The sequence below is a fragment of the Etheostoma spectabile genome, unplaced genomic scaffold (assembly GCF_008692095.1).
Source record: "Etheostoma spectabile isolate EspeVRDwgs_2016 unplaced genomic scaffold, UIUC_Espe_1.0 scaffold00018676, whole genome shotgun sequence".
Lineage (NCBI taxonomy): Eukaryota > Metazoa > Chordata > Actinopteri > Perciformes > Percidae > Etheostoma > Etheostoma spectabile.
The window spans coordinates 1-71273 of NW_022604396.1; the positions used below are offsets into that span (position 1 = coordinate 1).

The 71273-nt window shown below is 42.4% G+C and overlaps 2 protein-coding genes, 1 long non-coding RNA gene and 11 other non-coding genes across 14 annotated transcripts; 10 read left to right on the plus strand and 4 right to left on the minus strand.

Moving 5' to 3' along the window:
• The first annotated feature begins 632 nt into the window (after nucleotides 1-632).
• Nucleotides 633-745, plus strand: LOC116681702 (U5 spliceosomal RNA). The gene has a single exon (XR_004330077.1). It is a non-coding gene; the product is annotated as a U5 spliceosomal RNA (small nuclear RNA).
• A 12056-nt stretch (nucleotides 746-12801) lies between these two features.
• Nucleotides 12802-12883, minus strand: trnas-aga (transfer RNA serine (anticodon AGA)). Its single transcript has one exon. It is a non-coding gene; the product is annotated as a tRNA-Ser (tRNA).
• Nucleotides 12884-14471: 1588 nt separating this feature from the next.
• On the plus strand, nucleotides 14472-22656 carry LOC116681696 (uncharacterized). The gene is made up of 3 exons (XR_004330075.1): nucleotides 14472-14483; nucleotides 21671-21674; nucleotides 22531-22656. It is a non-coding gene; the product is annotated as an uncharacterized LOC116681696 (long non-coding RNA).
• On the plus strand, nucleotides 15400-15478 carry trnas-uga (transfer RNA serine (anticodon UGA)). Its single transcript has one exon. It is a non-coding gene; the product is annotated as a tRNA-Ser (tRNA).
• trnag-ucc (transfer RNA glycine (anticodon UCC)) lies at nucleotides 18211-18282 on the plus strand. Its single transcript has one exon. It is a non-coding gene; the product is annotated as a tRNA-Gly (tRNA).
• On the plus strand, nucleotides 18516-18597 carry trnas-aga (transfer RNA serine (anticodon AGA)). Its single transcript has one exon. It is a non-coding gene; the product is annotated as a tRNA-Ser (tRNA).
• Nucleotides 19379-19450, minus strand: trnag-ucc (transfer RNA glycine (anticodon UCC)). The gene has a single exon. It is a non-coding gene; the product is annotated as a tRNA-Gly (tRNA).
• A 3822-nt stretch (nucleotides 22657-26478) lies between the features above and the next one.
• On the plus strand, nucleotides 26479-26560 carry trnas-uga (transfer RNA serine (anticodon UGA)). The gene has a single exon. It is a non-coding gene; the product is annotated as a tRNA-Ser (tRNA).
• A 6020-nt stretch (nucleotides 26561-32580) lies between these two features.
• On the plus strand, nucleotides 32581-32652 carry trnac-gca (transfer RNA cysteine (anticodon GCA)). Its single transcript has one exon. It is a non-coding gene; the product is annotated as a tRNA-Cys (tRNA).
• Nucleotides 32653-35291: 2639 nt separating this feature from the next.
• On the plus strand, nucleotides 35292-35363 carry trnac-gca (transfer RNA cysteine (anticodon GCA)). The gene has a single exon. It is a non-coding gene; the product is annotated as a tRNA-Cys (tRNA).
• Nucleotides 35364-37181: 1818 nt separating this feature from the next.
• trnac-gca (transfer RNA cysteine (anticodon GCA)) lies at nucleotides 37182-37253 on the minus strand. Its single transcript has one exon. It is a non-coding gene; the product is annotated as a tRNA-Cys (tRNA).
• Nucleotides 37254-38983: 1730 nt separating this feature from the next.
• trnam-cau (transfer RNA methionine (anticodon CAU)) lies at nucleotides 38984-39056 on the plus strand. The gene has a single exon. It is a non-coding gene; the product is annotated as a tRNA-Met (tRNA).
• An 8416-nt stretch (nucleotides 39057-47472) lies between these two features.
• On the plus strand, nucleotides 47473-52672 carry LOC116681693 (zinc finger protein 34-like). The gene is made up of 4 exons (XM_032509659.1): nucleotides 47473-47504; nucleotides 48971-49345; nucleotides 49541-49694; nucleotides 51711-52672. Exons 1-4 carry the CDS (start codon nucleotides 47473-47475, stop codon nucleotides 52368-52370), a joined length of 1221 nt encoding a protein of 406 aa, XP_032365550.1. The 3' UTR covers nucleotides 52371-52672.
• Nucleotides 52673-63484: 10812 nt separating this feature from the next.
• On the minus strand, nucleotides 63485-67817 carry LOC116681695 (zinc finger protein 260). Its single transcript, XM_032509661.1, has 3 exons — nucleotides 67473-67817; nucleotides 66677-66946; nucleotides 63485-65109 (listed from the first exon to the last, which is right to left on the minus strand). The coding sequence occupies exons 1-3, from the start codon at nucleotides 67699-67701 to the stop codon at nucleotides 63749-63751; spliced, it is 1860 nt and encodes a 619-aa protein (XP_032365552.1). The 5' UTR covers nucleotides 67702-67817; the 3' UTR covers nucleotides 63485-63748.
• Nucleotides 67818-71273: the final 3456 nt, after the last annotated feature.

Sequence of the window (71273 nt, forward strand, 5' to 3'; positions counted from 1 at the left end):
CAACAAGCACTTTAACAGTACATGTTTTACAGTTTCTATTTTACTGTATTATGTGCTTGTACTGTTATGTTTTTTGTTTCTTGTATTATGCTCCAGTTTTATGAGTGTTGCGGCAGGTATGAGCATTGTAGAGACTTCACTTCAGACACTAGCAGCAACAGAGCTTTGTTAAACATCAACAGACGGAAATAGCCTTGATGATGATACAAAGTATATGAATTAGCAGAGAGGATGGTTCCGATCCATCGACTCGGGTTATGGGCCCAGCACGCTTCCGCTGCGCCACTCTGCTCTGCAGCATCTACCAGGCCTTGGAAAATCTGTCATTCACATTTGATGGAAGGTGGCAACCAAGGTTCCAACAGCTTACAGGTTGTAAAGTTAAACATTTTGTATACCGTGCCACTATCTTTTATGTGAGCTTCCTGATTATCAACATTGATTATTCACATGTAACACTTGTGATTGGCTGGCGTTTTAAAAAGGGCATGTGAGTACAGATATAAACATCAGTAAGGAGTCTACCAAGTGGCCTCTTATCATTTTAGTTTGGACACCCAGTGAGGCTTACCGCGATGGTTTGGACTGGGTCGACTAGGGGTTTTCTGCTGCTCTCGAGCAGACGGCTGTACTCACTCTGGTTTCTCTTTCATAACACACAAGTCTTTCACCTTTACTAAAGACTTCCTTGGAGGGGAACAACGATGCGTTGAAACTGTTGGGGAAATCCTTCTATAAAATGGACAACTGACTCCATGATGAATTAACACAGCGTTATTCTTGTGGTCAACAGATGAAATGCGTTTCCGAGCAATTCTACATGCACGGACCTGATGGAAACTTGTCTAGTACAGAGGTCCCAAAAAGGCACTTAAACAATAGCGTGCTCCAGGGTTATATTGGTTCCCCTTGTGGGGCTGATGGTCAGCTATACTGTTGCTGGGGTACAATCCCTGCTCTGCCTATTCCTTCTTGCCTGTCTATTATTTTCAGTTATCATTTACTCACAAGACAGCTATGTGCACTCCCTTCTAAGTTGGTACGTCCTGTTCTCTGAGTTATCAGACCTCCTCGTTTTGAACTTCAGTGTCTTGGCCTCACCATCTCCTCTTCTCGTGCTCACTGTAGCTTATCTGACTAAGATAGCCTCCTTCTCTCCCTCCTAGCTGTACCCCAGCTGCAAAGCATAATGTATAACATGTCACACATACACACACTCTTATTTAGTCTTTGGTTAATCAGCATATACTTAAGCCAGCTTTTACGTGGCCGTTCCTGAGTGCCCTGTTCATCACCACCTCAGTCATTGTATTATTTTCCCACAAATTCCCCTTTTCGCACCTACTAGGTGCGAACACTTTTTACACTAACTGCAGTGCCTCAACGTCCTCCCCGTCCTCAGGCATGGGAGTAATGGCAGCATCCCAGCGGAAAGGGAGGCGGCGCTTTTTCTTTGGACAAGGCAGTGGTGATGAGCCGGGATATCATGGTCCGCAGGCAGGGCACACAGCAACACCCACAGGTAACTAGAATAGCGAGAAAAACAGCAATAGATGTCAAACAAGCAGTGATAAGATTCTTCCATTTGCCAAAAAAGGTGTCATCCACCCCTCCAATGGATGTGATACACCCTGAGGCGTCATGCATCTCCTGGGAAAGGGCTCGAAGTTGGTTCAAAGCCCTGGTGACCTTCCCATCCGGGGCAGTGTTTGTTAGGGATGACGTACAGCACATCTCTCCGAACATGGAACAGACTCCTCCTTTTTCAGCCAACGCATGTCCAGCGCCATCCTATTCTGGAGCGCCATGAGGGAGTTGGGGCCATCGCTCGGCAAGGCCTTCGATGGCATCCCTAGTTGCATTGCTCAAGCGTAAAACATTATAAGCACAAAATTTATCCTATTCATTTTTGCTGGGAGTGACGGGGAAGATGGCTGAAAGCAGTAGTATATTCTCAAATCCTGCGGCTATTTGATCTGCCAATTTGTATTCATTCGGGACACCCTAGGAACTCCTATGCTGTCTATATAGGTTGGGGTTCCCGCCATGGATCAAAAGCCGGCTTGCATACTACGGGCCCTGCGCCTTCTCTTTACGGTCAGTTGCACAGCCTTATGGTGGTATAGTGGACTCTACTCCCCACCAAAGATATGGCATAGCTAATCAACCATAGCACAAAACTCCTGACGTTTATTTGGGAACTTTATCTGGGAGTACAACCTAGACCACCACAATAGTAGAATAGTCCTATTCTAGCCACTGGGCCTAGGGCTGTTTTGTTTTGTACAGTTGTATTACACCAGTCTGGGGGTATATCACCTAGTTGATTGTGGGCTTGCTTGATCCGGTGAGATTGAAACAGTGATATCTTGCACCCTCCCCCTTTATGGCGGGTAAAATACCCTGGTTTTCAAAGCCTGGGGAAAGAGGGATGCTAGGGTAGTACAATTGCGGGAAGCTGTCTAGAGTGTGTGAAGTTCACATGCATGCATATCTGCTGGGTCCTCATTAGGAAACAACGGGGCCGGGTTAGTGAACATGACTGGTCTAGCTGTGGCACAGGCCACGCACCCTTCCATGTGTTGTTCTTGGCATTCTGTATTAGCCACCTGATCCATAAATTGTCCTGGCCTGCACCTGCTGATAACTCTAACACATCTTCCACCCCATTTTAGAGAAGTCCTGCACTATTACGTCTTCCTCCTTCAGAGGGGGTTTCACTGTAGTCTCTGCATGTCAGTGTCATTCTGTGTGTGCGTTAGGGGATCCCAAATATTTATCTGCAGGGGGGTTATCTGGTCACTCCTGCTATCCATACACCTATGGTAACATCCACACATCCTGCCGTTCCTGCTCCCAATTGCTCTATTTACTGACAGGGTTATGGGATTTTTCGTGGGGTCTGAATATAGTCCCGCTGTATAGATAATATCTCCCATTCATCTTGTTGTACCCACCAATCTCTTTTGTCTGTCAACCTCGCCCATGGTTTCCACCTCCTGTTGTCCAACCCGCTCATACCAGCTGCTACAAAGGACTACCTTTACCTGTCCGGAAGCGCTCCTTTCACAGTCCTCTACCTTTTGATAGTCGTCACAGATGTACACATCTGTGTTTTTTGTAGAAACTATTATACCCCCGCAGTCTATAGCCTGACACAAATCAAAGGTAAATGACGTGGTTGAGTCTCTCACATAGGGGAGAGTCAATCTGGCACCGCACCTTGGGGATGGGCCCTTAGTGTGTTGCTTCACTACTGCCCAAATTGCTCTTCTTTTCTCCGTCTAGTTTCATTTCCTTTGTTACTGAGAGGTGGTTGGGACACTACAGGGTGATTGTTCTTTGTGGTCTCGGTCCCATACGCATGTCCAACCCCAGAATTATGCTGCAACTCCCACTAATACTATACTGCTAGGACAACTGTTGTCTTTTTCCCAAACCCCATTGCCTTCCAAGTTATGGATGTACTATGCGGGGGCTGTTCCCCGCCCAAAAACATCTCTTCCTTATACATTTTGGATGCTTTTCTAATTTCTGCCAATGGGCGGCTAGGAGGTGCGGCTGGGGCACAATGTGTCAGGTGGTGCCAAGGTGCTCCTTTTTTACCTTTAACCTGGACCGAGTGTGAAGTAACCTCCCTCACTTCGTAAGGCCCGGACCACCTGGGTCAGTCCACTTTCTTGTGAACTTGACCCTGACCCAGTCGCCTACCTTGACAGTAGTGTGCTTATCTGCGGTTTCCTGTTCGCCAACTGGCCTGCGTAGAAAGGGCTGAAACCAGATGTTAGCTTTTTCATATAGTCTGTCATTTCTATTTGCTGAAAATCTAACATTGGCATGTGGCCTCCATCTAGTGGAGGTCCTGGCATTTTTCTCCCTGTCATTATTTCGTGTGGGGTCAGATTGTTTCTCGTCCTTCTGAGGACCTCATAGCCATGAGGCCAATGGGAGCGCTTCTACCCATGTTAACTTGCTTCCTGCACATGCCTTGGCTATCTTAGCCTTCAATGTCTGGTTTGCTCTTTCCACCATTCCCTGTGACTGTGGATGATAAACTGATCCGAAGGCATGAGTGATTCCCAGGGCCTGTTCTACTTCTCTTAGTAGTTTGTTGTTAAAATGTGTGCCATTATCTGACCTTATTGCCTGGGGACCCCATACCTCGGGATGAGTTCAGTTTTGAGCCATTTCACCACTGTTTTTGCGTCCTCTTCTGGTGGGAATGGATTCTACCCACTAGAGAACTGTCTACCATCACAGAAGATACCTTTTTCCCCCTACCACATTTTCTGCGCCCATATCAGTATAATCTATACTGATATCTTGAAAACAAGCTGTGGGGACTGGGTACGCTCATTTTAGTGTGGTGTATGGTTTCTGAACATTATGCTCTCCACACACCCTGCATTCCTGACAAAAATGTGTCACCATGTCCCTCAAATTGGGGTGCCACCACAGCTCAGACAGATTCAGGAGAGTCTGTTTTCTTCCTTCATGTGTTGGTCTGTGTGCCTCAGGTAGCAACATTCTGCACATCTCGGCTGATGTCTCTATCTGTCCTTGATGAGACCTCCATATCCCATCTTTGTCTTTTGTGGCGCCGCTCCGCTGCCACTGACATGTCTGTCTCCCCTTTTTTCTGAAATAAAATGGCATTGAGAAAGCATTGTTTTCAGAAACATCCATATGAAATGGGAGTGAGTAGTCTGGGGAGGTGAGTGTCTCTGCCTTGCTAGGGCACTTTTGAGGTCAGAGAAGGCGGCCTCGGCCTCTGTTGTCCATAGGAGGGGGGCGGTGATGAGACAGCGATGACCAGCAGCAGCCACCAGTTCCCTGAGCGATGTAGTTCTGTTGGTATAGTCAGGGATATGTGAGCGGCTGTATCCTGTGAGGCCCAGAAAAGACAGCATGTCTGCAACTGTGAGGGAAGCGGGTGATGCAGAATAGCCTGTCTATGGCTGGGAGACACCCCAAGGCCTGCTGATGAAATTTGTCTGCCAGAAAGAGGACTGTCTCCTAGCAACTTGTACTTTGTCCCTTTTGACCTTGTAGCCTTTTGAGGCTAGGAATGTCAGCAGTGCTATTGTCTGTTCCACACAGGTGAGGGGATCTGTAGCAGCCAGCAGAAGGTCGTCCACATACTGTATGAGGACCACAGTTGTGGGGAGTTGCAGCTGCAGAAGATGAGATTTGAGGATCCTGTTGAACAGTCCAGGTGAGTCTCTGTACCCTGTGGCAACCTGGAATACGGTATTGTTGACCATTGAAAGTGAATGCAAATACTCCTGTGAGTCTGGTGTAGGGGCACAGAGAAGAAAGCATTGGCCAGGTCAACCACTGTGAAGTGGGTGAAGGAGGGGTTAAGTGATGTCAAAGAGACATGTGGGTCTGGGACAGGATGCACAGCTGGGACAGTAATGTCATTAATGGGTCTGAAGTCCTGCACCATGCGCCATCCTTTTCCTCAGCTTTGGGGACAGGTAAAATGGGAGTGTTCAGGGAGAACGAGTGGGATATATGACACCAGCTTCTAAGAGTCCTGAATGGTTGGAGCTATGCCTTGGACCTGGTCAGGGGTGAGTCTATACTGTGGTCGTGAATGACTGTGTGGTGCTGCGGTCTGATTGTAACAGTCACAGGATGTGTTTCTAAGAGTCCAGTGTCATATGGGCCGGTGTGAACAGATGCTGGGGAAGAGTTAGTAGGGCGGTAGCTGCGCTGGGATGGTCAGTGCAGGGGAGTCCATGTTCTCTGGGGAGTGGGAGAACTTCAGGCAATGTTTTCTCTGTTGTGTGAGGCCCTTAAAGCACCACTGTCTTCAGACGTCAGTGTCAGTTTAGAAGGCCAGGTGTGGAGGTGGGGAGCCATTTAAATGTTAGTGCACGTTTATCATAGGGCCCAGGGATCTGGCCTGCTGGCCAAATCTACTGCGAGTGTGACATGCGGGGAAGAAGAGTCCCAGAGTGTGTACCAGTCTTCAGAGGAGTGCGTTAAGACCACAGAAGCAGCCACCCTTCTTTACCACAATATATGCCTCTGCATAAGAGAAGTGGGGGCTGTCCTTGCATGTTGTCTCCCAGTCATCTTGATATGGGGGTCCAGGTCGTAGCTACATGTAGAGTACAGTGTACTTGTGGGAGTGGGGACATGTAGGGGTGCAGTCTGTATATGGCTGGTTTCAGGATGTTGAATGCATGTGAATGGAGGGTGTGTCAGGGCCTGTGGGAAGCAGGCGTAACCAATATACATATTGGTGTAGTTCTGACACTGGGGTTGGTGTGAGGGAGAGAATGGTGACTGGGGAATCAGGAGTGGATACTGGAGGAACAGGAGTGACATGAATGCCATCCACATTCATCCATATGGCACAGATTCAATTACACATAAGATCTCTCCTAATAAATTTACTGGCATGCAGGGGAAAGCAAAAAAAGAATGGTGTGTGTGTTTGTGAGTTAAATTCGGTTAACAATGGCTGTGTGAAGTGCTGTAAGATAGGGGTCCCACTGACTCCCATAACTGACTGAGTTTGAGCTGAAGGAGGGAAGTAGGTGGAATTTAGACAGGAGAACGTTGCTCCTGTGTCTGCCAGCATTACATGTGGTTTACCTTGAATAGTGAGGGTAATGAGGGGTTCTGTGGTCAGACCAAAATGAAAAATCAGTGGGAGGACACCTTCATTGTGGACCCTGTTGGTCATACATTGCTGTTGTAGGGCCTGATTAGCGGGGGACAGTGGCCATGGCTCACGGGGTGTGATTGGGGTGAGGGATTTCTCCCTGGCCCTCTAGGGGGCTGTGCTGGGGGCTCTTGGCATTCTCTTGCATTGTGGCCTTGCTGACCACAGTTGTAGCAAAGGAAGTAGGGCTGAGAGGTCCTTCCTCCAGGCCTGGACCTAGTCATTCTCCTCCTCTCTGAAAACCTCGCCCTCTTCCTCTTGTGGGCCAATTTTGCTGGCTCGTGTTCGCTGGCATGGTGGTTGTGGGGGTGGTGGCCAGGAAGCTTGTGCTCTCTGTAAGAGTTGAGTGACTGCTTCCAACACTGGGGCTTCTGACTGTTGGGGGTTCTGTGAGACTGTCATTTGTTTAGCTTTGCTGGGCTTGGGCTTGTTTAATTCTTCCAGTTGTTCTTTAACAATTGAGTTTGTAGTCTTTTTAATTCATCTTCTTGTTGCTCTGCTCTTTTTGGTGTTTTGACAGGAAATGACGCACATTCTCGCCCCATGTTGCATCGGTCATTGTTTGCAGGCCTACTACTCCTCCTAACTGTGTCTGAACTGCTGTGGGTAATCCCCCTAGTACCCCATGGCGGAACAGCGCCACTGTGGCGGCGGACTGGTCCCACGGTTCCCTCATAGCACGCTGCCAAATCTTTTTTGCTCTATCTGCATAGGCATCAAAATTTCATCACTAGTCTTTTTAAATCATGCCATGCTGCATGATCCCCAACTGTGGGATACATGCGGTGCAGCTCAGCCCAAATGCCAGGGGTTACTGCTGATGCAGGCACTGATGCGGGAACAGTGGGTCCAGCTCCCCCTCTGGTGAGGGCAGCACTAGCTTCATCTGCTCCCATTACTCTACCCAATACTGCTCTGAGATCTCCCAAACACAGCTGCACTCTGCTGTAAGACTATTGAAAGCTGTGAGGAAATGCTCAGCCCCTCCTGTCAGGGAGGGGAGTTTTGCACACAGAGAATCTAAGTCACCAAAACTGTAAGGGGTGTACATCAACAGTCCTCCTCCTCCTCTACTGGGCGGAGTGGGCATTGTAGCCCGCCTCTGGTGTGTGGCGCGTCTGCTCTTCCTCACTGAGCTCATTCACTGTTCGACGCAGCTGCTCTGCTGCTCTTTTATCTCTCTGAACTCTTGTTAAGTCTTTCCTTATTCTAGTTGATCTTCGCAGCATAACTTCGTCAGGGTCCTCGTTGGTAAATTTACCTTTAAATGTGCCTGCTACAAAAACGTCTTGAGGACTTTGTGATCTAGATCTGGGCCTGCGTTTATGTCGTTTTTTAGTCCTTTCCCTAGAGCTAGAGCTTCTGTCTGTTTGCTCACTTTCCCTGCTGCTGTCTGACTGTTCGCTATCTTCCTTACTTCCTGAGTCTTGTGGGGTACTATGGTGAGGTGGACTGGGTCCTTTACTGACATGTGAAAATGCTCTGGATTTTGTTGGCAAAAAGACGCTGAATATGGGGTACTAGCTTTGCTTGGGCCGGCTGGGACTGTGGCCGCTGGTTGTGGTGGAGCCGCTGCTGCTCCCCCTGACGCTGACTGTACCATTAAATTTAGATAACATTCTAAATCCTGTACGCGGCCCTCTAATGCCGGTATCAATGGGTCCTGTGGTACGTCTATTTGTAATGCATTTGGCTGTAAATGGGCAGTTACCACTGGGGCTTGGACTGTGGGTTTTGATGCCGTTGGACCTGTATACGGCGGCGGTGGAGCGGAAATTCTTAGGTTCTTATATCTGGATAAAAAGGGTTTGTTGGCGGGGGCGCCTCAGCGGGCAGCGGGGTTTTCTCTGCGCTAGCGGTTTTATTCTGTTCAGCTTCTGTCTCAGTTTTTGGTGAACTTTGTCATCTTGTTTTGTCAATCCCAATTGTTTCTGTATTGCATTTGTCATTTTCAACCCACCCCATATTCTCTTTCTGCGCTTCATACTCCTTCTGCTTTGGTTTAGTCAATTTAAACCATTTTCTTTCTTTTCCTCCTCTGCCTGCCTTTCCGCATACTCCAACTTACTTTTTCATACTTCACTATTTCATTCACTTTCTCCGGGGACGGCGCCCCTTCTCCCTCAATCCATCCTCCTCTCTCCCATTCTTTCACAATCTCTTTTGCTACTTTCTCCTCTCCTTTATTGCCATACTTTTCACTGCCCCTACTAACACTTTACCATAAGGGGTCGTCATTTTACAACAAATAAGCAGTGAGAAAAAATCCAACAAGCCAAACCACAACAAAAATCACACATGCAACAACAAACAACTTTTTCATTAAGACTCCATCTAGAGCCTTTTATGTACATCTCATAATCTTTACAACTTAAAAAGTGACCTCTCACTCCTTCGCACAAATACACTCGCGGTGGACTCGTAATATTACAATGACAATCTGTTAACTGCAATTCTTTTTCAGGTTGTTCACACAGAACCAAGGGTGGCAATTCACAATCACTCATCTGAACTATCTGTCCTTAGCAGTCTCCTACCTCGTCAACCATCTGGACGTATTTTCCTCTGACTATTTGTCCCTTTTCCTCTCCTACCGCCACCCGTATTATTCAACAATTCTCTCACAACTCTCTAGTTGTTTTCTCTGTTTAATCACATCACATGCCCCAACATTTCATCTGTTTATATCCCTTTAATTACAGCACATTCAATCAATACTTTTCGCTTAAAAAAACACTTACGACAGTTGAAATGTGATCACATCAATTTAGTTTTCAGCCAATAACAGAATTTTGATTTTAAACAGGCTTCTGCTTACCTTTTTTTGTTGAGAGCTCTCAGTGATCACACCAACGAATCGCAGTATCGCCGCTCAGTCCCCTTCACGGGCTGCGGGATGTCAGTCCGGTGGCTGAGCTGAACCGGACCGTGGACACAATGCCAAGGTCCAGTTGGATTCCCCTGTCCAATTACGTTATCACGTCCGGGGTCACCAAATTTGTTGGAGAAATCCTTCTATAAACTGACAACTGACTCCATGATGAATTAACACAGCGTTTATTCTTGTGGTCAACAGATGAAATGCGTTTCCGGGCAATTTTACATGCACGGACCTGATGGAAACTTGTCTAGTACAGAGGTTCCCAAAAAGGCACTTAAACAATAGCGTGCTCAGGGTTATATTGGTTCCCCTTGTGGGGCCTGATTGGTCAGCTATACTGTTGCTGGGGTACAATCCCTGCTCTGCCTCTCCCCTCTTCCTTCTTGCCTGTCTATTATTTTCAGTTATCATTTACTTCACAAGACAGCTATGTTCACTCCCTTCTTAGTTTGTACGTCCTGTTCTCTGAGTTATCAGACCGTCCTCGAACTTCAGTGTCCTTGGCCTCACCATCTCCTCTTCTCGTGCTCACTGTAGCTTATCTGACTAAGATAGCCCTTCCTGTTCTCTCCCACCTAGCCGTACCCCAGCTGCAAAGCATAATGTATAATATGTCACACATACACACACTCTTATTTAGTCTTTGGTTAATTCAGCATATACTTTAAGCCAGCTTTTACGTGGCCGTTCCTGAGTGCCCTGTTCATCACCACCTCAGTCATTGTATTATTTTCCCACAATATACCGCCCTGTATCACACAAGAGGACACAGCAGCTGGTCCACTTTGGGGCTGAAAACGAGCAGACGTTGCCTAAATCCTGTGTTCATGTTGTACCCATTCATTATTTCATTGGTAGCCTACTGTATTATTGTAATCATTTGTAATTAATTCCTGTTCATTGTTCATGCACTTGTATATTGTTGTTGGTTTTGATATGGGACTCTGATGAAATGTTAGGGGGGGGTTACTGGCCAAAAGGCTCCAGACTGGTCTGGAATATCAGAGCAGCTGTAGTTAATTTGTTTGTTTGTGGTCTTGTGTGTATTTTTTTTTTCACATATGAGTGCCTTTTATTGTGTGCGACATGTTAGTTATGGTTCTAATAGTTGACAATGGTTCTGTAACATTATTTTATGTAACGTTTTTGCCTGTTATGTTCAATTTATCACCAATGAAGACAGATTTTTGTCAACAAAATGTTTTTGTGAACATCAATGACATTCAAAACGGTGATAACTGAAACAGATATACACCCCACCATGTATACAGGGTGTATATGTATGTATATGTACACATGATGCATGTGTATAAACATGTGTATTGCAAACAGACCTAAGTACTACACAGATAAGTACTCTGGACTACCAAAGTGATCCTAAAATAACTATAAAATATATAACACACACTGTTGTCCAAACCCACACAATCAACAGACCTAGACGGCATCTTGGAAGTTTGTGATCAATACTGTATGGTGATGTAACCAAGTGGTGTCCCAATTCATAGGGGTATGTTTTCACCCCTTACCCCTACCCCTTGGTTTCAAGGGCCAAGGGGTAGGGGTAAGACGGAGAAATGGGATTCAGCCTTAGTCCTCTAAGTTTGAGATCATATCGTCACTGAAAACATATCTTTGATAGCAGCATCATTCTGAATCCTGTTGTAAAACCTTTGTCTTTCTTGGAGTATAACCACTCTAATACTTTGTAAAAAAACGCATATCTTTTGCTATGGTTAGGCTGGCAGACGTAGTAGTGTCGATGTAGCCTTTGTAAATAATTAGCAGCTGGTAGATAAATCTCCCCATCAGGGAATCAGACCCCAGTCTTCCGTGGGACAGGCAGAGGCGGTCATCCAAAGTTTACGTAGTATAGTGGTTTTTGGGTTGGAACAAAGTGCGCTTTTGAAATATGCCTTTGAGATAAAAGAACTTCTTCACTTGGGACAGCCACTGACTCCCAACCAGATGGGAGCAATCCTGCGCTTTTCAGTGATGATATGATCACCTACCTCAAGATCCTGGAGCGTTGGAAGACAGCAGGAACGTAAAACAACAACTATGAGGCTAGGAAGTTGAGGTCCAGGTAATTCAATTCAATTTTATTCATTTAGTAATCAGGAAGCTCACACAAAAGATAGTTGCAAGGTCTACCAAATGTTTAACTTTGCAACCCGTAAGCTGTTGGAACCTTGGTTGCCACCTTCCACCAAAATGTGAATCACAGACTTTCCAGCCCCTGGTTAGAAATTCCAGAGCAGAGTGGCGCAGCGGAAGCGAGCTGGGCCCATAACCCAGGGGTCGATGGATTGAAACCATCCTCTGCTAATTCATATGCTTTGTATCAGCAGGAAGTATATTTCCAGTCTGCTGATGTTTAACGAAGCATCCGTTTCTGAAATGAAATGTCTCCACCTGCTGAAGAGGGAACTTCATGGCATGTGAAGTTTAGTAGTTTCATCCATAAAAATGGAAACTACACTCATACTTGCTGTAACACCCATAAAAACTGGAGCATAATATATACATATATATATATATATATATAAATATACTACACTACAGTACATAAATACAAATGGGAAAACATGTACATTTAAAGTGCTTGTTGTGCTGTCTGATAGTCTGAGGCATAAAAGAGCAAGCATACTGCTTAGTTTGTGTGACAGCAGGTATAACCCTACCAGTCAGATTACCACAGGAGGTAATATCTTCTGCAGCTCTTTTAAAGACTCTACCATAATACCTGCTGGAGATGCCAGGTCCTCATACATGTAAAGCATGAGCTCTACCACTGAGCTACATCCCCTGAAGATTTTCAGATTCTTTGACTGTTTTCTGAGATCGACTTACACTTATTAATCCTTTTGGGATGACTGGGGGGATATTGAAATATCACTGAATAAAGGAAGAAACCTGGGTAAAACATGTAATGTTAATGTTGTATATGGCTTCATAACCTGTAAATGTAACTGCATTGGCTGGAAATCAAACCTGGGCAAAATGCTTGCAGTGCTATGGTATAAATCATGGTTGAAAAGTAACACACCTGTTGCCTCTCTGCTGGATAACAAAAAGTTCACTGCAAATCTTGTAACACAGACTGAAAAGAAATACATTGGTGGAGACTGGTGGCTTCCAGTACCTATGAGGTAACACAATATTGTTCATAAAGGCGCATCTGCAATTTGGTAAACTGTGATGTGTCATTGGTTTGCTACCACTCTTAAAGAATGCCTCTCGTTGTCGGCAGGACTCGAACCTGCGCGGGGAGACCCCAATGGATTTCTAGTCCATCGCCTTAACCACTCGGCCACAACAACCTGAAAAGCAGAGGTATACCTGTTTGTTACTCCTTTATCTATCAAGTCACACAGACTTTCTTCCACCTCCTGCTGCGCCTTGAGACGTGTGGTTCATGTCCAGGAGTTGTGCTCTTTCATTGCTTGACAATATTCCCATTTAGGGACAGGAGTTCTCCTCCCATGCTGAACACAGCCTGAGCCAAGGCCCGCTTTCCCCTCATGAGTAGTCCAACACGTTTGCTGGGACTTCCTCGAGGCCTAAGCTGGTAGAAAAATCTCCCCCTCGGGGAATTGAATCCCGATCTTCCACGTGACAGGCAGAGATACTGTCCATTATTCTGACGAGGAATGCCTAAGCTCTGTTTTTGGCAAAATCAATAGGTGGCGCTATTCCAGCCTTCATGCCACAGTAAATACACATATATATATTTAGGTTTACTACATAGTTGCTGTCACTCAAATACATGACAAAGCATCTGTGACTGAATCCAGTTTAAAATCTCTATGTGTCAAGAATTAACATGTCTAACAGCATTTAAACATTTACAGTAAAATATGAATGGTACATTCCCCCACGAAACATTCAAAAAAACATTTTTCATCAGTTTCTGTAGTATAGTGGTTGCCTCACACGCAAAAGAAAAAAACTGTTTGAAACAGGGCAGAAACACATTTCTTTGTTCATGTTGACTTTGCACAATTAAACTCTGCTGAGTTGAACTCTAAATAATCTACACGGAAAATATTCCTGATGTGAAATCGTGGCCAGGCCTACCGCAGTTTCCGTAGTGCAGTTTCCATCACATTCAGGAATTCAGGAATATCCTGTCTAAAATTGATGCAGAAAAGCTAGTCCATGTATTTGTTACTTTAAAGTGGATACTTTATTGTCAAGCTGCTCAAAAAAGTCCATAAAGACTCTTCAGCTGATCCAGAATGCTGCAGCACGTGTTCTGACAAGAACCAGGAAAAGAGATCACATCTCTCCTGTTTTAGCTTCTTGCATTGGCTTACTGTAAAATCCAGAATAGAATTTAACACTAGAACTGCCGTGAGCACCGCCAGATTCTAAACTCTATTATCTGTCATGATAAACACCTAATTGCAATTGTAATGCGGTATTGTGTTAGGATATCTTTAGAAAAACGAAATAACACCAAAATGTACAAGTTAATGTGTTTAATTATACACTTGAGTTGCCCAGGTGTTTCAATAACTCATATCATGGCATAGTAAAACATAATTATTCCATTCACATCTGAAAAATATGGTATGTAAATTCGTTCAACATAACTTATAACATTTATAACCTAACCTAACTTGTCACTGCCTCCTGTGCGCAGCGTTGCTCGGACCGTGCCCCGCTCCCTTTTCTCCTCTAAACCTGGTCTCAGCTCCTCTGCCAGTTCTGCCTGAACTTCCTCCGGACAATGTCACTGCTGGTGCACTCCTTGGAGAAGACGTGAGCAATTCCAGCCAGTTTGAGGATGTATAAAGTTGTATACACAAGTAGGCTGCCACAGGCTATCTAGCTCCGTGAACCGCTCCTTCCACAGAGCGAGCGCCCGACGCTGCCTTCTGATTCAGGACGGAGTCCATCCACGCCGTATTCACGGTGGTAACTAGCGTTACCAACTCTGGCTTTGCCTTCGGCCCATCGCTGATGCCCACAGTTGTTACTCAAGACCACTTATGACGTTTCTTTGGCAGAGACGCTGATAGTAACTAAGCAACCAATATGCATCTTCAACCGCGCGAAAGATTAAAAACAATACCGCAAAAATCCAAGCGGTCAAAATGACCGTGTATGGCCGAAATAGGTAAAAGTGATTTTTTTTCTTTGCCTAGTGTGTAATGTATATAAAAACTATTTTAAATTAAAATATAGAGCCTTTTAGGAAAAGTCAGGAACCATCAGGATTGTATTATTTTATCCAGAAAATTTCAAAACGGTCAAAATGACCGTCATGGCAGTTCTAGTGTTAAAGGCACACAACAATCACAACAATTACAATATCACGCCCCAATATATTCTCGGTTTTGAGTCCTCGCCCCTACTATTTACGACATGGCCAGACGTAATCCGGCTAAGAAGCAGCACTTTTTAGAGGTGGAGATTGAAACCCTGACATCTCAGTTTAATTTGCAGTAAAGTATACACCTACATGTGAAGTGTACCCATATTTAAATAAACACGGAAGCAAAGTTTATGCAGTGTTTTTTAATTTTACTCATGTTTTTTTTGTGAGTCAGAGTCAGGCAACAGCTGTGAGGGAATCACACAAATGGAAAGATAAAGGAGAGAGGAGCTCAGTGTGTCAAAGGAAGTTAGTTGTTCATTTCTTTAATGTTTAATTTCATACACTGCACTGTAACTTTTATTTTTGTGTTTTATCTATTTTTTTTTTCTTTAACTGTTTTTGTGTAAAGCACTTTGAATTGCCCTGTTGTTGAAAGGTGTTATACAAATAAAGCTGCCTTGCCTTGAATAGGTTTTCAATATTAGTGCAAATCAGTATCGCACTGCTTTTCAGGTTGTGGCCGAGTGGTTAAGGCGATGGACTTGAAATCCATTGGGGTCTCCCCTCGCAGGTTTGAATCCTGCCATCAACGAAAGCCATAATTCAATTGTGGTCACACATCCCATTATACCAAACGGCAGATGTACCTTCATGGACAATCTTGTAATATCTCATAGATACTGGAAGCTACCAATGCATCTCTGAGCATTTATTTTCAGTCTCAATAACCAGATGTGTTGTTAGATTTGCAGTGAATGTTGTATTGTCCAGTGATGGTGGTATAGTGGTGAGCATAGCTACCTTCCAAGCAGTTGAAATGGCTTTGATTCCCAGTCAGTAACTTTCTTTGAGTGACGTTATTTGCTTTATTTGTCAAGAAGTAACCAGAAAGGTTACTCTCCCAACCCGGTTATTTAAAACATTAGATCTCGGTTATATCGCACAAATAAGGGAGCATAACAATCAATCAAGCTGCCTCCATGAGGATCCCCAGACATAGACATGTTCCACCCCCTGCAATTAAACCTGTCTCCTCAGCTTCTAGGCGCCGCTGCATCTCCTCCTCTTCAGCTGGAGAGTTTGCATCTGCGTTTGTGAGTTCACAGTTAGCAAAGCTCACATAAAGCAAAATGCTTGTGGCATAAAGATCGATCCTTCTGCAGAAGACCATAGAGCAGCCCAAAGATAACCCAAGTGACCTTACCTCTATTAGAAGGTGCAGTTCTGCAAACCATGTACATATAAATCTTTACTGTCATTGGTATGCAGGTCACTTGATGTAATACACGCAAATACATAAGGCCCCACCCAACAGTTTTGTGATAACTGGACGTCAATGATAAAGCTTGTTGCTGTGACCAAGAAACCACCAGCAAAATGACTGATACATCATCAGTTCCCAAATTTTCTTGGATGCCAAATATTTAAATTCAAAGTCAGAATCCAATTGACATGTAAGAAACATAAAATGCACGTCCAGCTTCTACATTTCCGCATGAATCAGCTTCCCCAATTTCTGAGTAACAGGAAAATAGCCTGATAAGCATACATGTGCAGCTCAACCTCAAAAAGCCATAAAGCAAATGCTTGTTGCTTAAAGATCGAGCTCCCGCTCATAAAACATCAGACAGGAGCAGTCTCTGTGGCGTAATAGGTCAGCGCAGTCGGCTGTTAACTGAAAGGATGGTGGTTCAAGTCCACCCAGGGACGTTTGTTGCTTAAATAACCTGGAGGGAGCCAACTCTGGGATTTATCCTTCTACAGAAGACCATAGAGCAGCCCAAAGATAACCCAAGTGGGCTTACCTCTATCAGAAGGTACAGTTCTGCAAACCATGTACATATTAATCTTTACGGTCAGAGATGGCCAGAGATGGGAAGTAACAAAGTACAAAGACTTTTTTACTCTACTCAAGTAGATTTTTCAGATCTTTTTACTTTACTATTTATTGTTTTGGTGACTTTTTACTTTTACTCCTTACATTTTAACATAAATATCGGTAATATCTGTACGGAGGATAATCAGTTGAGATTGTGTGCGTCTTTGAGAACTGTAAGTCATATAACTGATGTTGTCAGTTCATTTAAACCTGTTGTTGTGTTGGTCTGTAGTTCTGGCACATTTAAAAGTTAGCCTGTTTGTGTCCTTCACCTGTTACCTAGGTTACACCTGGCTGTTGATTTGATATAATGGCGATTGTTGAACGTCCTTGCTCATTAAGATAATGTAACTAATAATGGGTTTATTGTTATTATTTACTAGCATATATGATTCCTATGCATTGTGTAGGGTAGCCTTTGCAATGTTATTTATTTATTTTATTACCACACCATAGCAGAGCTGCCCCCCCCCCCATGTTTATACTGATGTTTGATTGTAATGAAGCATCAACAGAGAGAAGTTGTCCCTGTCTCTGTTTTAACAGACACACCTGGGCTCAAGTTGGAAAACCAGAATCAGCTCTAAATCCAGTCCTAATCTAGTCCTCACTAAATTTCAAATAATTTCACTGGAGTTACCAATACCAAATTAAACCTAATTGGATGGGAACATACACAGACTTCTCACAAAATCACACTTGAATTCATATCTTGCTACTCGTTCTGAATCTTAGTAACCTGGAGTCCCAGTCTCTGTCAAAATACATAAGGTAGCCTATATGTTTTAGACCTATTTGCAGAGCGTCAGCGTCTCTCTAGTAACATCTGTCTGGTCCAGGTAGCTTTGTCATTCATAAGGCTACTTTTACTTTTATACTTTAGTTCTGGGAGTTTGGAGAGAGGGCATGTGATGAAAGTGAGGGCTCTGACACAGAGAAGGATATTCCAGAGGGTGAGGAAGATGAAGAAGAGGGTGAGGAGGATGAAGAAGAGGGTGAAGAGCATGAAGAAGAGAGTGAGGAGGAAGAAAACACAAATGGGACAGAGAGAGGAACAGCCAGAGGGACAGCAAGTGGATCCATGTGGATCAAGTACTGCACCATCAGGTTTGTGATGAAGAAGGTTCTTACTATTTTCAAAGCAGTGCAATTACAATTTCATTGTAGGTCTGCTGTGTGTCCTTAAAATGGTGATTTCTGCTGTCAAATTCTTTTTTTGTGTCAATACGGCTCTGTTTTTTTTTTTAAGTACTTGCTTGGCCTATATTTTGAAATGGATGCAGGTATACAGTACATGCGTACAGTTGTATGTATGCGTTTAGGAACCCATGCTGAAGATGACTAAAAGGAGGAATTAAAAAATCATCTTTTGGAAATTGATCTTAATGCGTTAATTTAATAAAAAGGAAAAATCCAAACTTTAAGGACACCGCCTGCTTTGACCAGCGATGGTGGTATAGTGGTGAGCATAGCTGCCTTCCAAGCAGTTGACCTGGGTTCGATTCCCAGCCATTGCAGTAGTTTTCATTGTGTGGTTACTTGCTTTACTTGTCAAGAAGTAACCAGAAAGGTTACCTGCCCAACCCAATTTGATAAAATATTAGATCTCTGTCATGGTACAAATAAGAGAGCATATCAATCAATCAAGCTGCCTCCACGAGGATCCACAGATACAGGCAGTCCACTACGATTTGCAATTTGTTTAAAGTTTATGAACATTTGCGCAAACATATACAGTGCTGCTTTTCAGGTTGTTGTGGCCGAGTGGTTAAGGCGATGGACTAGAAATCCATTGGGGTCTCCCCGCGCAGGTTCAAATCCTGCTGACAACAAAAGGTGATCTTTAAGAGTGGTAGCAAACAAATGACACCTCACGGTTTACCAAATTGCAGATGTGCCTTCCCAAACAATGTTGTGTTATCTCATAGGTACTGGAAACCACCAATGTATTTCTTGTCTGTGTTACAAGATTTGCAGTGAACGTTGTATTGTCCACTGGTGTGTTATTTTTTGACTATGATTTATACCATTAGCAGCGCAATCATTTTGCCCAGGTTTGATTTCCATCCACCGCAGTTGCATTTACAGGTTTTGAAGCCATATACAACATTAACATTACATGTTTTACCCAGGTTTCTTCTTTTATTCAGTGATATTTCAACATCCTTGTGGGAGTCATCCCAAAAGGATAAATAAAAATAAGTCTAAGTCTATCTCGGAAAAATCTGAAAATCTTCAGGGGATGTAGCTAATGGCTTTTTCCTTGCAAGTCTCTCTGGAGGCGTGAGTTCAAATCCCACCACTGCCATCTGCATTTATTACATAGCTGGAAGCCAACCAAGGTGATGTCTTACAGCTGTGTCATTTGGGCTGAACTTGGTGAAGTAACTAGAATCATCCATCAATCACCTTGCTGAGATTGTTCCATGTTAACCTGAGGTTCAACAAATAATTGTGATAATCTCCATATTGATCAAAATAATCGGGATTATCACTTTGGCCATAATCGTGCAGCCCAAAGAGATCTAATGTTTTATCAAACCAGTTTTGGCAAGTAACCTTTCTGCTGACTTCTTGTAAAAAAAGCAAGTAACATCACTCAAAGAAAGCTACTGCGATGGCTGGGAATCGAACCCAGGTCAACTGCTTGGAAGGCAGCTATGCTCACCACTATACCACCATCACTGGGCAATACAATGTTCACTTCAAATCTTGTAATACATCTGGGCATTGAGACTGAAAATGCGCTCTATCACTGAAAGTCCCTCCAGGGGGTCCTGTGTTATTACATTCACAAGAATGGGGAGTGCGCGTGAATATGCATGGCTCCCTTCGATAGCTCAGTTGGTAGAGCGGAGGACTGTAGATGCAAAAAGCTGAAATCCTTAGGTCGCTGGCTCGAAGGAGAAGTTTTTTCCAGAGTTTCCCTTTAGGGATTAATAAAGTATTTCTGGTTCTGAAGTAGAGATGGACAGACGACCCAAAAGCATAATACTTCCTGCCGAGACATAACATGAAACAAAAAAAAAGAGGTGTGGTAGATATGAGCGCAGAAATCCTTTTACGACAGGCTTTACGTGAGATTCATGAAACGTTCGTATCACACCAATCAGAGCGTAAGAATGATCGTACATTGATAAATGCAGTGACTGGAAAGCTAAGAAGTGATAGTAGTATTTTGATGAATTTGCGTCACGTATGACACTCTCTTTTCCATCACATTCAATAAATAAACCAGATTGTTCAATCCATTCCTCTACTCATATGCAAAGTAGTCTCATCCAGGACCTATCGCACCCTAAGCAAGAATCATAAACCTAGACCAATGAACAAGGAGAGCCATGTCCTGCTTGTTTGTTCCTTATATCTTTTCCCAGTTGTTTCTGTAGCGTACAGTTGAAACAGGATATGAAAAATTGCCAACATGCTGTACTACAATTGTGCTGGCTCCTAATCTGGGTTAATTTAACAATAAACTGGATTTAACAGTACAGATTAGGGTTCAAACAGGTCCTGCCTACAAGGCACGTCCGGGAGTTGAAACCAGGATCTCTTACACCCAAAGCAAGAATCATACCGCTAGACCAACAAGTCACGTAAAATCATGTTCAGCAATTAGCAATTTTCCATCAAGTAAATGTGATCAGTCAGTGAATAGAAAGGCAATTGTTAAGTAGTTGGTTTGGCATGTAGTGTTTTTTGGGCTCCACTGCCAGATTGAGCTGTCTGATTATATTATACGACAGACTACTTTTGAAATAAAACATTTGAAAAAAAATTTCCATTGTGTGCAGTTGAAGCAGGATATGAAGAATTTGCCAACATGCAGTACTACAATTTTGCTTCCTCCTAATCTGTGTTAAATTAACAATAAACCGGACTGTAAATTACGGATTAGGTTTGTAACAGCTCCTGCCTTCAGGGCTCGTCTAGGAGTTTAACCCATAACCTCTCGCACCCAAAGTAAGAATCATACCGCTAGACCAACAAGCCACTTAAAAACACCTTATTAGCAATTTTCCATCAAATAAATGTGACTAGTCAGTGTCTCGAAAGGCAAAGTAGTCCCATCCAGGAGCTAGCGCACCCTAAGCAAAGTTAAACATTTGGTAGACCTTGCAACTATCATTTATGTGAGCTTCCTGCTTACCTGCTGCACATCGGAGTGTGAATGTGTGTGAAGGTTTATCTGATGAGCAGGTGGCACCTTGTACGGCAGCCCCGGCCACAGTGTGTGAATGGTGAATGTATCCTGTAGATGTAAAAGCGCTTTGAGCAGTTGTTAAGACTATAAATACAGCACATTTACATTTACATTTACATTTACCTTGAAGAGTCTTGAAGGAGTCTACTGAAGCAATGATGAGCCAATACCTTGTTAAAAAATGTTATCAACACCCTTCACTCTTTGCAATTTTTCTCTGACATTGTTTATTTTAGAATATTGTAACCAGCATTAAGTGAGTAGTTTTAGGTCTGTGTGAATGGGGGCCGAGTATTTACCTCAGCTGAACTTGTGAACATCTCTTTGGCATATTCACTGTCTGATCAAGTCCAGGTGCTGGAAAATCTGTGATTCACGTTTTGAGGGAATGGGATCTCCATGTGCTTTCTTACCAGAAAGTTTCTGGTGCCAAGTGTGACCAGAAGAATTGGAAAAAAAACTAGAACTATAAAGTACAAACCTTTCTTCAAGACATCTTTATTGTGCTCACGTTGGCCCTCATTTCTGAAACGTGCGTACTACCTAAAACCGGTGTAGGACGGGCGTACGCCGATTCCTACACAAAGCTCGGCAATGTATGTGGAGTACATAGGTCTCTACATACATTGCTTTTATTAAGATTGAAGACCAAATTGTTAGTTTTTACAAAATGTTCCCAACCATTGAAAGTACTTTCATAGCCTCGTTGGCGCAGTAGGCAGCTCGTCAGTCTCATAATGTGATGGTCGTGGGTTCAACTCTCACATGGGGCAGGTGTTTTAAAACAAAAAAAAAACACAACTGATGCTGAAAATACAGTGACTTTCAGGTGGTTGAATACTGGCACAAGTACATGAATGGAAGTTGTGATTCTGTGGTTATTTCTGAGATTGAGACAACAAAAGGCATTCTTTAAGGGTGGTAGCAAACCAATGACTCATCACAGTGACTCAACACCTTCATTGACAATATTGTGTTATCTCATAGGTACAGGAAGCCACTCGTCTCCATGAACACACCTGAATCTCTAGGCTACGCCCAACAGTTGGTGGCAGTAATGCAACAAGTTGTTATGCCAAACGCCAATATGACAGAAAAGAGGAACACACATCTGTTCACTCCCTATCTCACTCCCTATTAAGCCCCTTTGTACCAATCCGGAAGTTTTCAGAGACTGGGATTTCTCCCTTATTAGACATTTGCTGGCAGTCTGAAAAACAATGTAATGATGGGGGCGGTCCCTGATATTCCCAGGTGGCATGAACGCACCAAAAGGACACCCACAGAGTCCTGGGGTGTGGTCTAATCAGCCAGATTAACTGGAAACACCTGTGTGGGTGTTCATCAACAGAAAGGAAACAGGTGTGTGTATGTTTCTCTAGACGGTATATTAACTCGGCTTTGAACTAGTCCACTCAGAACCGATACCAGGACTCCTAATAACCGCTGCAGAACAACCTGTTGCGATCATGCTGTTTGTCTGGTTTTGTGTTTTTGTTTCTGCTTTCACCGGCCGCTTTGTAACCGAACAATCTCCTCCGCCTCCTCTTCCTCCCGGTAGCTATCAAGAAGTCCCGGTGAACAGTACTGATGTTTTAGAAGCGGCGCAGTTTGCTGTGGTTGAATTCAACAAAGCCAACACAGAAGACAGGTTTAATTATGCAATTCTGGACATAACATTGGCTAAAGTTCAGGTAACGTAAAACTTTATTTTTCTATTATGGAAGAGGATTAGGGCCAATGTCAAACTTGTTACTTAATCTCTGAACTCATGAGTTTCTTCTTTTTGACATTGGCCTTAATCCTTTCATATTCAATGACTTGTGTTGTCTTATTGGTGCTCACATGTCTGAGTCCTGTTTCCTGTCACTTTAGACCGTCGGAGGATTTAACTATTTCCTGGAAATGCTCCTGGGACGTACAACGTGCAAGACCGGCAACACTGCTGCTATTAAAGGCAACGCTGCTCCTAGCGACTGTGATTCCAACTCTGAACCCAAGGCAAGTGTAAGACTTCAGGTTGTGTTTGAAACTCAGGGAAAAACACACCTTAAAACCCAACACTGGTCTGCCCCAGTGCATCAATGTCAAATGTTAAACAAGATGCACTAATTGTTTGCTTTTTTCTATATTTCAGGAACTTAAGTGCACCTTCACCATCTATGTAATCCCTTGGGAAGATTCACGAGTCCTTTCTCAAAAGGAATGTAAAGTCAACCACTGATTCTGACTGACGTTGTAAATAAACTCATTGAACTGGGTTTCTGTGCCAATATTTATTAAAATGGACCACTATAAACCAGGGATGTCATTGGCTCACAGATATGCCATTCATGAGATGAGTCACATTATTCCAGTGAGTGACTAGGGAAGCTTGTCTGTGCTGTAAAGCTCAGCTTGTGTCTCACACGGCTGCTAAATGGAGACGAGACTACACCTCAACTCTGCAACCACAGTTCTAGGGACTCTGCATTGAGGAAAGCATCTTAGAGATTCAACTACCCAGACAAGAAATATACATTTGTGTAGATTTTTGCTGTTGGAAGGTTCAATTTCAACTCCATGGCATTAAAACCCATAACTAAATATTCTCAATATTTAGTTAGCTGTTAATTCTCCACCTGGTGGGTATGGTGTGATTCCAAAACACAACTATCTGTAAAGTGTCTTGAGATAACTCTTGTGAATTGATACTATAAATAAAATTGAATTGAACTCAATTGGGAGCTAGAGGTGCACACTGGAGTGTAACATGCCAACAGTGGCTCCTGCTACAATTGCTGTAACACTCCACTTGTGTCAGACACATGGCTGCTAAATTAAGATGCAACCAGTCTGCAGAAGGACTCTTGAGGCCCAATTTTAAAACTGTTCAATTGTCTTTCCCTTTTTATTTGTGTTCTCGACCCACCTTCAGACCCTTTTCTCGGTTCCAGGTACCAAACTTGGTAATGTAAAAACAATTCCCCGGTCAAATTTTTTTTTTTTTGTCCCCAACTGACTATTCTCCTAGAAATAAAGTGCGACCCTCTTGGGGGTTAAGAACCCCTAAGTTACTGTACTCAAACACATTTCATTGTGGGAAGGCTGCTCTATTTAGTTCCTTTCATTCCATATGTTTTTTGGCTCTGTCACTTCTGCGTTCTTTCAGTTATTTAAACCATTAAAAACTTCAGCTCTTTCAGAAAAACATGTACGTTTAAAGTCCTTCTTGTGCTGTCCACCAGATTACCACATGAGGTAATATCTTTGCAGCTCTTTTAAAGACTCTACCATAATACCTGCTGGAGATGCCAGGTCCTCATACATGTAAAGCATGAGCTCTACCACTGAGCTACATCCCCTGAAGATTTTCAGATTTTTTGACTGTTTTCTGAGATAGACTTAGACTTATCTTTATTAATGCTTTTGGGATGACTCCCACAAGGATATTGAAATATCACTGAGTAAAAGAAGAAACCTGGGTAAAACATGTAATGTTAATGTTGTGTATATGGCTTCAAAACCTGTAAATGCAACTGTGGTGGATGGAAATCAAACCTGGGAAAATGCTTGCGCTGCTACGATATAAATAATAGTCAAAAAGTAACACACCTGTTGCCTTTCTGCTGCTTTCTGCTCTGTTGATAAACTTTTCAATTGGTTAGTGGTAGTTACCAGACACGGGCAAAGTGCAAATCACATTGCGGTTCCTCGTGGAGGCAGCTTGATTGGTTGATATGGACCCTTATTTTTACCATAACAGAGATCTAATAGTTTATCAAATCAGGTTGGGCAAGTAACCTTTCTGGCTAATCTTGACAAAAGCAAGTAACACATTGAAAACCCAGGTCAACTGCTTGGAAGGAAGCTCACCACTATACCACCATCAGTTTATGTTCTTAAACCTGTAAGCTTACTTTAAACTAGATGTGGAAAGTTGAAAGGTTGATCTTTTTCACCTGTGCTGTGGCTTAAACAGATTCCACTGAGATTTGAACTCAGATCGCTGGATTCAGAGTCCAGAGTGCTAACCATTACACCATGGAACTTTTAAAAGTATAGCAAGGGTTTGCTAGGCAGTTTCTTTCATAATATCCACATGTGTGATATTAAAGGCACACAACAACCTCAACAATTATTGGCCAACTTAAGTCATTTAGTTAGCTAAGCGGTCAGAGGATGTGGGAAAAAGCAAGTCAAGAACAGGTTTTAAAGGACTTGCCACAGACAGTGAATAAAGCAGTAGATATGTCTACTGTGTACAAAACACGTGGTAACTTTACACTTTACATGTGTTGAGTGCTTTTTTTTACCCAATTATCAACAGTGGTGGTTAACCTGCAACATGGGCTTTAAGCGATTAGCGGATCACACTAAGTCAAGTGGCGCTTTTTCACTTATCCTGGATATCTTTATTCTACTTTCGTGCAACAGGCCACTGTTGTCAATAAAGATGCTCACAAAACGCTTTACTTGCAATTGCGTTTCTTGCGCACATTCATGTCCTCTTAAATACAAAGAATAGCTAAGTTCTTTATTCCCAATATCAACTCTAAGACATTAGTTCCAAATGAAAACAATTGTTGTCAGAAGTGGGACCTGAGCCCAGCGCCTTGGACCGCTCGGCCATCCTGACTGATCCAATAGATGTTCAGTAGGACCTGTTTGAAAAATTATAATATAGTGAAATAAACATGTCATGATATAGTAGGTTCTCAGTCATCCATGTCATAGTTAACAAGGGAAGGTTTCTCAACTGTCAGCCCAAATATATGGAGACATGGAGACATGGAAGAAAGTCACCAGGGTGGCAATGTGCTTGACAATGGCAATACATTGCACGGGATGTGAAGGCAATGTGCAATACAGACCAAATCCTATGGTGGGAATCAAGATCCACCATTGTTTCTGTCCACAATGTCTACCTGAATCCAGAAATGTCCCTGCCAGATGGGAAATAGACTGACAATTGGGTCAACATTGTGCAATTATCTTAAAAATGTCCAACTGTGTCCACAATTAGACAGAAAGGGTTGGACACAGTGCCCACTCCCCAGAAAGTTGAAAGGTTGAACTTTTTCACTTGTGCTGTGGCTTGAAAGCTGGTTCCACTGAGATTTGAACTCAGATTGCTGGATTCAGAGTTCAGAGTGCTAACCATTACACCATGGAACCTTTAAAAGTCTTGGAAGGGTTTGCTAGGCAGTTTCTTTCATAATATACACATGTGTGATATTAAAGGCACACAACAATCACAACACAGATGAAAAAGCAACAGTTATTGGCCAACTTATGTCCTTTGTCCAGACGTAATCTGGCTAAGAAGCAGCACTTTTTAGAGGTGGAGATTGAAACCCTGACATCTCAGTTTAATTTGCAGTAAAGTACACACCTACATGTAAAGTGCACCCATATTTAAATAAACACACGGTAGCAAAGTTTATGCAGTGTTTTTTAATTTTACTCGTGTTTTTTTTCGTGAGTCAGTGCAAATATTAGTGCAAATCAGTATTGCAAGGCTTTTCAGGTTGTTGTGGTCGAGTGGTTAAGGCGATGGACTTGAAATCCATTGGGGTCTCCCCTCGCAGGTTCAAATCCTGCTGACAGGAGTGATGATACTTGCTTTATTTGTCAAAAAGTAACCCGAAAGGTTTCTCTCCCAACCCGGTTTGAAAAAACATTAGATCCCTGTAATATTGCACAAATAAGGGAGCATAACAATCAATCAAGCTGCCTCCATGAGGATCCACAGACATAGACATGTTCCACCACCCGCAACTAAGCCTGTCTCCTCAGCTTCTAGGCGCTGCTACATCTCCTCCTCTTCAGCTGGAGAGTTTGCATCTGCGTTTGTGAGCTCACAGTTTTATGCCAAGAATGGTCTGGTCTCTCCCTCTTCCCCAGATAACATTCTCTCTGAGTTCCATTCCACATGCACTGAAATCCTAGACTCTATTGCCCCTTATGCTGTTAAACCTAAGGCGGACCCCTGGCTAAATGACACCACAAGGGCCCTTAGGCAACACTGCAGACAAGCTGAACAAAGATGGAAAGACAATCTACATGTGTCCCTGGGTGTATTAAGGGACAGTCTATCACATACCAGAATGCTGTGAAGGTGGTGAAGATGCAGCATCTCTCTTCTGTCATAGCTAGCAGTTGCCACAAACCTAGATTGTTATTTAATACTATTAACTCTGTCATAAATCCATGCACCTCTGCTCCGACAGATGTGTCAATCAGTACATGTGAGAAATGTCTCGCTTATTTTATTGACAAAGTAGCATCTATCAGGAAAATAACATAGTGCTAATTTTAAGGTATTTTATCTGCTTCTCCTACACACTCAGCTGTGTTTGAGGAATGGTGAAGGAGGTTTTTAATATCACCATTGGGGCGAGTCCTCTTACTCCTTTTAAGTAAATTGCTAAGCCTGTACTTTGTTACTTTTACTTGAGTAAAGAAGTTAAATCAGTACTTCTACTTTTACCAGAGTGTTTGTTAACCCAATTATCTGTACTTCTACTTGAGTACGGGCAGTGAGTACTTCTGCCATCTCTGACGGTCATTGGTATGCAGGTCACTTGATGTAATACAAGCAAATACATAAGGCCCCACCCAACAGTTTTGTGATACGTGGCGTGTAACTGTATGTCAATGATCAAGCTTGTTGCTGTGACCAAGAAACCACCAGCACAATGACTGATACATCATCAGTTCCCAAATTTTCTTGGATGCCAAATATTTGAATTCAAAGTCAGAATCCAATTGACATGTAAGAACAATACAATGCACGTCCAGCTTCTACATTTCCGCATGAGTCAGCTTCCCCAATTTCTGAGTAACAGGAAAATAGCCTGATAAGCAGACATGTGCAGGTCAACCTCAAAAAGCCATAAAGCAAATGCTTGTGGCTTAAAGATCGAGTTCCCGCTCATAAAACATCAGACAGGTGCAGTCTCTGTGGCGCAATAGGTCAGCGCAGTCGGCTGTTAACCGAAAGGATGGTGGTTAAAGTCCACCCAGGGATGTTTGTTGCTTAAATAACCTGGAGCCAACTCTGGGATTTATCCTCCTGCAGGACAATATAGAGCAGCCCATAAATAACCCAAGTGTTCTTACCTCTATCAGAAGATACTTTTCTGCAAACCATGTACTGTACATATTAATCTATACAATCATTTGTATGCAGGTCACTTGATGTTATACAAGCAAATACATAAGGCCAGACAGAGACAAAAAGTGAGAGAAAAGAAAAAGAGACTAGCTGTCTAAAGGATAACCAGTTAGGATTGTATGTGTCTTTGAGAACTGTAAGTCATAGAACTGTTGTTGTCAGTTCATTTAAACTAATGAGGAAGAATTTGACAAATCAAAAATCAAGTCCAGAAACTTACTCTTTCAAATATCACACCTGAGCGTGTCAAGTCCTGACCATTCCCTGACCGGGAATTGAACCCGGGCCGCGGCAGTGAGAGCGCCAAATCCTAGCCACTAGACCATCAGGGAGTCACATCTGACAGATTTATCTTTGTAGATGTGAGTTTCCTTTGTGTGTAATTTAGCATCTTTCTCATCTTTTCTCTCATTTCCTCTTTTTTCCTCCTTTTTCCTCTTACTTTTCCTCTTTTTCCTTCTGCCCTCCCTCTTCCCCTTTTTCCTCTTCTTCCCCCCCATGAGACTATTGTTCCCCAGCTTTGGTGCAATGGCTAAAGAGTCTGACTACAGTTCAGAAGATTCTAGGTTCGACTCCTGGCTAGCTCATAGTGCTCTTTAGCGACTAAATCTCTTGTTCGTCATTTCCAACTTTACCCCGCAGTACATTCTCTACAAAGAAAATGTACATCTATAAAGAGCCAAATGATGAGTAATTATTGTTTCAACATGTGTGTAAATTCATCTAAACCTCTAAGTGTCAGTCAACTACAGCAATAAGCAAGCTCTTGCTGTTGTTTTTCTGTTTTTGCTTGCTAATCATCTTTCCTTGAAAATAAAATTTTTCTAGATAAACCATCCATAAAATTTTCATTTGTTTGTCAACAATCAGGGAAAGCGGGAAAATATCAGTAGAGTTGATATTCAGAGTTCCCACTATGCTTTCACAACAACAAGGCCCTATTGCTACCAAGTGGCCGTGAGTGTATAGTGGTTAGTACTCTACGTTGTGGCCGCAGCAACCCCGGTTTGAATCCGGGGCATGGCAGCTTTGTAAAGCTAGTTCTCTGTTATGCCTCCAAATTGTTCCATCCTCTGCTTCATTTTACATTGATAGAAACTGAAAAGCAGGGGGGGCCAACTAGTCAAGGAACAGCAAGAAACTTGGTATTTAAGAATACAAACTGACTATGTGACAGATCTGTAATCTGTCATGTCTTGCCTTCTGAAGCTCTAGCCAGGAGCCATTCCTCGCCTAAAACAATATGAGTCAGTCCAGTGAGTGAAAAGGAAACTCACATCTACAAAGATAAAGTTGATGGATGTGACTCCCTGATAGTCTAGTGGCTAGGATTCACTGCTCTCACCGTCGCGGCCCGGGTTCAATTCCCGGTCAGGGAATGGTCAGAGCTTGAAAGATTCAGGTGTAAGATTTGACAGAGTAAGTTTGTAGACTTGTTTTTGGTTGATTTGTCAAATTCTTCCTCATTAACGCTAGAACCCCAACACTTTTAAAAGAGTAGCATTTCCTTTAAATCAGCCCCCCGACAGCGGATGTATCCTTTTGTCATCATTGATGGGTCATAAACACTTCATCTGCCTCTATGTCAATAACAATTCTTTTCATTTTTTCAAACAGTAACTTGTAATGGAAAATTACATTTAACCAATGATTTTCATATTAATTATTCATAATAACATCTCCAATGCAGAGTTAATGACTTCTGTATCTTTCCTCAGTGTCTTCTCCTTGAAGGAGACAACTGAATTTGTTGTGACTTTGCATTCTCCCACCAAGGACAAAATGGCATAAAGTCAGACAGAAACAGTTGTCCAAAGCTGTGTTTATCATAACAGGTCCCAGGTCCCAGGTCGAGACCAAAGCCTATCCAAAGAGACGAGATGTCCTTTTTCAGCTAAGATAGAATCACCGGTCAAGAAACTTGAAACAAGGAGTGGCAGATTCAGAAAAATGTAAGAGCTCCAACTGTCTGCCTGAGGTCCACTTTCAGATTAAACCGTTTTCCAAACAAGGGATGTTTTCTCCTCTGGGGGCACTGGATATAAAGAAGTGTATTACTGATTGTATTCACAAAGAACTGTGGTCACTCTGTAACTCTGTTTATTGTGAGAGCTGTTCTTGTCATCAAATTGTTTTCTCGAGAAAACAATTAAACCTTTTCACCGAATACCAAAACCTGTAATTGAGTTTTTAGACTGTCTTTATTTTGTTTCAACAGAGTCTCACTTCAAACCAAATTCCTCCCTCGCTGTTCAAGAAACTTCCACAACAAACTTGGCTTGTCTGCAGGATTTCAAGGAGGGATCAGATCGCGACTCGCTGGTAACTGATGACAGCATCCAGGGGTCTGATGGTCACCTGCCTCTAAACCTCGCAAAAACATCTTTGAGAGACAGAGGGTCAGAAACCACTGAGGGCTCGCTGATTCCACTCTGAAATCCAAACGACAAGGAAGCAATTCCAAACAGCAGGGTAAGTTAAAGTTTCAATTCGGTTGGATAAATTATTTAAATTGGACATCGAGATGGTTTGTGAGACAAATATTGACTGTGATTCAACTGAGGGATTCGGGGATAGTCATCTTTTGTTTTGTAAAACTTTGGGTTGTGTACAAAACAGGAGAAAAGAGGAGCTAGTTTTTTCCCGTCAACAGTTTAGTAAAATAGGGTTAGTACTGTCAACTTGGCTCGAATGGCAAAATCTCCACAGCTCTTCAGGGTAAAGGACGCGCAGCCCTGTGGTTCCTATACCCTGCAGAGCTGTGTTCAGCGTGTTCAGGTGTGTCATGTCTACCAAGAAGTATAGCTTTCCCAGCCACTCTGGCTGATCCCGCTCAGGAAATGTGATCCTTTGCTGCCCAGGAAGGTTTTCACTTCTTCCAGACATGCCGCAAAGCGTTTCAACGCCTCGCCTCTGGACAGCCACCGGACTGTGTTGTACAGCAGGAGCTCAGAATACGTGCTTTCCAGCTCTTCCAGTAACGAACGGAACTGACAGGGATTTACACCTTTCACCATTAATTTGCTCAGAATCTGAATGACTTCTGTGTGTTCCGGAGGAAATGTTTGAGCACACAGTGCCTCTTGGTGCAGGACGCAGTGAAAAGTCAGCAACTTCTGCAGTTAAGCCACAAAGCCGTTGTGCGCCTGTCATACTCGGTGCTCCGTCTATAGGCTACCACTGACACAGGGAGGGGGGGGGGGGTTATTCCTCTTGCTCTTAAACAATTCAAGACAGCCTCACAGACGCCCCCCGCCCCGTGTTTGGCCTTTTAGTGGTATCAACTGGATAATTTCTTCTTGTGGCCCAGTTGAGTTTACATACTGGCAGAACAGCGCAATTTGTTCAACATCACCTTAGTCTTTAGATTCATCACAGGCAATTGAGGAGGCCACAGCTGAAATGATGTCTTTAATTTGCTGTACGAACTAAAACAAAATACATTTTAATAGTATTTTTTAAAAGCTAAGCAGCATCAGAGGGATCAAAGAGCCGCATGCGGCTCCGGAACCGCAGGTTGCCAACCCCTGACTTAACTGTACTAAAATGGCCCCCACAGTCACCAGATCTCAGCCCAATAGAGCATCTTTGGGATGTGGTGGAACGGGAGCTTCGTGCCCTGGATGTGCATCCCAAAAATCTCCATTAACTGCAAGATGCTATCCTATCAATATGGGCCAACATTTCTAAAGAATGCTTTCAGCACCTTGTTGAATCATAAAGCTTATAGTTAGGGCATAGAATTGAATATTGTTAGGGAGTGAGGAGTCGCAGCGTCCGCCTAACCCGGCCCACCTGCTTCTCGTCATAGTTGTCAGATTTATCTATCATATAATCAAGCATATAATAAAACTAAAGGGAGACTTGGCATACAGCCCGATCCGGTTGGGGAGAGTTCTAGCCTGACCAGGCTCCTCTCTTTACCTTGTCTCTCTTGGTTTTGCTGTAATAGTTTTAGACAGCTGGGGACTTCCTTTGACACAGTGAGTTCCTCTCTCCTCTATCTTTCTATCTTTCCATTTATGTGCATCCATGTTCCAGAAATGCTTGTTACTAACCTAGTTACTAACCTAGCTCTGGGGAGTCATTCCCCGGAGTCCTTATGTTCTTTTTTCCCCAGCATGTTCCCTCGGATCTGTGAGGCTCCAAAATCAGGGTAGCATCTGTCGCCATGGTCCCGCTACACGTTTTGCGATGCCATGTTCATCTGCTACACTCTGTGGTGCCCTGCTACGTCCTGCTGTGCCTTGTAATGCCCACAGTGCACTACTATGCCATGAACTACTACAAAGAACTGCTACAAACTACTATTTTTTCTACTTTTTGTTATTTCCACTTTTCATTCTAACCCCAACCGGCCCGTCAGACTCCGCCTACCAACAAAGGTAACCACATGGTGGACGCCCAGCCATTGTTTTGCTGCACCATAATCATATTCTGCATAGAGTGTGTGGGGGTATAGCTCAGTGGTAGAGCATTTGACTGCAGATCAAGAGGTCCCCAGTTCAAATCTGGGTGCCCCCTGCAAGGATGTTTGTAGCCTATCATATTTATGATAGTTCTTGTTGTTGTTGATACTTCAACAAAGCATGCATGTAACTAATGTTGCTTCTTTCCAGAAACCCTTGTGCTTTCTCCCCTCTCAGATTTCCTTGGATTGTGGTGGCACCTGAGTAGTGGATGCAGCTGCTGCCATGGTCCTGCTGGACGCCCTGCACTATAACTGCTATTATTATTAATAGTTCTATTACCTTTACTGCTGCCATAATTACCACTGGTCATATTTTCAATCCATTCTCTCTATCTCTCTCTCTCTCTCTCTCTCTCTCTCTCTCTCTCTCTCTCTCTCTCTCCCTCTCCCCCAACTGTTTGTGTCAAATGACTTCCCTCCATGAGCCAGTTTTAGTCTGAGATTTCTGCCTGTTAAAAAGACATTTTTCCTAATATATGTAACAACAAATGCATGCTCTTTTGGGAAATGTTAGGTTTCTGTCATTTACACAGTGTGGTTAGATCTTCACTGTATGGAAACTGCCCTGAGATAACTTCAGTTAGGATTTCACTGTATAAATATCTGGTATGGAGTTTGTGTAGTTGAGCAAAATTGAACTAGGGCAGAAAAATGGTCCACATAATTACACGTACGTAGACACTTTGAGCAATGCAGGATCCTTGTGTGGACCACTTTTCTGCGCTTAGTGTTGACATCTATTGTAATTAACATAAATTCAGCTGGGCCTTTATAGAAGATTACACTGTTTTCTTTCTTTTAACTCCCTTTCATACAGTAGATGAGATTTAGGCTGTGTCTCAAATCGCGCACTTCTGTACTAAATACTAACTATTTGAGTACATGTCTATTATTTTACTATTTTGAGTGCGGTCAAATGCAGTGCACTTAAAATACCCGGATGGTGTACTCAAACCGGTCACAGAGTTAAGTGTAGATCGATGGACACTTTCCACACTCAACGGTCGCCATCTTGGCTACGTAGCGGAAGGGGCGGAGATAACAACCGTTGAAAAACTAGATAGCGGCGGCCGAAGACGCGATAGCGAGACCGACGGAGCAACACAAAGTTTAACGTGAGTCTTTTTGCTATACATATAAGCCACTTGTAAATGTATATTTGGTTAATTTTACAGTCAACAATAATTTTTGTACCACCAATTATAACGTTTATAAGTACCGTAATTAGACGTGCTAGCAAGCCAACCTTAGCTAGCTAACAGCGGCAGTTTAACCAGATTGGGAAATAAGTTATAAGCTAACGTTACATGTGTTGTAGTATATTGTTGTTTGTGTTAATCTTTCGTCCCATTGTAGAAGATTTTAGTGTTAGATGTATGATCTTAACAAGTTGTACATAATCTGATGTGAGCGTTAGCTCAGCAAAATAGCAATCAGCTGATTGTCTGCCGGGAACTTTAACAGTAGCGTAACGCTAATGTTAAAACGTATCTGCTGTTACTGCCTCCACCTGATGTGTATATACTGTTTATACTGCCTCCACCTGATGTATATACTGTTTATACTGCATCCACCTGATGTGTATATACTGTTTATACTGCCTCCACCTGATTTATATTCTGTATAACCCGTCTCTTCAGGGACAAACGAGGAATAGAGGGCCGTCATTTAGGGGTGACGATGGCCATCAGACCGTAGAAGGATCCCCTGGAGAGTCTGCTCCGCCCTCATATCCCTGTCCCCATCAGACTATCTACGGCCTGGGGGGAGCCTGCAGAACTACAAGCACATTTTTAAAATAAAATTATATTAAAAGTATTAAACTTTGTTATCTTTTGTATCACACGTTGCATGACTGTTGCAAGCATATAATGAATATAAAGGAATGGGTCTATTTAAATGTCAGTTCTGTTACCTCTGCTTTCACTATTGTATTGTCACTGTATGAAGACCATTTAGAACAAAAATACAACTTATATAAAAGATGTAATGATGGTTTGTCTATTAGGTAAGTTGTAAGGGGTAATGCTTCATAACAACAGTCTTATCTATGGGCTACAAGGATGTCCTCATGAAACCGTTGAGCATTAAAATGAACAGTAACGTAATGAATGAATATTTACTTTACTTATTTTTTGAGCAGAAACATAAGTATATACATAAAAGAGTGGACTGCAAAGAATAGGTATAATTAATGAATTAAGAGTGCAGTAACAAGAACAAATATTACGATACAGTTGTGTGTACTGTTTGAAGCTAAAGGGGGGGGGTGACATGACGGTGGTGTCGCAATCGTCATCCTGGCGTGACACGGAGCAAATATATCACATTTATTTTTGTTAAAATATCAAAAAGAAAGCAGGAATAATTTTTCGCGAAACACAATAGCACACTGGAATAATCTCCCGTGGTGAAATTCCCAATTGTACAGAAGAAGAAGGGATGAAATGTGATCGTCATTTCCGGTAAGTGCACATGGTAGTGCGCGATTTGAGACAACACTCCTCTGTCAAAATTTACGCACTATGCAAGACAGTACGTAGTGCACAAAGTGTACTTCTGTAAGTGCACTAAGGGAAGTGCGCGATTTGAGACACAGCCTTGGATACTATCTCAGACTGTGAAGGTAACCACATGGTGGAGGCCCAGCCTTTATTTTGCTGCACCGTAAGCATTCTAACATAGAGTATGTGGGGGTATAGCTCAGTGGTAGAGCATTTGACTGCAGATCAAGAGGTCCCCAGTTCAAATCTGGGTGCCCTCTGCAAGGATGTGTGCAGGCTATCATCTTTATGATGGTTGTTGGTCATTGATTCCTACCTGCCAGCATCAAGGTTGTACATTTGTACAGGGTTTGTATTGGTGAGCCAAGCTGGAAGAGGGCTGGTTCAGGTTAGTTAAACAATTAACAGCTTAAAGTTAAGGCAGAAGCATAATCTATAAAAGTGTGGGTGTACATTTTAAGCAATGCACAATGGTGCAAAATAAATCCTTTAATTCCCACATAAAGCGAATTTCAAGGATCGCCTTTTTTCACTTACGTAATTTTACAAAAATCAGGAATGTCCTGTCTAAAAATGATGCAGAAAAACTAGTCCATGCATTTGTTACTTCTAGGCTGGATTACTGCAATTCTTTGTTATCAGGCTGCTCGAAAAAGTCCATAAAGACTCTTCAGCTGATCCAGAATGCTGCAGCACGTGTTCTGCCAGGAACCAGGAAAAGAGATCACATCTCTCCTGTTTTAGCTTCTCTGCATTGGCTTCCTGTAAAATCTAGAATAGAATTTAAAATCCTTCTTCTCACCTACAAAGCTCTTCATGGTCAGGCACCATCTTATCTTAAAGAGCTCATAGTACCTTACAACCCTACAAGAGCACTACGCTCCCAGAATGCAGGGTTACTGGTGGTTCCTAGAGTCTCTAAAAGTAGAATGGGAGCCAGAGCGTTCAGCTATCAGGCTCCTCTCCTGTGGAACCAGGTTCCAGTTTGGGTTCAGGAGGCAGACACCGTCTGCACATTTAAGAGTAGGCTTAAGACTTTCCTCTTTGATAAAGCTTATAGTTAGGGCATAGAATCGAATATTGTTAGGGAGTAGTAGTTAGTCACATAGTTTTCAGATTTATCTATCATATAATCAAGAATATAGTAGAACTAAGGGGAGACTTGGCATACAGCCCGATCCGGTTGGGGAGAGTTCTGGCCTAACCGGGCTGGAGCTCTCTTTACCTCGTCTCTCTTGGTTTTGCTGTAATAATAGTTTTAGACAGCTGGGGACTTATTTTGACACACTGAGCTCCTCTCTCCTCTATCTTTCCATCTTTTCATTTATGTGCATCCATGTCCCAGAAATGCTTGTTGCTTCTTACTAACCTAGCTCTGGGGAGTCATTCCCCGGAGTCCTTATGTTCTTTTTCCCCAGCATGTTCCCTCGGATCAGAGAGGCTCCAAAATCAGGGTAGCAGCTGTCGCCATGGTCCCGCTACACGTTCTGGGATGCCATGTTCAACTGCTACACTGCAGTGCCCTGCTACGTCCTGCTACGTCCTGCTACGTCCTGCTACGTCCTGCTGTGCCTTGTAATGCCGCACAGCGTCCTGCTATGCCATGAACTACTACAAAGAACTGCTACAAACTACTAATTTTTTCTATTTTTGTTATTACCACTCTTCATTCTAACCCCAACCGGCCCGTCAGACACCGCCTACCAAGAGCCTGGGTCTGACCGAGGTTTCTGCCTAAAAGGAAGTTTTTCCTCGCCACTGTCGCACTGTTGCTTGCTCTGGAGGAAACTACTAGAACTGTTGGGTCCTTGTAAATTCTGGAGTGTGGTCTATCTGTAAAGTGTCTTGAGATAACTCTTGTTATGAATTGATACTATAAATAAAATTGAATTGAATAGGGTAGGGCGTCCAGTAGGACCACAGCAGCTGCATCCACTACTCAGGTGCCACCACAATCCAAGGAAGTCTGAGAGGGGAGAAAGCACAAGGGTTTCTGGAAAGAAGCAACATTAGTTCTATGCATGCTTTTTTCAAGTATCAACAACTACTAACATGTGATAGCCTACACACATCCTTGCAGGGGGCACCCAGATTTGAACTGGGGACCTCTTGATCTGCAGTCAAATGCTCTACCACTGAGCTACACCCCCACACACCGTATGTTGAATATGCTTATGGTGCAGCAAAACAATGGCTGGGCCTCCACCATGTGGTTACCTTCACAGTCTGAGAAAGTATCCAAATCTCATCTACTGTATGAAAAGGAGTTACAGTTTTTTACAATTGCTATGACAGATTTTTCAATACTTTTAACAAATTTCCAAAATTATTAACACAGTTAGCACTACATCCGCATGTGTAAGCTATACTATTACAGTTTTTTACAATTCCTATGACAGATTTTTCAATACATTTAACAAGTTTCTTAAACTCTTAACACACCAACACACACAAAACACACAACTGGCAAAACAGTTAATTTCATGCTCAAAATCACACATTGTAAACTAAACTCCAAAACTAAATTTTCAAAATACAATAATACACTAACACTACACACTATGTCTACCAAAACACTGCAAACTTGTTTCAAAATCAAAGAATTATTCCAAACACTAACACATGTTCTCTTCCAACAGGAACATTTAGTCAATCGTAACACAATGACAAAAGAAACCGTTTAGCTTTAACGTTGCCAGCCGGTTGGATGCTAACCTCAGCTAATGTAATGACAAACTATGAATGGACATTCTTAATTTGAACCATGTAAATGCGTCGTATTTTCTTTGCCATCAACATAACGTCGGCTGTTGCTATCAGACACCGTTGTATTTCTGCAGCTTTACGCTCAGCAAGTGTTTAGATCCAGTGGTGAAATGTAACTACTATACATTTACTTATGTAGGCTACTGGAACTGGAACGTTACAGCAACTCATTCTCTAATGTCACATCTCAGAGGGATTTGTAGGCTACTTATTAATTGCTCTACTTTTTTTTTGCAGCTTTGCAGGTTGAGGTTATTATAAATCAACACATAAATTATGATGTATTATTAGAGATTAAACTACCCAACCGGTGAAAAAGTAGTTAAATCAGCTCCAACTTTATCAGCTGCCACATTACAGTGAAACATCTGCCCAAAACTTATCTGTTGTTGTTTCTGAGATCAACAATAACTTATGAAGTTGAATAGTTATTGCTCACCTGGTAATATTAGAGAAGAGCGCTCGATGCCACTGTAAGTGGAAAGTTTTGAAAATTAAGTTACTTTACACGTTAAACTGTTACATCTCCTCTGAATCACCATCTGCAAATTTTCAAGCCTCATTGGCATGCAGACCACCATCTACAGTAAATCACTGGCTAGCTAGGCATGAGTACCTCATACCTTTTACCAGGTTCAGGAGGTTAATAGTTATGGTCAAATGAAGCTTCACTAAGCTTTCTGAACAATGTTCTTCATTTTCTGAAAGCATTCACTCAGTAGTGTTTTATTATTGGTTGTGCATCTGTGATTGCCCTAGAGGTCTCTCAGTCCAGCACCTCTCCCGCTCATCTTTGTTAGTTTTACACTGTCCAGCATAAATCGCTGACACCATACCTCACACTCATCCATGCATACACACTCACCACTGACTAAACTGACTACCACCATCATTGAATTATTTCTTTTGTCAAGGTCATATTCTCGCATTTCCTTCAACCTTTGCACACGGTCTTTTGTCCTGGTTGTTTCATGGGGTCATGACAAAGCATCTAGGGTCGATCTTAGCCTTTGTGTGAGTACATATGTTTCCAGAAACATTGTTTTTTATTGAGATCGAAGACCAAATTGTTAGTTTTTCAAAAATTTTCCCAACCACTGTTATAGCTTTCATAGCCTCGTTGGCGCAGTAGGCAGCGCGTCAGTCTCATAATCTGAAGGTCGTGAGTTCAACCCTCACACGGGGCAGGTGTTTTAAAACAAAAAAAACACAACTGATGCTGAAAATACAGTGACATTCAGGTGGTTGAACACTGGCACTACCGCATGAATGGACTTCTTTGGTTATTCTCTGAGATTGATACAATGAAAGGAATTATTTAAGAGTGGTAGCAAACCAATGAAAAGGGTTATAGAGCATATGTGGTATGTCCTTGGACATTCTATCCAAGCAGGGAGATTTGAGTGCTAGCAAGATGGATGGAGGTTGCCCATTGTTCATTTAGACGTACCACCAACATTGTTATGATACAAACCTGCTTGAAAGACAGCGACAGTTCTATTTAAAGATCACACATGATATGGCAGTGTCTGAAGTGTTCAGACATGTCAAATGGACACTTATCTAGCAGAATGTGTAACTCTACACCTGAACAGGACTTGAACCCTGGACCCTCAGATTAAAAGTCTGACGCTCTACCAACTGAGCTACCCAGGCTTCTAAAGCTATTGGCTGTGGAAAAAACAATCTGCTGAACTACAATTATAGTGCAAGTAAATGAAGACCATTAAGCTGTTGCCATGATCACGGTCTTCTGGACAGCAGGAGGGTAGGCCATGATTTGCACATTGCCTGAGAACACCAAATGTTATTGCACAAACTGGTTGAAAATTGGCCAAAACGGTTAAAAAGCTCAAAGTCCCAACTCATCATGGCCACTAGCAGACTGTGAACATACTGCAAACCTGCATGACAGATGCCAATAGCGAGCACTTCATACATATCCTAGAATAAACCTGTTGCCGTACCCGGGACTTGAGCTGTGGTTTTCTTTTTCGCTGAAAACGTTGATAGCCTAATGCAATTTTATGGCTACAGACAAATAAACTTTACTGCTAGTAGGTACAATAAAACAACTCTCCCTCTCATCAGCTTCCTCTTGACGGGAAAAATCCACCAGATGACTTGCCATCCAAGCAGGGAGATCAGCACAGAGATTTGGGTGCTATCAACATGGATATAGGTTGGCCATTGTTCATTTAGAGATACCACCCGCATTGTTATGATGCAAACCTGCATGAAAAACAGCCACATTTCTTTTTAAAGACTTGTGCAGTTTACTTACATGATACAACAGTGTCTGAAAGTGTTCAGAATTGCCAAAGTGTACAACTCATTCCAGAACTCGGCCAATTTTGCTCGATTTGGCCTTAATTGTTTCTGGACATCTGTTCTTTTTAAACAGTTAAAAAGCAGGCCGGTTAGCTCAGATGGTTTGAGTGTGGTGCTAATAATGCTATACACCCGCAGACACTTTAGGGGTGATAAAATCGCCAAACCCTACGCCCAACATCATCTATATCCACCTTGTGTATGCACAAATCGGCCATTGACGCAAAACAAGTCTCAATCTCTATAGCTCTGCTTTCCATGTCTTTTGTAGCAAGGCCAAAAACATACAGTTGAAAGGTTGTCTGCTCAGCAAGTGCAAATATGAGTCACAGGTAACTGATGTGCCTCACATTCAATCTATTTCCTTCAACAAAAGCTAACTGATAAACGATTGACTTGTTTTAAATGTCTGGGAATGTGGAACAGCTCCATGCTGACTACCTGAAATAAAACCACAAAAGGCCACATGCTGATTATTGGGGACTTGATTTGATGGATTTATTCTTCCTGTTGTGTCTCTGTTTGAACTTCTAATTTCAAGGTAAAGTCAGCATCCACTAAAGGTTGTGTTGTTGCTGCTGACAGACTCAGATCATTATTCTAAGTGTGTGACAACATTATGGGATGGATCAATACAGAGATAGACCTTTTAGTTAAAGAGGAACATCCTTTGAGTTTAGATCCTTTAGTTTCCAACCAGACCAGAGTGGTGATTGTAGGAACAGTACAAAGATGAACCAAGACGGCTTTTCATAAATATATATTCTTTTTCTATTGACTATAGTTGTGTTTGTTATTAACAGAAATCAACCTGTCAACATTTCTATTCATCATAAAGTTCCGACGTTAAGTTTTTTACCGCCAGTTCAAAATGGAGCTGAACACGGAGGAGGATTCCTCCCTAACGGCCGCTCTGCTCTGCTCCATGCCCCCGCTGTCCGGTAATAGTTAAAGCAGATAAAAACCTAAAGAACACTCAAAAGCTTCAAGATAAAACTTTCTTAAGAAGCTTCTTCAGGTTCAAGAGAAGGCCTGTTTCCAGCCAGACTATGAATTGATTCATGAAATCCCTGTCATTAAGGTGTGGTCAGTCCCATATGGTCTAGCGGTTAGGATTCCTGGTTTTCACCCAGGTGGCCCCGGGTTCTACTCCCTGGTATTTAGCTGGTGAAGATCTGCAGCAAGGTCAGTACTGTATTATCAGAGCTGTAGTTGCCCTATGCCCTTACAAGCATGTGTCAAAAACCATATAATGTTAATAACTAGACATGATATGCATCTCTATAATCAAACATCATAAAACTATAACTGGACAGGGTGGTGGTGAAAACTTGAATCCTTACTGTCAGACTGTACTTATTGCTCTGTTTTATCAACAAGTGATGTATGTATTTATGTGCCCTGTTCCTGGCATATCATATCTATGGATGTATTCATAAAATCACTGTTATTATTCAACGTGTCAGTCCCATATGGTCTAGCAGTCTGGACTCTGCCTAAATAACCTTTACACACATTATTAAGGAGTCCTCTGGTGACTACAATCAGTAGATCTGAGAAAGCTTTCAGTCAGTTTGATTTTACGTTCATTTGGCTTAAGTGGTGCCAAAAAGGTCTTGGGTGCTGCTCCTAAAGACTTCTAATAGTAAGGAAAACCCTGGACCAATGGCAGAAAACATGGAGTTAGAGCAGGTTGTTTTGCTGGGAGAACCTGCATTGGCAACATTCAGATGAAGTAGAGAAGGACAGTTTTTATTCATGCAGGACTAGAGTTCATCAGCTGAAAATTCTCGTACCGGGAGTTGAACCCACAACTTAACAACTTGTGGAACCAACCTTGAGTTGCTTAAAGATCGAGCTCCCGCTCATAAATCATCACCCAGGCGCAGTCCCTGTGGCGCAATAGGTCAGCGCAGTTGGCTGTTAACCGAAAGGATGGTGGTTCAAGTCCATCCAGGGACGTTTGTTGCTTAAATAACCTGGAGTGAGCCAACTCTGGGATTTATCCTTCTGCAGAAGACCATAGTGCAGCCCAAAGACAACACAAGTGGCCTTACCTCACTTAGAAGGCACAGTTCTGCAAACCATGTACATATAAATCTTTACGGTCATTGGTATGCAGGTCACTTGATGAAATACATAAGGCGCAACCCAACAGTTTTGTGGTACGTGCCATGCAACTGTATGTTAATGTTCAAGCTTGTTGCTGTGACCAAGAAACCACCAGCAAAATGACTGATACATCATCAGTCAGCTATTGCCTCCCCAAGGAAGCTAGCATATACACACACACACTTCCCATTCTTGTGAATGTGATAACACAGGACCCCCTGGAGGGAATTTCTGAGACATCAGGGGCTGAAGCTCAGTGATAGAGCGCACTTTCAGTCTCAATGCCCAGATGTATTTCAATATTTGAAGTGAATGCTGTATAGCCCAGCGATGGTGGTATAGTGGTGAGCATAGCTGCCTTCCAAGCAGTTGACCTGGGTTTGATTCCCAGCCGTCGCAGTAGCTTTCTTTGAGTGATGTTGCTTGCTTTTTTTTTTTTTTACAAGAAGTCAGCAAAAAGGTTACTTTCCCAACCTGGTTTGATAAAACATTAGATCTCTTTGGGCTGCGTGATTATGGCCAAAATTATAGATCAATATGGAGGTCAAGATTAATTATCATAAGTATTTGTGGATTTTCTAGTGCTGGAAAGGAAGGTTTCACCATTAATTGAACCTCAGGTTAACAAGCTCCGCAAAGTGATTGATGGATGATTCTAGTTTCTTCACCAAGTTCAGGCCAAATGACAGCTGCAAGACATCACCTTGGTTGGCTTCCAGCTATATAATAGATGCCAATGGCAGTGGTGGGATTTGAAACCACACCTCCAGAGAGACTGGAGCCTTAATCCAGCGCCTTAGACAACTCGGCCACACTACCTGCAAGTATCAGCTCTCCACATCGTTACAAACACCGGCATCGTAACTAACGGAATGCTTGTTAATGTTATTGGAAAAAAACCTTTGCAAAGAAAAAGCCAATAACTTATTAAAAACTGCCAATAATGTTATCACACTTTGTCATTTTTCTCTGTCATTGATGATTATTAGAATATTGTAACCAGCATTAAGTGAGGAGGTTTAGGTCTGTGTGAATATGGGCTGAGCATTTACCTGGGCTGAACTAGTGAACATCTTCTTTTGCATATTCACTGTAAAGAGCCATTACTCCTCCAACTGTTAACTATTGTTCCAGAGACAATAGGATATACAGTTTTAGATTGCAAGGTAACTGTCCAAGACCAAAGACTACACGAAAATACCTCAAGTGATCAAAAAGTTTGTCAAAATTTGCAGCACAGATATAAAACCACTCTTTAAAATATGTTCATGTACATTCAAAAACAAAAGTACAATCATGAAACACATACTACTTAGATGTTGCAGCCATCCTGGTCACAGCCACGGGGGGATCTGCATGTGCTTTCTTACCAGCAAGTTTCTGGAGGTTCAAATGGCATCTTTGATGGCGGCAAAGTGTATAGCTGTAAATCTGCTCCCTAAAAACAATAACAGGTCCGGCTCTTCTTTCCCTCTTTTCTCCTTTGGCTTCTTCATCACTCTTCTTTGCACTCGTTCACACTTGGACTTCTACAGGAAATAAAAGATGGCTTGTTCCAGGTCTAAAATCACTTTAAAAAAGAGCTGATGAGTAAATCAAAGCTAAAATCACTGCCTTTTTTAAAACTCCAATGGGAACAGTCAACGTGTAAGCAACCAGGGGCCTGTTGCACGAAAGTAGAATAAAGATATCCAGAATAAATGAAAAAGTGCAGCTTGACTTAGTGTGATCTGCTCATCGCGGCTTAATCGGTTGCACGTTTGCCGAGCCAGGATGAACAGGTGGAGCTATGTCCAGCCAGGTGTAGATAGCTGGGATAAGTGCACGTTCACGGCTTTCTCAAATAGACCATGGTATCGATTCACAACGCGAGAACATGTTTTACAAGCATACGCACAAATCTCTATAAGCTATATCTAATTCTTTGTATAATTAATGTTCATACAGAACAATCAGAAAGGGACAACAACTAGAAAAAGAAGTAAGTGACTTCAATACACGCTGTGAGCATATGTAAAACAATATACATGTTTTATTCTAAGTGACCGCACCAAAATAAAAAGATTAAGAAGCATTGTGGTGTTCCCGGTGTGATGAATGTAAACTACATTATATACGTACTGTATATAGGCCACGTTATTAGTCCAGGGATGTGAGACTAATTAAGAAGGTTATGAAACCAATGTAAGCTATAATAAAAAACATTAGGCCTACATATTAAGGAGTAACACAAACTGTCCTTTATTAGAAAAGGATAAGCAACAAGCAAATAAAATCATGAATGTATTGTTCTCTGACCAGTCTGCCATTATTATCATCTGGGAATATCGCTACATTAACTTAATCTCCGGAGCGCGTCCTGTATAAACCTGAAGCTGAGACCACGGACGCTGCGCTGCTCATCTCTACTTTTACAGAGAGAGTGGACACTGACGCGATGCGCAGGTCCGCCGGCAGGCAATAGCCACCGGCCACCGACCACCGGCCGCACGCCAGGCAGCCTCGAAATAGTACCCCACCGGGAAAAGTCCCACTCCGCATCTGGGTGCCAGTGCACCCATTCCTAACATCTAAACAACTGTAGTAGAGTTTAAATCAAACTCACAACAATAGTGAAAAGTAGGCTAATGCATTTTAATAAAAATAAAGCAGAACACATGCAGAAGACAACGGAATAACTGTTAAACATGTTTATTTAGGATCAGAGCCGCAGCTGATTTGACACATGAGACTCCAGGATTAATCTTAGCCTGGCTGTTAGCCTGCTCTGGACCAGGCTAGCCGCAAAGAATAAATCTCCATGGTTACTTGGCTGGGCTTAATTCAATCTGGTTTCGTGCAACCGAGTACAAGCTAAATTATCCTAGTTTCGTGCAACAGGCCCCTGCAGTCAGGAGAAAGATGCTTTTATTGTTTTAATTTGGAGATATTCTCCTCACCCAAGAGGGAGGGAGCGGCTTATGTAAAGGTAAATGTCAGAAAAAAACAAGTAGGGTTAAAAATATATATTAAGGTAGTAAATATTAACAGCTAAATGTACTTAAAGTATCAAAGTAATATGTCACACGGAGGCCACTTGGAGAGATACCTGCTGCAGTACAAGTTGCTGATCTTCAGCTCATTAGATGGTCAGTTAGCTCCATCTAGTGGACAGATAGTAGAACTCCATCATCTGATGGAACTCAGTACACAGAGACCTCAAACTGTCTGACAACAACAGGAAGGTGACAGATATGAAGGAGGATCAGTCATATCCTGATCATCCAGACAGATTTGACATCTGGCCTCAGCTGCTGTGTAGAGATGGTCTGACTGGTCGCTGTTACTGGGAGGTCGAGAGGAGAGGAGAGGTTCATATATCAGTGAGTTACAGAGGAATCAGAAGGAAAGGAGACAGTGAAGACTGTGTGTTTGGAAGTAATGATCATTCCTGGAGACTGTTCTGCTCTGATGAAGATGGTTACGCTGTCTGGCACAATGACAGAAGAACAGCCCTCACTTCCTGCTCTGTCTCTAACAGAGTAGCAGTGTATGTGGACGTTCCTGCTGGCTCTCTGTCCTTCTACACAGTCTCCTCTGACTCACTGATCCACCTCCACACCTTCTACACCACATTCACTCAGCCTCTCTATCCTGGGTTTATGGTCTGGTCTGGTTCCTCAGTGTCTCTGTGTCCTCTGCAGGACTGAGAGTCTCTCCTGTGGACAGAAACACTGACTGAAGACCAGCTGCTGAAATCAAAGTTCAGTCTGTTCACCATCACACACACTCTGCACTGTGAAGCAGATCTGAGACTCAAACACAAAAACATTCATCTGATTTCATCTCAGGTTATCAAGATTTGAACTGTTTGACTAAAACACTTCATGATATGTAACATCTAAAAAATTATCAACTGTTATTGGTCAATATTATGTCCTTTATATTTTAAATCATATTGTAATATATTTAAAATGTGGAAAACAAAAGTTTCTATAAACAATCATCACATAGTCTACTGTTTCTAAATGCTTTTAATAAAATCTATACGTTTCATAATTTTTTCATTTTGATCATATCATAGATTATTATTATAAGAGTCTGACAACATTATGGGATGGATCCCTACAAAGAAAGACCTTTTAGTTAAAGAGTAAGATCCTTTTAGTTTAACATGAAATAGCCTCGAAATCACTATCACCAAACCCACCAGACTCCATGTAAATAATCACTACTTTTAGCGTGTATAGAGCAGCATATCTCCACCAGACTCCATGTAAATAATCACTACTTTTAGTGTGTATAGAGCAGCATTTCTCCACCAGACTCCATGTAAATAATCACTACTTTTAGCGTGTATAGAGCAGCATATCTCCACCAGACTCCATGTAAATAATCACTACTTTTAGTGTGTATAGAGCAGCATTTCTCCACCAGACTCCATGTAAATAATCACTACTTTTAGTGTGTATAGAGCAGCATTTCTCCACCAGACTCCATGTAAATAATCACTACTTTTAGCGTGTATAGAGCAGCATATCTCCACCAGACTCCATGTAAATAATCACTACTTTTAGCGTGTATAGAGCAGCATATCTCCACCAGACTCCATGTAAATAATCACTACTTTTAGCGTGTATAGAGCAGCATATCTCCACCAGACTCCATGTAAATAATCACTACTTTTAGCATGTATAGAGCAGCATATCTCCACCAGACTCCATGTAAATAATCACTACTTTTAGCGTGTATAGAGCAGCATTTCTCCACCAGACTCCATGTAAATAATCACTACTTTTAGTGTGTATAGAGCAGCATTTCTCCACCAGACTCCATGTAAATAATCACTACTTTTAGCGTGTATAGAGCAGCATATCTCCACCAGACTCCATGTAAATAATCACTACTTTTAGCGTGTATAGAGCAGCATTTCTCCACCAGACTCCATGTAAATAATCACTACTTTTAGTGTGTATAGAACAGCATATCTCCACCAGACTCCATGTAAATAATTACTACTTTTAGCGTGTATAGAGCAGCATATCTCCACATTTATTTCAGCTTGAATGTGTGATACACCCTTTAGGGATAACATAATAACCAGCGTAGCGTTTAGTACGAATTTCAAATTTTATTGGTGAGCAATATTAACGTAGGGGGGAAACAAAAAAAGCGGAACCAATGTGCGGGTATCGGTACACCACGGGGCCCAGGTGACGGACACTTTCCTCCTCTTTGGAGACGAGGATGGCGGTTTGTTTTCTCACTCACTGATGCCGTAATTCTGCTTTCCAGGTCGGTACTCGGTAAAAATGACAACAGACGGTTTCCTTCTGCCGTGTGTATGGTTTACTGAAGCTGTGGGGGGGTAGTTATGGAGTTTATGATGTGTAAAGGCGAGCTAAAGAGCCGCGTTTGTAACCGCGGGAAACGGGTTTCGTAGAGCTCGCGGCTAGCTAACAGGTGTGTACTGCGCAGACTCCAACTGAGCTTGAAGACGTAGATGTGACGTGAGCAACGTGTCTGAAAGCTGTAAGTCTTCTGGTAGCTGTGCAAGAGAAATCTCAATCATTCCCAATCAGCAGAGACGGAGAGGTAGGTATATGTTAGGAGATAACATAGGCACAGGCTAATTAATGCTAACTAACATGCTAGGTAACATTAACAGAGACACAGGCTAATTGCTGCTAACTAACATGCTAGGTAACATAAACATAGGCACAGGCTAATTACTGCTAACTAACATGCTAGGTAACATTAACAGAGACATAGGCTAATTGCTGCTAACTAACATGCTAGGTAACATAAACATAGGCACAGGCTAATTACTGCTAACTAACAGGCTAGTTAACATTAACATAGACATAGACTAATTACTGCTAACTAACATGCTAGTTAACATTAACATAGGCTCAAGCTAATTACTGCTAACTAACCGGCTAGTTAAAATTAACATAGGCTCAGGCTAATTACTGCTAACTAACATGCTAGTTAACATTAACATAGGCACAGGCTAATTACTGCTAACTATGTAATGAGTTGTTTCGTGTTTTTAACGTATCCTGACAGGATTGTTAATGTTAAAATGTTGTTTAACTCTTAAAGGGGAGTTCCTCCTAAAAGTTGTCCAGAGTATTAGTAAAGGAATGTATTATAAGTTGAACTATTATCCCCAGGTGTATGATGGTTCATGTTTTGACTCTGAAGTTGTTTGAATATTTATTTGCAGCCAAAGAGGGTTTATGATTTCCATGATGACATTAGTATAATGGAGGAGTTTTGGAGGTAGAAAGAAGAGAGATATATTATTATTGAAACGGTACAGTAAGGTTGATATTTATTTTGGTAAGGACGAGACTATTTCTGGGAATTTGAGTGTGGAAGATTTTGCCCCCTGAAAAATGTGGAGTAAAGAAAATGGTGTTCCGGTTCTTAAATTGAAGTGAAACATGTTTTCACGAGGGGAATGCTTTTGTGTTTTGGGAGAATTTATAATAAACAGAGATTTGGAGACGAGGACGGCGGTTCGTTCTCTCACTCACTGACTCCGTGATTCTGCTTTCCAGGGTTTCTCCTATGAGAGTTAAGTAGTGAACCCCAATCAAGAACACATCAATTGTTACCCCGGTTACTCGATTTGAAACCACCCCCTTGGGGCAGACGTCAAGCTGGCGACCGGAGCAGGAAAGAAGGAGGAAGAGGAGGAGGAGCAGCCTGCAGCAGTAAAGGAGGAAGAGGAGGAGCAGCCTGCAGTAGTAAATGAGGAAGAGGAGGAGGATCCTGCAGTAGTAAAGGAGGAAGAGGAGGAGGAGCCTGCAGTAGTAAAGGAGGAAGAGGAGGAGGAGGAGGAAGAGCATGCAGCAGTAAATGAGGAAGAGGAGGAGGATCCTGCAGTAGTAGAGGAGGAAGAGCCTGCAGTAGTAAAGGAGGAAGAGGAAGAGCAGCCTGCCGCAGTGAAGGAGGAAGAGGAGGAGCATGTGGTGGAGAAGGTTTTGGACCGCAGAGTGGTGAAGGGAAGAGTAGAGTTTCTGCTGAAATGGAAGGGGTTCTCAGAGTAAGTATGAGTCTAGAATATTAATAATTATTGTGTGTGTGTGTATATATATATACACACATATACGTATACAAATAACCTTACACCATGGCAACAGATAAAAGGAATAATCCAAATCAGCAGCTAGAGTGAGAATGTATTTCCTAAAAAACAAAGTGTGAGGAGATGTTCTTCTGTCTGCACTCACCTTTCCAGTGAGGATAACACATGGGAGCCACAAGACAACCTGGACCTGGACCTTATCACCGAGTACCTGCAGAGACACGAGGAGACGGAGGGCACAAGGAAAGGTGTCAGGGAGGCATCGGGAGACTCAGAGGAGCGAGGGAGCAAAAGAAAGGAGGAGGAGGTGAGTGAAGGAAAGAGGTTACTCTAGACTGAAGAGACCAGGAATCTAATCTCAATATTAATGAATGCACACAGATGCTTTCACAAAGAGAGAGAGAAAGAGAGATTATTGCTAAATATATGTGGATAGTGCAACAATATTATTATGCAAGGTTAAAACTCATAAGTTCTGCTAAAAATAAATGTTTTAGTCCTTTTTTAAAGGTCTCCATAGTCTGTGGTTTCTTTGAGGAGGATAGCAAGAGGATAACTCGGTGGTTTCATTTGTCTCTCTACCGACAGAACTACACCTTTAAAAATAAAACACAGCTACGTGTTGAAATTGACCGGAATTCTCCTTTAAGGAGAAACACTTCCCATAAAACTGTCCTGGAATTTGGTGTGTGTGTGTGTGTGTGTGTGTGTGTGTGTGTGTGTGTGTGTGTGTGTGTGTGTGTGTGTGTGTGTGTGTGTGTGTGTGTGTGTGTGTGTGTGTGTGTGTGTGTGTGTGTGTGTGTGACAAATGAATTAACCAGTGCATTTAAACATGATTTCCTGTTAGAGGACACAAACATATGTATTTAAATTTTTTGGGCCTTTATGTGCCGATTTCAGTTTTAATGGTATAACACACCGTCTAATACAACACACATAGTCTGTGTCGGCGATCTAACCTCCTTCCCCGTCCTCTGTCTCTGTGTCGGCGCTCTAACCTCCGTCCTCTGTCTCTGTGTCGGCGCTCTAACCTCCGTCCTCTGTCTCTGTGTCGGCGCTCTAACCTCCGTCCTCTGTCTCTGTGTCGGCGCTCTGACCTCCGTCCTCTGTCTCTGTGTCGGCGCTCTAACCTCCGTCCCCGTCCTCTGTCTCGGCGCTCTAACTTCCGTCCCCGTCCTCTGTCTCTGTGATGGCGCTCTAACCTCCGTCCCCGTCCTCTGTCTCTGTCTCTGTGTTGGTGTTCAAACCTCCGTCCTCTGTCTCTGTGTCGGCGCTCTAACCTCCGTCCCCGTCCTCTGTCTCTGTGTTGGCGCTCCAACCTCCGTCCTCTGTCTCTGTGTTGGCGCTCTAACCTCCGTCCCCGTCTTCTGTCTCTGTGTTGGCGCTCTAACCTCTATCATGGGTGCATCATGGGAAGTCCCCCAGCAGTTAAGGCCTATAGCAGCATCAGACGATGAGAGTAAGATGGGGGGGATGTAATGTCTGTTCCCTTCCAAGTGACCAATGGTGTTCGCCAGGGAGGAATTCTGTTTCCTTTTCTTTTTAATATGTATATGAATGAGTTGTCTTTGATTTTAAATGCATGTGGTACAGGCTATAGGGTTGGTGATTTACTGATTAATCTCCTAATGGATGCAGATGATTTGGTCATCTTCAGCCCGCATAGTGCTGGTCTCCAACAGCTTCTGAGAGTATCCACACAATATGGTGTTGATTTTGATATAAAATACAATGCTAAAAAGAGTAAAATCATGATTATCAGAAGTAGAGAAGACAGACAAGCAACCTTCCCTGACTTCTATCTGTCTGGCACGGCACTTATGGTGTGCAGTGAGATTACATATTTGGGCCATGTTATTGCAAATGACCTTTGTGATGATGACGATATCTCTTCAGAGCTTATTGTAAATGATCTGATAATGTTGTGGAGCCGTTGTTTTCACCTTGGTCCGACTAGTTTATAACTGTACCCATTATTACTAAACCTAGGCATCACGCACCGCCCCCCCACACACCCCCACCAGTAACATTTCTAACTGAAGGTTAACCTGAAGAGAGTGTGCAAAGGATTTAGTTTTTAAATTGCCAATCATTAAAGTTGGGAAACTTTCCTGAAAAAATGTAGAATATTTCTGAACTTCCATAATAACATGTCTGCAACCGGCACATATTTTCCTTCATCTTATCATAATTTATTGTATGAAGAGTGAGAGCAAGTCCAGGGTTTAAGAAGGTTGTTCACTAACTCTCTCTCTCTCTCTCTCTCTCTCTCTCTCTCTCTCTCTCTCTCTCTCTCTCTCTCTCTGTTTGTCTGTTGCTATAGAAACAATCCTTCACAACATCTGATACTTTAAAGATTCATCAGAGAGTTCACACTGGAGAGAATCTACACAGCTGTGATCAATGTGGAGCAGCTTTCACACTGAAGAGTAACCTAATAATACATCGACGCAATCACACCGAAGAGAAACCATACCGGTGTGATCAATGTGGGAAAACCTATACTAATAGTTGGAGCATTAAATATCACCAACGTGTTCACAACGGAGAGAAGCCATACTCGTGTGAACACTGTGGGAAAACGTTTTCTGTGAGTAGTAGCCTTAAATCTCACCGACGCATTCACACTGGAGAGAAGCCGTACGGCTGCGATCTATGTGGTAAAACATTTTCTGAAAGCAGTAGTCTTAAATGTCACCAACGTATTCACACCAAAGAGAAGCCGTACTTGTGTGAACAATGTGGGAAAACGTTTTCTGTGAGTAGTGCCCTTAAATCTCACCAGCGTGTTCACACTGGAGAGAAACCGTACCGGTGTGATCAATGTGGGAAAATCTTTACTCACAGTAGTGCCTTTAAAGATCACCAGCGTGTTCACACCGGAGAGAAGCCGCACTGGTGTGAACAATGTGGGAAAATGTTTTCTCGGAGTAGTTACCTTAAAAAACATCAACGCATTCACACTCGAGAGAAGCCAAAATAATAGGGGGGGGCTGCGCAGAGAGTAAGTGGAGGGATCCAAACAGGCACGGCTTTACAGATGAAATGGGTCATGTAAGAAAAAATTAAACCATATCAATTTGCTTAGTTTGTGGAGAAGCAGTGGATGCGAGGACATTACGACACTACGCTCTGCCCTGCCACGTCCTGCTGTGCCTTGAAATGCCCACAGTGCCCTGCTATGCCATGAACTACTATAAAGAACTACTACAAACTACTATTTTTTTTATTATTGCCACTCTTCATTCTAACCCCAACCGGCCCGTCAGACACCGCCTTACAAGAGCCTGGGTCTTTCCCAGGTTTCTGCCTAAAAGGAAGTTTTTCCTCACCACTCTCGCACTGTTGCTGCTCTGGAGGAATCTACTAGAACTGTTGGGTCCTTGTAAATTCGGGAGTGTGGTCTAGACCCACTCTATCTCTAAAGTGTCTCGAGATAACTCTTGTTATGAATTGATACTATAAATAAAATTGAATTGAATTAGGTGCATTGGTGCGACCTGGGAAAATGTCATCCGCACCCTAGAGCCCTGTGAGCTAACAGACTGGTCACTGCTGTTGTCTGAAAAACAACACAGACGGACAGATTAGATATTCGTATAATATGTCACAAAAATTAGATTTTCTTTACATTATTTACACTTTCAAAATAACTGAAAACTAAAAAGGGACGTCTGCAAAAGTTTGGGCACCCTGCAGAGTTTATACCGTGAACTCTTCCCCCGCCCCCCCTTTGGCGAGTATCGCAGCTTGGAAACGCTTCTTGTAGCAGCCAAGAGTCTTTAATTGTTTGAGGTATCTTTGCCCATTCTTCCTTCCAAAAGTCTTCCAGCTATTTGAGATTTCTGTCTGTCATGCACTGCTCCTTTAAGGTCTATCCATAGATTTACATTACGTTAAGGTCAGGAGATTGTGAAGGCCATGGCAAAACCTTCAGTTTAATCTTCTTGATGTAATCCACTGTGAAGTTTGAGGTGTGTTTAGGATCATTATCCATTTGTAGAAGCCATCCTCTCTTTAACTTCAGCTTTTTCACAGATGGCATCAAGTTAGTGTCTAAAATCTGCTTAAATTGTATTGAATCTATTTTTCCTTCTACTCGTGAAATGTTCCCTGTTCCATGAGAACAGCTGATTTACTCAGGGGGAAGTTTGCAAGCTTTTGGCTAATTCTGGGATTTTTAACCCATGTATAATCATTAGTTTTATTAATTTGATCTGTCTTCTTAAATAAACTGAACTGAGTTGAACTTTGACATTTAGTTTCTTCTTATTTTACAGATTTATTCTTTTTTATGACACTCTTATGACATCATACTTCAGTTTATCACAAGCATTCAACATCAACACACATCTGGAGATACGTGGTTTTCATTGGACTAGGGAAGGGATGTTTTTGAGGGATAACAGCTGATTCCCGTCCATGTTAATGTCTCCCATTCAGTTCTCAGCTCGCCGCCTCAGGGGTCAGACCGTTCTCTTAATACATCCATGGGTCCGACCGCTCCCACACGGTACACTTCTTCTACTTCTTTTTAATTGCGCCTTGCAACCAGAGAAGAAGAAGCTGCATACAATGTTTATTTGATCCAATGACGCCGTGACATCTAAATAACTTCAGAGTCAGAGAGACGTCAGAACCAGTCCAACCTGTTACCAAAGCCAGTTAGTGTGAGAGAAGTCCCCCATCAGAAATCTTTAGTTTGCCTATTTATTTTAGACTGATATATATTTTTAAATAATAAAAAAGAATTTCAAGTATTTTATTCATTAGCATGATAGTTGACGTGAGCTTTTACTTTGAAAAGTAAGAGAGAGAGCCTAATTGTTAAATATTTTATTCCAGATGCAAGGTTTTATTTTGAAATTTAGATCTCGGGGACGGCACCAGGTGGGATGACAGAAGGAATTTTTTTAGTTTGCCTATGATCTGCTTTTATTTTATAGACAGACATATATTTTGTAAGTATTTTATTCATAGCATGATAGTCGACGCAAGCTTATTTTACTCCAGATGCAAGCTTTTATTTTGAAAAGTAGAAGCTCGGGTATGGCACCAGGCGGGACAGCATGACATGGGACGCTCCATGCTGCAGCCATACACTCTTGGACCCAGTCAGTGTGAGAGAAGTCCCCCATCAGATGATGGAGTTCTACTATCTGTCCACTAGATGGAGCTAACTGACCATCTAATGAGCTGAAGATCAGCAACTTGTACAGCAGCAGGTATCTCTCCAAGTGTCTTCCATGTGACATACATTGACTTATACGTTGTTCATTTAGCTTTTAATACTTACTACCTTGATACTTCCTCCATAACAGCTCCTGTTCATCATGTAGCCCCTTGGGAAAATGAATTCCCGCCCCTTTCCCTAGGACAACGTGTGTAGGAGACAGGCTAAATGAATTCACATACATCTGCTTATACCATTTATACGGGTTATTTAGGTGTGTAGAAGCTAGCTGCTACTCTGGGCTGTGGACATTAGCTGTAGAAGCTAGCTGCTAGTCTGGGCTGTGGACATTAGGTGTGTAGAAGCTAGTCTGGGCTGTGGACATTAGCTGTAGAAGCTAGCTGCTGGTCTGGGCTGTGGACATTAGGTGTAGAAGCTAGCTGCTAGTCTGGGCTGTGGACATTAGCTGTAGAAGCTAGCTTCTAGTCTGGGCTGTGGACATTAGCTGTAGAAGCTAGCTGCTAGTCTGGGCTGTGGACATTAGCTGTAGAAGCTAGCTGCTAGTCTGTGTTGTGGACATTAAGTGTATAGAAGCTAGCTGCGGGTCTGGGCTGTGGACATTAGGTGTATAGAATAGATTTTTCATTAATTAAAAACAAAATAGTTGGAATTTATGACCCCTTGTCCTATTTTCCCTACATGGGAGAGATCCCCCCCCCCCCCCCCCCCCCCAGTTTTACAGTTTAGTTTAATGTAACTAAGTAACTTTTACTTAAAGTACATTTTAAATGAACTACCTATTACGTGAGTAATTTTTCATATAGGTATTTTTACTTGTACTTAATATTTTATCAAAGTATTGGTACTTTTACTTGTTTACAATATTTTAGTAGTTTTTCTTTTGTGTCTTTTTTCCAGAAACGTAGTTTGTCATTCTGCAGAACCTGTAGAACTCTTTAAGGTCGGGCTGTTAAAAATAAGAAGAGTGAGTCCGAGTCTGATCTGGCTCTGAGCTGCAGGGCAGGTGGACCCTGAGTTCTTGCTGCCAGGGTTGGTCTCTGTCTTAAAGTGCTGAGTATGAATACTACGTTTCTGTCAACTATCTTCATGTGTTCAACTTATCTGCCGGTGATGAAGCGTGTTAAGCTAAAAGTAGTGATTATTTAAAAGGAGTCTGGTGGAGATATGCTACTCTATACACGCTAAAAGTAGTGATTATTTACATGGAGTCTGGTGGAGATATGCTACTCTATACACGCTAAAAGTAGTGATTATTTACATGGAGTCTGGTGGAGATATGCTACTCTATACACGCTAAAAGTAGTGATTATTTACATGGAGTCTGGTGGAGATATGCTACTCTATACACGCTAAAAGTAGTGATTATTTACATGGAGTCTGGTGGAGATATGCTGCTCAATACACGCTAAAATAGTGATTATTTACATGGAGTCTGGCGGATATATGCTGGCTTTGACTTGAGTTATGTATGCAGTAAGTGCTACTTGTTGGGGTAGTTTTGCTGACCTCTGAAGTCCAAGATTTCCTCCATAAAGGAATGTTTAAAAAGGATATTCTCAAATTACTGGTTGGACAATGCTGAAATGTTTTCTAAGTCATTCCTATTGCCTTAACCTTAGCATAGACCTGACTGATGAATTCAGTAAGTTGACTTGACTGTTGAATTCAGTAAGTGCTACTTGTTGGGGCAGTTGAACATGACAATGCTACAGACTGTAACGGAAGATGGATGTCATTGTAATCACATTCAGATCATCTCAAATAGAAACACTGATGACTGTTGTGTTCATAACTGCTTCTCTCTGGGGTTGTCTTGGTAGTGAGTTCATCATCTTACATATCTTTGAACAAATCAATGATCAGTGTCAATGCCCAGATATGTTACAAGATTTGCAGTGTACTTTCTGACATCAAGCAATGGTGGTATAGTGGTGGGCATAGCTGCCTTCCAAGCAGTTGACCTGTGTTTGATTCTCAGCCATCGCATTTGCTTTTTTTGGGTGATTATACATTCTTTTTTTGTCCAGAAGTCAGCGGAAAGGTTAAAACATTAAATCTCTTTTATGATTCAAATAAGGGAACATATCAGTCAATCAAGCTGCCTCCATGAGGACCCACAGACACAGGCAGTGCACTGTGGTTTGCACTTTGCCCGTGTCTGGTATTACTAACCAATTAAATAGGTTATGAACATTCATACAAACAAGTATAGTACCACTTTTTGGGTTGTAGTGGTCGAGTGTTTAAGATGGACTTGAATTCCTTTGGGTTATCCCGGCAAATGTCCAAATCCTGCCGACAACAATAGGCATCCCCTAACTGTGGTAGCAAAGCATTGACAGATCACATTATACCAAATCGCAGATGTGCCTACATGAACAATGTTGTCATCTCATAGGTACTGGAAGCCACCCGTCTCCACCAATGCATCTCTGAGCATTTATTTTCAGTCTCATTTTCCAGATGTGTTACAAGATTTGGAGTGAACGTTGTATTGTCCAGCAGAAAGGCAACAGATTTGTTATTTTTTGACTCTAATTTATACCTTAGCAGTGCAAGCAATTTTTTCTCAGGTTTGATTTCGTCAGGTTTTGAAGCCATATACAACATTAACATTACACGTTTTACCCAGGTTTCATCTTTTATTCAGTGATCTCAGAAAAAGTAACAAAAATCAGCCAATGTTCAGGGGGTGTAGCTTACTAGTAAAATGAATGCTTTGCACGTATGCGGACCGGGGCTCCATCACTGGCATCTCCAGCAGGTATTATGGTCCACTCTGTAAAAAAGCTGCAAAAGATCTTAATATGACAGAGGAAATGAAATAATGCCAAAAGTATTACAAAGTTAGCAAAGTGGAAGATTAACTTAACAAGTGTCAAACAACTCTGTGCACTTTACCCATGTCCTGCTTTACTCAGCAGTTGAGAAGAATTTCAGCAAATTTGTGTGGCACAGTGTTGTGGCTTGTCGTGACCTCCTTGCATTCATGGTAATTAATGCAAATGTCACAGTCAACTTTACCAGAAGGCCCAAACTTTGTAATTCAAAATTGTATTATGTCAAAGTATAAAGTCAACTTTGTCACTTATTCAAATTGGAATTATGTCCTTGAACATGTGTGTATCCTAGAAAATTCCATGAATAACTTGTATTGTTAATGTCCTTGTGTTTAATTCCCTCACATTCCAGTCCATTCCCCAACAACAGTCTTTCACTTGAAATTTTAGGGATTAAAGAAAAACTCTCCAGTCTCCATTTGATTGCAGGCACCACATGTCCCAGGGGGATGTTTTACAAATAGATGTAGAGAAGCATTTAACTTTCAATTCTGGAATAAAAAAGCACAGTTTTTCCTATTTTCTGGATAATTAAGATTTAAGACCAAGTAGTTATTTTTTCCAAAGTTTTCCCAACCATTGCTTCACTTTCCTAGCCTTGTTGGCGCAGTAGGCAGTGCGTCAGTCTCATAATCTGAAGGTTGTGAGTTCAACCCTCACATGGGGTAGGTGTTTTTAAAACTAAAAAAGACACTGTGTGACAGTGTGAACACATAAATGGAAGTCTATGTCAGAAAAAAGTCCAAAACATTAAAAATCTTCAGGGGATGTAGCTCAGTGGTAGAGCTCATGCTTTACATGTATGAGGACCTGGCATCTCCAGCAGGTATTATGGTAGAGTCTTTAAAAGAGCTGCAGAAGATATTACCTCCTGTGGTAATCTGACTGGTAGGGTTATAGAACGTAGTGGTAGACTTAGACCTCCTGTAACACAAACTAAGCGGTACGCTCTCTCTTTTATACCTCAGACCATCAGACAGCACAACAAGCACTTTAAATGTACATGTTTTACAGTTTCTATTTTACTGTATTTATGTACTTGTACTGTAGTGTAGTATATTTATTTTATTATGCTCCAGTTTTTATGGATGTTACGGCGGGTATGAGCACTGTAGTTTCCATTTTTATGGATAAAATATGTTTTACATGTCGTTAAGTTAACTCGTCAGCAGGTGGAGACATTTTACTTCATACATACACTTGCAGCATCTTTTGTTAAATATCAGACTAGAAATATACTTAATGCTTATACAAAGCAGAGGATGGTTTCGATCCATCAACCTCTGGGTTATGGGCCCAGCACGCTTCCGCTGCACCACTCTGCTCTGCTGCTCTGTTATACAAGGTTGGTGGAAAATCTCTGATTCACATTTTTATGGGTAGGACCAAGGTTCCAACAACTTATGGGTTGCAAAGTTAAACATTTGGTAGACCTTGCCACTATCTTTTATGTGAGCTTCCTGATTACTCACACATTGATTATTCACATGTAACACTTGTGATTGGCTGGTGTTTTAAAAACAGGGCATTGTGATTACAGATATAAACATCAGTAAGGAGTCTACCAAGTTGCCTCTTATCATTTTAGTTTGGACACCCAGTGAGGCTTACCGCGATGGTTTGGACTGGGTCGACTAGGGTTTTCTGCTGCTGTTGATCAGACGGCTGTACTCACTCTGGTTTCTCTTCATAACGCACAAGTCTTTCGCCTTTCACTAAAGTCGTGCATTCAACACCATCCAGCCTCTGCTACTTGGTGAGAAGCTGCGGGTGATGGGTGCCGGTGCGTCCATAGTCTCCTGGATCACTGACTACCTGACAGACAGACCACAGTTTGTCCGTCTGGACCGTGTTCTGTCTGATGTGGTGGTTAGTGGTACGGGGGCCCCACAGGGGACTGTGCTGTCTCCTTTTCTGTTCACCTTATACACCACAGACTTCCAGTACAACTCAGAGTCATGTCACCTACAGAAGTTTTCTGATGACTCTGCAGTTGTTCGGTGTATGAGGGATGGACAGGAGGGAGAGTACAGGGCACTGGTGGGTGACTTTGTGGAGTGGTCTGGTAAGAATCACCTGCTGCTGAACGTAGATAAGACCAGAGAGATGGTGATCGACTTCAGGAGGAAGGGAACGGCTCCGCAGCCCCTTTGCATCCTGGGAAGTGACGTGGACATGGTGGAGGAGTACAGATACCTGGGTGTCAACATCGACAGCAGGCTGAACTGGAAGGTCAACAGCACTGCTGTTTACAAGAAGGGGATGAGCAGACTCTATTTCCTGAGGAAGCTGAGATCCTTCAACGTGTGCAGCAGGATGTTGGAGATCTTCTACCAGTCGGTTGTGGCCAGCGCTCTGTTCCCCTTCGCCATCTGCTGGGGGGGGGGGGGGGCAGCAGCATCGGAGCCAGCGACACAAACAGACTGAACAAACTGATCAGGAAGGCTGGCTCCGTGATCGGCTGCAAACAGGACACGTTTGAAGCTGTGGTGGAGAGGAGGTCACTGAACAAACTGTTATCTGTCATGGATAATAGTGAACACAGCTGGAAGGATTATTGGTGCCTCACTTCCCTCCCTGAAGGACATTTACACCTCCCACCTCACCCGCAAGGCGACCACAATTGTGAGTGATGCAAGTCACCCCGCTCACAATTTGTTTGATCAACTGCCCTCTGGGAAGAGGTCCAGAAGCCTGAGCTCCCGCACCACCAGACTCACCAACAGCTTCATACACCAGGCTGTTAGGATGCTGAACTCTCTCCCCCCTCTCCACCCTCTACCCTCAGTTACATAACATCCTGGACTTTTGGACCCACAATGGCTGACTTGCACTACTCCACTTGTATACTTGCATACTTTGCAACTTGTTGTCCTGTTGACCTGAAAACACTTCTGAACACACTTCTCCTGCTCTGACATTGCACCATTATGCCACTTGCATACTTAGGTCAAACAGAACTACCTCAGCCATTTATTTGCCGGACTTTTGCATTAGATTGACTGTCTACTGTATGCACAATTGCACATTCTCAACTCAAATTTTGCTGCTCTTATTTTCTTCATTGTATATGCCTTCTCATCTTTATTTTTACTTTTTATATTGCTTACTTGAATGTTATGTTTTTCTGTGGACCTAATTGGTAAAATATGTCTTGTCTCCACCATGGGATAGAGGGAAACGTAATTTCGATCTCTTTGTATGTCTTGACATGTGAAGAAATTGACAATAAAGCAGACTTTGAGGAGGGAGAGCAGCTTCAAGGGCTGAGCAAGGCTGATATCAAGTTCCCGTTCACTTCTATCCCTGAGAAGAAAGATGATGAAGAGAAACCTCAGTCCTCACAGCTTTATGAAAGCACACATGTGATGGGACAGGAAGGAGGACCCAAACGCAGAGACATGGAGGCAGGAATAGTCCGATACAAAAGGGGTTTTTATTCCAACAGTTCAAAAGAAACATGCAAAAGGCGAAGTCCAAACGTAAATTCAACCCAACACTGGGAGAGGCAGGAGTCCAAAACTGGGAGGGAAGCACACCGGGGACTGGCAGGGGACTCACGGAGAAAACCACAAAGGAAAACCGGGGAACAGGCAGGATCAGGCCGGCTGGCAGGACAAACACACATGGAGCACGGGCGACATAAACAAACAACTTACAGGGGCAAGGCAATGCGAACAAACTCACAACAGGACGGCTGGACAGGCAGAAGGATCTGACAAAGGACAAAGAAAACACAGGGGTTAAATACAAGAGGTAACGAGGTAATGGGGAACAGGTGAGACGTCAGGTGAAGCACATCAGGGCGGGGCAGGACAATCAGAAAAGCCAACGTAAAGCTAGACAAGACTAGACAAAACAGGAAACATACTACCACAATAAAACGGGAGAAAGAACAAACAGACACACAAGGACACAAGACAGAATCAAAAAACACAAGACCAAGGAGAAAACAAAGACAAAAACACAAGGAGGCCAAAGACGAAAGCGAACTCAAACAAAACCCCCAAACCACAACAACACACACATCATCACATACCCTTCACCATACCTAGAGATTGGCATGGTGTTATTTCAGTTGGCTTAATAGCTGGTTTCATTTGCATTGAGAGAGGATTTTATGGAAAGTTCCCCATGCCAAGCTCTAGGTATGGTGAAGGGTATGTGGTGATGGGGGGGGGGGGTATTTTAATTCCAAAGGCCAAGTACTTTATAGGATGCAAAGTAGTAGAAATAACTGGCCTTTAATAATAAAAATGGGCCTGCCTCTAGGTGAACTTATCATAGAAGCGAGTCTACTTACGTCCCTGTATTTTAACATAGGGGGGTGTATACTTAGGTCCCCTGTATTTTAACATACGGGGGTGTATACTTATGCCCCCTGTATTTTAACATAGGGGGGTGTATACTTATGTCCCCTGTATTTTAACTTAGGGGGGTGTATACTTATGCCCCTGTATTTTAACATAGGGGGGTGTATACTTATGCCCCTGTATTTTAACTTAGGGGGGTGTATACTTATGCCCCTGTATTTTAACATGGGGGGTGTATACTTATGCCCCCTGTATTTTAACATAGGGGGGTGTATACTTATGCCCCTGTATTTTAACATAGCGGGGTGTATACTTATGCCCCCTGTATTTTAACATAGGGGGGTGTATACTTATGTCCCCTGTATTTTAACTTAGGGGGGTGTATACTTAGGTCCCCTGTATTTTAACTTAGGGGGGTGTATACTTATGCCCCTGTATTTTAACATAGCGGGGTGTATACTTATGCCCCCTGTATTTTAACATAGGGGGGTGTATACTTATGTCCCCTGTATTTTAACTTAGGGGGGTGTATACTTATGCCCCTGTATTTTAACATAGGGGGGTGTATACTTATGCCCCTGTATTTTAACTTAGGGGGGTGTATACTTATGCCCCTGTATTTTAACATGGGGGGTGTATACTTATGCCCCCTGTATTTTAACATAGGGGGGTGTATACTTATGTCCCCTGTATTTTAACTTAGGGGGGTGTATACTTATACCCCTGTATTTTAACATAGGGGGGTGTATACTTATGTCCCCTGTATTTAACATAGGGGGGTGTATACTTATGCCCCTGTATTTTAACATAGGGGGGTGTATACTTATGCCCCTGTATTTTAACATGGGGGGTGTATACTTATGCCCCCTGTATTTTAACATAGGGGGTGTATACCTATGCCCCCTGTATTTTAACATAGGGGGGTGTATACTTATGCCCCTGTATTTTAACATAGGGGGGTATATACTTATGCCCCTGTATTTTAACATAGGGGGGTGTATACTTATGCCCCTGTATTTTAACATAGGGGGGTGTATACTTATGCCCCCTCTATTTTAACATAGGGGGGTGTATACTTATGTCCCCTGTATTTTAACTTAGGGGGGTATATACTTATGCCCCTGTATTTTAACATAGGGGGGTGTATACTTATGCCCCCGTATTATAAGGAAGAACATTTATTTATGTATGATACATTATTAATTCACAAAGAAAATTGGTGTCCTGAAAGGTTGGATTTTTCCTAATTTCTTAATTAAGGCATTAAGATCAATTTCCAAAAGATGATTATCTATTTCTCTTTTTAGTCAACTTTAGCACGGGGGTGTCAAAATGCGAGCCTCTATATATCCCCAGGCATGCGTTAAATTAAATTAATTACATTACTTGGTGTCTTATATAAAACGTTTACATTCTTACTATATTTATCTGAAAATAGTAAGACCTATATTCTACAGAAGCAGATGTGAAAATCTTCCATTTTGAATTTATTTATGTAAATGTATACAAAACAAGTTTTACAATTCCTACAGTTACTAAAACTGTGGCAAATATTGAAGTACAACCTCAAACTACAGTTGGCTGTTTGTTGTCCTTTATTTAACAGAAATTGAACAGATGTCTGAGCAGTTGTTGCACAACATTTCTTTTAGTAAATAAAGATTTAATGGAGACAAACTTTGTAAACAAAACAGAAAATGTGTACACATCTACGTCTACACATCACATCTACGTCTTCAAGCTCAGTTGCAGTCTGCGCAGTAACGCTCAGCATCACCAGGGAAGAGCTTCTAATAGACTTCACTGGTCTCTGTCCGGAGCAACGGGACCTGTTGGTCCACTTCTTTAACTGTCTATGGCCGTGCAGCTGAACGCCATCGCTAACTCCCTCCACAGAAGCTGACGAAGTTATGTGATGGTTCAGGAGAAAGGATGTCTCCTCTGTCTATCCCATGCTTCCCTGATGGGGCAGACTAAGGCGGGAGGAAGGGACGAAAGGGGATGAAAATGCAATTTAAGGGATCTCAGATTCAGCTCTCGTGTGGACAATCAAGTGTCGTTTCAGAGTTCGCTTTTGTGAAAAACTTTTACTACAAACTGAGCAACTAAATGGTTTCTCCTCCGTGTGGATAGTCAAATGTTGACTCAGAGTTTGTTTTAATGCAAAACTTTTACTACACACTGAACAACTAAAAGATTTCTCCCTTGTGTGGACGACCACGTGTCGCCTCAGATTGCTAGGGGCTGCAAAACCTTTACTACAAACTGAACAATTAAATGGCTTTTCACCTGTGTGGACAGTCAAATGTTGTCTCAGAGTTTTCTTTTGTGTAAAACGTTTACTACAAACTGAGCAACTAAATGGTTTCTCCCCCACGTGGATAGTCAAATGTTGTCTCAGAGTTCGCTTATGTGCAAAACATTTACTACAAACTGAGCAACTAAATGGTTTCTCCCCCCTGTGGACAGTCAAATGTTGTCTCAGAGTTTTCTTTTGTGTAAAACTTTTACTACAAACTGAACAACTAAATGGTTTTTCTCCCGTGTGGACAGTCAAATGTCGTCTCAGATTTTGCTTCAGCGCAAATTTTTTATCACAAACTGAACAACTAAATGGTTTTTCACCTCCGTGGATTCTCATGTGTACAACCAAATTGCCAGGCTGACAGAAACTTGCTTTGCAAACTGAGCAGGTGGAACATTTTTCTTTTGAATGAAGTTTCATGTGAGTCGTTAAGGTTTTCTTCCGAAGGTATCTTTTACCACAAACTGAGCAACTAAATGGTTTCTCTCCTGTTTGGGCTCCAGAGTGTTTCTGCAGATGTTTCTTGCGGCCAAAGCTTCCTGTACATTCAGAGGAGCTAACTGATGTGTTTCCAGTGTTACATCCAACATCACTTACAGGTTCTTCATTGTTTGACAGAGGGTTTAAACCTGTCTGAGGTTCCCTAGTCTCCTCCCATTCTGCACTATCATCAGTCTCAGATTCAGGGGAGTCTGAAGTCTTGTCATGAGTAGCTGGTTGTAAAGGACTATCTGGATCTGAGTTCCTGGCTGGTTCTGGTCCCCCACAGTCCTCTCCATCAGGTCCTGTTCTCTCTGCTTCTCTGTTCTCCTCAGTTTGGCTTTCATGAAGCTGTGAGGACTGAGCTTTCTCTTCATCATCTTCTTCACTCTTCTCAGGGACAGTAGTGAACGGGAACTTGATATCAGCCTCCTCCAGCCCTTGAAGCTGCTCTTCCTCCCGACTGGTCCAGAGTTGCTGCTGTTCCTCTTTAATGTGTGGGGGGTCTGGGTCCTCCTGGTCCAGACTGGAGCTCCACCCCTGCTGCTCAGGGGGAACCTCTGCTTTAACCACCGACAGCTTATGGACGTCTAAGGAGATTAAGGAAATACAAGTACATGTAGAAAACTGTTAGAAAACTGTAATTTCATGTTGACAGGATCTCTTTACAGGGCTCCAAACTACGACCAAATTGTTGCTTTCTGCTTTTATTTTTTTTAAAGTACAAGCAGTTTGTACAAATATTCACACCCGTTAATCTGACAACATTATGCTTAAAAATGTGAGGCAGTTCGGCTCTTTATCACAGAAACATAAGGCTCCCCCCTGGGGTCAGCTGAGTAAAAATATAATTATAAAGAAATAATAAACTGTGCGCACGGATTCATAAACCGTGCTCACAAATAGGAAAGATATTCAGAGATTCTAACTTCTGGGATCAATTACTCTATATCGAAATTATATTAAATCACAAATGACGCATCTCTCCTAACGTAGTAAAGTTAACAATGAGCTACTTTGTAAGCAATGATTTTTAGGAAAAACGCAGAGGTGGAGGAAGTGTTCTGCTTATTTTTCAGGAGAAAAACCCAAATGTTATTCAAGGTAATAAAATAGAGAACCACTGGCATGACTCTGTATATCAGCTGTACTCAAATACAAGTATACCGTTTTTAGAGCTGATTTCTGAAAGTGTAAATGAGGTAGCGTTTGTTACACTTAAAATACTTGTCATTTTATTCTCTAAAATAATTGTCATTAACCCATGTCCCCATCGGCAACATATTCTATCTGAACTGCTGAGCTGTGTATATGTGTATGAGATCCTGACAGTATGATAACCTTAAGCAAAAATATTACGGTTTCACGGTTTTGCAATCACAGCTTTCAAATGTATTATTTCAAAATGTCTGGGTAAAAAGCTGATACCTTAGGAACACTATAGAAAACTTGAGAGGATTTGAAACCGTGACTTTTTCAAACCACAATATACCTTGAAACCGCTAAACGACCAATGCCTATATGATAACAATTAACAAACTCAGTCCAGAACATGGGACGGATCACAGAGGATAATCTTCACCTGTTTAAGTACGCACTGGTCAAAGAGAGACTGAAAAAGTGATTATCTTTCTTTAACAAATAACCAATAACTTAAATTTCGATGATATAGAAAGGTTCGTTAACCATGCAGTCATTCCAAAGCTGATTACTTTCTCTAAAACAGCCTGATAAAAAAACAAAAAACAAGACTGCAGCGGCCACTGTTCAGAGTCTATCCTCTGGGGCTTCTCATCTGCTGCATTAAACCTGAATCATGACAGAATCTGTTCCTGCAGGTCTTGCAAACGTACGGCTTCTCACCTGTCTGGGCTCTTCTCACGTGGACCAACAAGCCACTACTTTGTATAAATGTCGGTTCTCAAGTGGATTTTCAAGTTATCTTTACGTCCAAAGTCTTTTCTACATGTTTTACAAAAATAAGGCTTCTCACTTGTGTGGATTCTAATGTAGATGTTAAAAACATCCTTATGTCTGAAATCTTTTCCATATGTTTTGCAATAACAAGGCTTTTCACCTATGTGGATTTTCATGTGTCTCCGAAATTCTGAATTACACTTTTCCACATGTCACACATGAAAGACTTATTACATTTACCTGTTTCTGACATGTTAGTGTTGTCTACGTTGTTACAGTGACTTCTGCTCTTGCGTCGTCTCTTCTTTGGTTCTGGCTCTGCATTTCTAGCTGATCCTGAGTCTCCATGCTGGCCTCCTTTCTGGTCTTGGCTCTCAGCTCCATGAGAGTTGTGAGAGAGGAGCTGGTGGTCACGGTTTGCTTCTGATTCCACAGAGGTTATAACTGGCATGTTGAGCTGCTGGTCAGAGAGAACCTCCTCCTCCTTACAGACATGTTGCTGTGGGAGCTCTGGAGGGACAGACAACAAAAGAAATAGGATACGAATGTTACTGGAGAAAAGACCAGAACACTTGCTCTCTTTTTCCTGAGACCATAGACTGTAAAATTTAATGGACAGAGCTTCTGGGTCAGAAAAGTGGAGTGGAGCCAATGCTGAAGCTCAGTAAAGCTGCCTTCTATCTAATTTTCAGCAGGGGGCGACTCCACTGGCTCCAAAAATAAGTCTGATCTATAATGGAGTTTTTTCCATTACATTGTTTCCTGCTCAACTCTGCAGATTAGTACCACCTCATGTGTGATGCAAGCGTGGTTGGTCGTCATAGCAGGAAAACTGTGATATCGATTCACCCGGTTCGCGATTTCATTTTCAAATAACTTAGATTTTTTTTTTTATTAAAAGAAAAATTTATTTATTTTCCTTATTTAATTTTACGAGCCGACTGCATCACAAACACTACTTTTTTCACTGAGTTTTAAACATAGACTGTATAAAACTGGTTTTAAAGCGCTCCAAGTGCTGCAATGCTCTTTTTACCTGTTTGAGTATTAGAGTGAACCTCTGACATGTTAGTGTTGTCTACGTTGTTACAGTGACTTCTGCTCTTGCGTCGTCTCTTCTTTGGTTCTGGCTCTGCATTTCTAGCTGATCCTGAGTCTCCATGCTGGCCTCCTTTCTGATCTTGACTCTCAGCTCCATGAGAGTTGTGAGAGAGGAGCTGGTGGTCACGGTTTGCTTCTGATTCCACAGAGGTTATAACTGGCATGTTGAGCTGCTGGTCAGAGAGAACCTCCTCCTCCTTACAGACATGTTGATGTGGGAGCTCTGGAGGGACAGACAACAAAAGAAATAGGATACCACTGTTATTGGAGAAAAGACCAGAACACTAGGGCTGTAATCTCCCAGTCCACTAGTCAATAGATAGATAGATAGATAGATAGATAGATAGATATTTATAGATCCACAAAAAATGGGAAATTACGGTGTTACAGCAGCACACGTACATAAGTCACACAACACAGAATATAAATATAAATGAGATAATAGTAAAAATAGTGACGACATGTTGAAGAGTTTTATTGCTTGTGGTAGGAAGGATATTGTTAATTTCCAGCACCAGCACGCCACACCATCACGCAAAACGTGAGGGACTCAAAGAGAAAGTTTCAGAGTTAATACAACACAGCGAGGCACTGAGCTTGACCACAGATATGTTTAAATATACACTGTATATTAAAGTAGACGTGCCTTTTGTCTGTTTGTTATACAGTGAACCTTCGCGATGTTGCAGTTCACCTTTCACCGTCTCGCTGCTTCACGGGTTTGCATCGGCTCAGTCAGAAGAGCTGTGAAATACACGCGAGTCACTATTTTTCCTACTGTACTTTGTATTGTTTTTCATAATCATTTTTCATTTTCTCCCGTTCTAATCCAGTGACTCTGGTCGCGGGAGGGGGGGGGGGGGGGGGGGGGCGGTGCTGATCTTCGCAATTTGAAGCCTTCAGTTCGTATTGATGATTAAAATTATTATTTTACAGTCCGACCGGTAAAAACAGACTGACAACACGTTGAAAGAGCAGAATATACAGTATCAAATAACTTATACATGTAAACAACACTAACCTCTGTTACCATTCAAAACACCATTATAATCGCCTAGTTTGAAACATGCCTAATTTTAGGCTTTGTCTCTACTTAGCAAGAAAAGGCTAATCAGTGTCATATGTAGCTTGGTAGATCATTGATAGATACATGTCAACATTAGCTATGTCAGATTTAGTAGAAGTAGATCTTAACATTGAAACACAGGGCTGTGACACCAGGGGGGGGGGGGGGGACGCAACAGACCATCCTCTTTGGATTTGACCCGGTGGACTTGTATCAAAATTAAAGTAAACCATGTTTAGCCATTTTGATTTAAAGGTTTTAACTAAAACATCTTAGTGTGTTATATCAGGTTACAATTAAATATAATAGCTTAAGAACAAATGTATCCTTCATAAAGAAAGATGAGATCTGAGGAGGATGGGAGTGAAGAGTGTTGCTGAGCGCAGTGTGGAAATGAGAGAAGGAACTGGAAAGTAGGCCGAGCAATGCGGACCAGTTTTTGCCAGAGGACCCAGGACTACGGCCGGATAAATTAAAGATGATCAGAGACACCATAGCACACAGGTTGGCAAGTAAAGGTACAGAGAAAACTAATGTAGTAGGCCTAGTAACCACAGTAAAGAAGTCTAACCGTACGTACACACTGCCACCAACTTGAGCTGCAAAAAAGCTCTGGCCGCCCCGCCGAGGACGCTTGTCAAAAAGTACGGGGAAGCTTGGTGACGCTTTGGCCGCTCTGACGTGGCGGCGTTTTCTTTTCGACCGGGAGAAGCGCACGCAGCCACGGCCAATACACTGACACTAGAAACCTTTATAAATTACATATAGAATGACAGAAGTTGTATTAATTGGTCGCAACCATAGACCTAGGGCTGCACGATTATGGCCAAAATGATAATCACGATTATTTTGATCAAAATTTTGATCGCGATTATTCTCACGATTATTTGTTGATTTTAACCAAAACAAATTTTATTGTCACATAGGCTATTTATAACTGCGAGAGGGAGTGTGATGGACGCTACTCACAGAGAGACGGCTGACTCATTATGAACGGGTCCAGCACGGGTCGAACGGCGGATACACACGTCGTGTGTATTAAACGTCTGTATCTTCACTGCGCTGCATTTTTATGAACTATGATATTCTGGCCATGGGTCACATCTCTGGTCCTGGTCCAGGCTTCGGTACAGCAGCTCCGTCTCCCACGCTGTTACTCTACCAACTGAAGTTAGCTGCATTCAAAAACTTCTTCTGTGTTCTTCGCCGTAGCGGCCGCGATAACAGTTACCCACGGAAACACTGGTACAAATACAGGTTTGCCCCCTCATACTTAACAATATACAGCTGTGTTAATGAAAAATTAAAACTGTAGACATACATCAGAAGTGTGGACCGGCGGCCGCTGTGTGGCGGGGCGCGGAGAGTAAGAGGAGAGAGAGTAGGACGAGAGAGCGTAGAAAGATCCAACACAGGCACGGCTTTACAGACGAAATGGGTCATGTAACGCAAAATTAAACCATATCCATATAAACAGCATTGCAGCGGATGCGAGGACATTAGCACCGGTGCGTCCTAGAAGAGCTAACAGCTAACAGACGCTACTAGCTAACAGCTAACAGACGCTAACTAGCACTGGTCACTGCTGTTGTCTGAAAAACAACAAATGGGACAAAGTGTTGCGTTTACTGGTAAACTGGTAAACCTTGAGACTGACGTATTACCGACTGCTATCTGTTGAGTTTTCCTCACGCTACTCTGTCCTCTGGGACTGTCTACATCTAGAAACTTAGCTGCACGGGGTGCAGTGAACTACTCTGACTGGCTCATGAGCAGACGGCTTTATGGAGCGGGAGATTGGCTTTGCAAAAAACCCGGAGCGTTCAATGAAATGACGCTTTATAAAAAATAATCGCTTGATCACGCAAATTTGATCGTGGGAAGTCCAAATCGTGATCGCGATTAAAATTCGATTAATTGTGCAGCCCTACATAGACCGTTAATATATAATATATTGTTAATTTAACGGTCTATGGTCGCAACGGAGTCATTTAGCAGTTAGCTCGCTCGTTAGCCGCTGAGCCATAGCGGCGTGCAGGCAGAGCGAGCAGCCGCCGGACTAACCTAGGGACCCGTGCCGGACTTAACTGTGACTGGCAGGTAACGTTAACTTGTGTCCATGTACAAACAACGTTATGTTATAAACGAAAGGTAACCCAGCAACGGCGATTATGAGCTTGTCCTCAGAATTAATCTTTTGGTAGGAACGAAAGCTTACATCGTATGTTTCTCCAAGATCAGCCAGCGCGAAGGACGTCTATATTCCGATTGGCGGCTGTGAACGTATGGTAATGTTGAGAAAGGAGGCTTAAAATGTGTGTAGACAAATCAGCCTACTCCTACTACCTAGCATTAGTTAATAGTTATTACCTATAAACATCTAGGCCTATAGATATGTGTACCGAGGCCCGGGTATTTATATTGGGGGGGGGAGTTGAGGAACATGGGAGCCCATCAGGACTAGGGCCCAGGATCTTGATCCAGGGTCCTGGATGTGACTGCTTCTTCTATAAAATATAAAATACATATAGCTTGCATTGTCTGGCCATAAGCAAATGGCACATTGGCACAGTTGATAATATAATTATAAAACTATTTTCCATATCAAAACAAATAGTGCTCGTGTAGATTTAAGCTGTGCATCCTTAAATTGTCCCTGTCCAACAGTTC

Excerpts from the sequence above, each read along its gene's own strand:
- LOC116681695 (XM_032509661.1), bottom strand. The coding sequence starts at position 67,701 with ATGCCAGTTATAACCTCTGTGGAATCAGAAGCAAACCGTGACCACCAG. Across the intron at positions 66,947-67,472 it reads TCACTCTAATACTCAAACAG|AGCTCCCACAGCAACATGTC; the intron begins GTAAAAAGAGCA and ends CTGTCCCTCCAG. Across the intron at positions 65,110-66,676 it reads CACTAACATGTCAGAAACAG|ACGTCCATAAGCTGTCGGTG; the intron begins GTAAATGTAATA and ends TAATCTCCTTAG.
- LOC116681693 (XM_032509659.1), top strand. The coding sequence starts at position 47,473 with ATGTGCGGGTATCGGTACACCACGGGGCCCAG. Across the intron at positions 49,346-49,540 it reads AAATGGAAGGGGTTCTCAGA|TGAGGATAACACATGGGAGC; the intron begins GTAAGTATGAGT and ends TCACCTTTCCAG. Across the intron at positions 49,695-51,710 it reads GCAAAAGAAAGGAGGAGGAG|AAACAATCCTTCACAACATC; the intron begins GTGAGTGAAGGA and ends CTGTTGCTATAG.